The sequence below is a fragment of the Lycium barbarum genome, chromosome 1, assembly GCF_019175385.1.
Source record: "Lycium barbarum isolate Lr01 chromosome 1, ASM1917538v2, whole genome shotgun sequence".
Lineage (NCBI taxonomy): Eukaryota > Viridiplantae > Streptophyta > Magnoliopsida > Solanales > Solanaceae > Lycium > Lycium barbarum.
The window spans coordinates 47,506,498-47,578,586 of record NC_083337.1 but is presented as its reverse complement, the minus strand read 5'-3'; the positions used below and the strand labels follow the sequence as shown (position 1 = coordinate 47,578,586).

Here is a 72,089-nt window from a genome sequence, read left to right as displayed (position 1 = left end):
CTCATTCTGAAAGCTGTTTTGGGAATATCTTCTTCTTTAACTCTCACTTGATGAAAACCTGACCTTAGATCTATTTTAGAAAACCACTTGGCACCCTGTAATTGATCAAACAAATTATCAATCCTTGGAAGAGGATATCTAATCTTGATCGTCACCTTATTCAACAACCTATAATCAATGCACATCCGTAAAGAACTATCTTTCTTTCTATCACGACCCAACCCCGTAGGTCGCGACTAGTGCCCGACATGGACACTCGTACATACCTACTAACCAAATTTCACTTGCGCTTATGTATTATGAATCTCGTGCTTACAAAATCATATACATATATCATAATACATAAATCGGTCAAATTAACATAGTGTAGGGGAAAGCCGAACACAACCCAAATAAACGTCACTAACCAAACGCGACCCATGACCCACATACATGTCTACAGGCCTCTAATACAGACAATAGAATCATATAACGGGACAGGGCCCCGCCGTACCCAACACAGTCACAAACACAAAGATATGTACAACAGAAAGATCTGTACCAAAGGTATGGGCTCCGAATCAAAAGAGCACTTCAAAACAGCAGAGTGTGTACCCTAGGCTGACGGATCTCCTCAATAAGTGTCTGCACCTGCGTGGCATGAAACGCAGCCCTCGAAGAAAGGGGGTCAGTACGGAATATGTACCGAGTATGTAAATCATGGAATGCAGAAGACAGAAACGTAACCGGAACAGCGGTACAAAGGTAAATATATTATTCAAATTATCAAAGCGCTACTTCTAAATCACAAATCAAGTAAACAGATATCAGATGCCAGAAAATTTCAGACTCAGAATATCAGATCATGTAAGCCAAAGTCATGTGTCAGAAGTTGTACAAAATGCCAAGGGGCTTACTTTTCAAACACAATTCATGCATACCAGAATTATACATCGTATATATGCATATAACAGATCCCGGCCCTTCCGTGAGGGACGCGGTGAGCAGAATCATAGAACAGATTTATTTGTAATGTGATAGTGCCGAGGGACGTACGGCCCGATCCATAAATTTATAATATCGCTGCGGAACGTGCAGCCCGATCCATACATATAGTATAATGCTAACATCATATATCAGATGAAATACATGAGGTGAATAGCTTACCAAAATATCAGAATGCTTACTTTTAAGTCATAAATAATGCATATCAGAGTCATGCATAGGGCACAGGAACGTGGTCGCCACTCCTGCCTTTAGCGCCACAACATATCATACTCCAGAAGATTTCATATCTCTGAACATCTCCGTCACATAACACATCATATCATAACCACGGTAACCCCGGGGACATATCACACGCCGGGGAACCGGACACATCATACTTCGTAACATATACACGGTACTCAGGGATGGACAAATATACACAGTACCCCGGGACCGGACACATCATACTTCGGAATTCATATATGGAACCCGGCCCTCAAATAAGGGACTCGGCGGACCATTCGCACGATACATACCGGCCCGGGACCCGGTGAAAGAGATCATAGCACATGCACGAGCAGAGTAGTGAGAAACTAAATGCACACATATCCAGACTCGATAGATAGGAACACTTTCCAATACCGAAGATCACAAACACGTTTCGAGTCAATCGGAGTTAGTATGTGAAAGTTACGGACATTCTTACCATAGAGGTTTTACGAACATTTCAAAGCAAATCCAAACGACAGATCAGTTTGCAGGAATCGGACGATAGTCATAATGTATATATATATATATATATATCTTTTGGGTGGCGCGATGGATGGTGTCAAAATAAATCCTTTAGAATCGTTTTACATATCCAAATACATTATAACACTCATTGGAATAGTTACAACACTTTTCATTTTATAAACGGAACAATGATCAAAAGTTTCCTTTGAATACCGTGCGGAAGATATCATATAAAACATTTACAAGGACCCGATTGAACAACGCAAATGATAAACCATATAAAAGAAATCGAACGATAATCATAGTGTATGCCTTGCGGATGTCACGATGGGTTATGTCAAAATAATCTTTCTGGGATCGTTTTACGCTTCAAAATATGTCATAAGACTCAAGGAATTGTCAAACACTTATGGTTTAGTAGTTGAGGGAGTAGCTAAAAGTTTCCTTTAATTGTTGCTCAAAAACAAGTCAATAATACAATAGGAGCGGATTCGGAAATAGTGGGCCCACCTCGGGTCAACCGAGGTGGCGGACACAAATTGCGTACATTAAGCTTTATGGAGTCACTTATGAAAGTCTTAGGGTAATTCGATTCCATTTGTAGAAGTTATAGATGGTTATGTTATTTTTCCAACAAAGCATAGGGTATCTAATTCAATTCCATTGAATGAAAAAGGGTCAAATCTAAGCTTGGATTTCTAGGAGTCGAATCGCCCCCGAGGCTCGTATTCAAACCTATTATGCCTAGGACATGCCAAAAGAATAAAAGGTGAAGCTTTACATACCTTTTCCGCTTCTTACGCTATTCCAAATTCAAATTCCGTTTACTCCAAAATCTACAAATGGTCACATTTACCAAACATTAATTAAAGTCTTTAGAAGTTGAATCTCAAAGTAACACTTGTCTACACAAATTTGGGCAGCATTTCCCCTATAAATGCGTCATCCCCGAGAATTCAACTCGGCCACAATATCAACAACAATACCAACAACATCCATAATCAATTTAAAACGTATCCTAACATAAGTAATCCTCTCTTCTACTTAATACATCATCTTCCAAACCAACTACACACATTCAAACCAATATCAACGTTTACATATTCATTTACTAATTCGAGATCATTCAAACATAACTCGAGAACATTTTAAACAATCTACACAACATGCCAATAATTCCACCAAAAGGCCATACTCCACCCGAAATTCCCACTTCCAACAAGAACATTCACAACACGTTTTTATCTTCCCAATTCATGAACTACACTAACAATACACATATTAACAACATTATTCTCGCAACTTAAGAAACGACACCAAGATCAGCCCGTGACCATCCTAACATCAATTTTTAACCATCAAATTCTCATTTTCGTCGTAGAATACATATCGACAACAATCAAATTACCACATAGAAATTTTTTCATTTTTTCCTACACAACACATATGCCACACGGCCAACACCCAACATTCATAATCCCAACCAAAATCAACAAGCTTCCATTTCCAATATAGAATCCACAACAACCACAACTAGAATGCTACATAAAAATTAACTAACCTTACCTACACAACACATGCACACACGGCCACACCATAACAACCTCCATATTTTCATGAATTTTCCATCTCTACATACTACAACATAAACAAACCTTCCATAACATATAAAAGTAGATAAATTCTTACCTTTTTCCTTCAACCTCCCACATGGCTAAGGTTGTAAGTTTGCAACAAAGAGTGATTCTCTTGCTTCAACAATTATACTATGTTAAAGAGGACCTTCAACTTAGTATGAATGATAGGAGAAACAATTTTTTTGATAGAGATTTTTGGTCTTCAATTTTTTTTTGGAAGTTGGCCGAATGGAGTGGTCTTTATTTTCCTCTCCAAGCTTCTTGATTTTTCTTATGTGGTGAAGATGAAAATTGATGAATTGGTCCTCCTCTTTATTTGTCTTGAATTTTAATTTCCATGGGCTTGGGCCATGGCTATATGGCCGGCCACCCTTATGACTTGGGCCTCTCTTTGTTTTTTTTTTTCAAGCCCAATCACTTATGGTTCATATTTTGTAATTCATGAAAAAAAATTCCGAAATTCCAATTTTGCCCTTAGCCTTCCTCGATATGTCTGCATCAATATATATTATTTTTTCATGAACAACACATATACATACTACATGAGATCAAAATATGGCCTTGTCTTTAACTTGTCACAATTATTTCACATTTTTCCGAATGTGCAAAATTACGGGATATAACACTTCCGCACAAATAGGACTGGTGCTCCCCACGGTGATGAACTAGGCCTAATGAATCCTTTTTCAAGCAAATCCTTCAGTTGTGCGTTTAGCTCTTTCAATTCTGCAGGAGTCATTCGGTAAGGAGGAATAAAAATAGGCTGGGTGTCTAGCAACACATCAATAGCGAAATCAATCTTTCTTTCTGGAGGAACACCCAGAAGTTCATCTGGAAATACATCCGGAAACTCATTCACCACCGGAACGGATTGGAAAGTTGGTGACTTTGCTTCAGTGTCATGAACTCGAACTAAGTGATAAATATAGCCTTTACCTATCATCTTTCTTGCCTTAAGGTAGGAAATAAACCTACCTCTTGGAGATGTTGTATTACCCTTCCATTCAAGCACGGGCTCTCCCAGAAATTGAAATCGAACTACTTTCATTTGGCAATCAACATTAGCATAACTGTTACAACTCGGAAATTTTGCCGTACTTGAATGATGAGTGGAATGATGAAAAATTGAGTGAATGATGTTTTATTAAGTCGGGAATGGCTAATTAAGAATTTTTGGAAATAAGAAAGTCGCGAAAATAATTTCAGCACAGTGGTCGTATACGGCACTATACGGCCCGTAAAGTGATTTACGGACCGTATAGTGTAGTCGTCCTCCAGCTTGTCAAAAAATATCAACTTTATGTAAATTTTGAATATGGTTAAATATGACCCAGTTTACGGCCCGTAAACTGGTTTACGGACCGTAAACTAGGTCGTAAACTGCCATGTCCACCAGCCAAACTTTCTGTTTTTGGAATGCTTAAAAACGACCACAGTGGACGGACCGTAAATCAAAATACGGTCCGTATATGGTGGTTTACGACCACTGTTCACCCCGACAAGAATTCATTAAAGTTCAGATTTTGTGATTTTAAAAAGGGACTTAGGTTTCATATTACTTCATTATTCATCCAACAACTCAAGAGACCTCTAGAACATTCCACATAATTCCTCCACAAGAATTCAAGAGAACTAAAGGGACTATCAAGACCAACAACACTAATTTCATGCAATCAAGTGTAAGAACACATCAAAGGATCTTCTAAGTCAAGAAATTCCCAAGAAGTTCGAACTAGGGTTGTGGCTAAGTGAAGTATTTCAACTTAAGGATTGCTCAACCATCATCCAAGGTAATTTTCATGATTATTCCATGTTGTTTGAAGTATTGGAAAGCTTAGACACTTCAAATGTAGAAGAACATAGAAATGGGTCATTATTGAGTGAATAGTGGCATGAATGAATGATAGTGGAATCGAACTATGAATATTGAAGTGTGTGAGTACTAATGTATTATAAATGATGTTTTTATCATGAAACAAGCATTAAATGCATGAAAACGCAAGGATGAGCTAGAAGTAGAAATAAGGGAAAATTGGAGGAAAATGGTGGATTTTGCCAAACGCACGTAAATGACGATTGTCGATTATGATATTGCGAATAATATTATGAATATTGGGAGTTGATATAGAACGTGAGAAAAGTAGTATGAGCGAAGGAAGCATTGTCTGACTTCTCCTAGAATTAGCGACACGTTCTTATAGTCAGTTACTAATGTTGATACGAATTCTCTTATGAAGGTAACGACGTGATATCGACGGAGAACAAGTGAGCGATATCTTAGCTAAAAGACCAAGGTATGTGAGGCTAGTCCTTCTTTCTAATGGCATGAATCCTTTAACTTGAATCCCTATTCCTTTCATGAGTTCTTGCATTCTAAGAAGTTAAAAGCTCATACTTATGAATGTCTATATGAGATAAGTTAAACGATATGATGACACTAGAATGATGATGATGTTATTCCTTGCCTACACTCACCATACGCACTAGTCCTTTCAAGGTGAGGCAGAATGTCCATGATGGTTCCATAATGTAATCGGGGGATCACGACCTTACGTCACCCCGATAGAGTAAAGTTGATCATGAGTTATATATACGCATTATGATAAGATATGTATTTTATGATAAGCATATTACTATGAGCATTTACATTGAGCATGTCATGAGCATTTCACACCGGGCCTAGTTGGCCGGGCAGACACCGCTTCGGCGGGCAGCGATACGGATACACCACGACCTATGGGCGTGGGCAGACACCACTAGTGGGCGGCATGAGATGGTACCCCGGACGCGGGAGGCTTGGACGCGGGCTAATATTATTGATTATCACACCGTTCCGACATGGACGGGCAGCTTGCATATGATGCATACATGTTATGATGATGAGTATGAGTAAGATATCATGCATTACTTTATTTATGATTATCAGTCAGATCCATATGTCTCATGTTGATGTTATTCCCATATTACTGATGTTTCCTTTCTTCTGAATGATGATGAGTACTGACGTCTCATGTTGATGTTTCCTTTCTTCTGATAGATGATGAGTACTGACGTCCTTTCTTCGGACGCTGTGTTCATGCCCACAGGTAGACAGGGAGGAGAGCTTGGTCCATGTCCTCAGTAGCTGTCAGCTGATAGATAGCACTCCATGGTTCGGAGGTGCTTATGACTATTCTTTTGATGTACATTCATGTATGCATATTTTGGGCATGACGGAGTCTTGTTCCGTCCATGTATTCATTATGTTAGTAGAGGCTCGTAGATACGCAGTGTGGGTTAGATGGTCTCACAAGATGTTTTCATATGTATGTGTATTATTTTGATGGCCAAGGGGCAAATGTATATAAAGTATTTATATTTTGATTAAATATGATTTTTTTCTACAATTGGTACGTAAAATTGATAAAAGTGTATTAAATGAGCGAGACCAGCAGTAGAGTAAGCGGTGCTCGGTAATTACTCCGGGTACCCGTCGCGGCCCCTAGCTAGGTCGTGACAGAAGTTGTATCAGAGCAGTTCACCCTAGGAAGTGTCTACGTGCCGTGTCTAGTAGAGCCTTGTTTATTGTATGTTGTGCGCCACGCTAATAAACAAGAGGCTACAGGGCATTTAGGAAAATGACCATCCTTCTTCTCATGAATCGTGCGATAGAGCCATGTCTAGGATTATATCATCCCTAAAAGTGCGTTATGGTTTCAGAAAAATGCCGCCGAAAGGAAAAGCTACAGCTGCCCAGAAAGGCAAAGCTACGACGAAGAAGTGGGCAGAAAGGGAGCCTCCGGCGGGGGTAGAGAAAAGTGAATCGCAAAGTGAGGTCGTGCCCAATATAGAAGAGCAGGGAGGAGCCTCAGCTCCGATTCCTCCACCGGGTGCTTCGGGTCAACAAGTGTCCGAGGCTATACATTTATTGACGCAGTTGGTTGCCGCTCAGGCACAACGACAGAATGCGGGCCCAAGTGATTGTACAGCTAGTACAAGAGCCCGTGATTTCCTTACTCTAAATCCTCCAGAATTTTTTGGGTCGAAGCCGGATGAGGACCCACAAGGTTTTATCGATGAAATGCTGAGGACATTAACACTTATGCATGCTTCTGAGACTGAATCTGTAGAGTTGGCCTCATATAGACTTCGCGACGTGGCGGTACTATGGTATAAGAATTGGGTGATAACAAGAGGGGAGAATGCTCCACCTCCTGTGTGGCAAGAGTTTGTAGATGCCTTTATTCGTCACTACTTGCCACCTGAAGTCCGCCGAGCTAGAGCGGACAGGTTCTTGAATTTGAAACAGGGAAGCATGAGTGCCCGAGAGTATAGTATGCAATTCAATTCATTGGCCCGGTATGCTCCGACTATGGTGGCTGACATAGGAGACCGAGTCTATAGATTTGTCAGTGGTTTAGGACCATACTTGTTCAGAGATTGCCTGACAGCCTCTTTGCAAGACGGGATGGATATTTCCCGGATACAGGCCCATGCTCAGAACCTCGAGGAACAACAACGACAACAGAGAAGTGATCGTGAGGGAGACAGAAGACAAGGTAAGAGGGATAGATCTATGGGGGAGAGCAGCGAGTACCGAGGGGGACCGAGACAAACATATTCTAGGCACTCAGGTCAGTCGTGACTGGTGCACCTCCTAGATTCTCAGATAGGAGGGTTGATCGTTCTACTCAGTCAGGCCAGGGGCAAAGTTCGAGGGCCTCAGATTCGCAGTCCAGGGGAGACTTTATCCAGAGGAGACCTCCAGTGCCGCGGTGTAGCTAGTGTGGAAAATTACATTCCGGACAGTGTCGTCAGGGTTCGGATGCTTGTTATGCTTGCGGGAAGTCGGTCACATGATGAGAGATTGCCCTTCAGCAAGAGATAGAGCTGGGACTCAGCCTACAGGTTCAGCAGCGGGTTCTTCTTCAGCACGCCCGACAGCACAGACTCCTAAGACTACAGCAGGTAGAGGCAGAGGTAGAGGGGGAGCATCTACTTCAGGTGCTCTTCAGCCCCGTGTGTATGCTTTAGCTGGGCGACAGGATCTTGAGTCTTCCCCAGATGTTGTCACAGGTACCCTAACTATATTTTCCCGTGATGTATATGCTCTGATTGATCCGAGTTCTACCTTCTCATATATTACTCCGTATATCACTGATTGTGTTGGGGTGAAACCTGAGCCAATTAAACCTTTCGAAGTATTCACTCCGGTTGGTGATCCCGTAATAGCGAGACAAGTATATAAGAACTGTGTGGTCATTATATGTGACCGTCAGACAAGGGCCGATCTAATTGAACTTGAGATGATAGATTTTGACGTAATTATGGGTATGGACTGGTTGGCATCATGCTATGCTAATGTTTGTTGCCGGACAAAGGTAGTTCGATTCCAATTTCCGGGAAAGCCCATACTCGAGTGGAAGGGTAATACAGTTTCCCCAAAGGGTAGGTTCATTTCCTACCTTAAGGCGAGAAAGATGATAGCCAAGGGTTATATTTGTCATCTAGTTCGGGTTCATGACACGGAAGCGGAAGTGCCAACTTTCCAGTCTGTCCCGGTAGTGAATGAATTCCCAGATGTGTTTCCCGACGAGTTACTAGGCCTTCCTCCAGAAAGGGAGATCGACTTTGCTATTGATGTGCTACCAGACACCTAGCCTATTTCTATTCCTCCGTATCGGATGGCTCCAGCAGAACTGAAAGAGCTAAAAGCACAGCTAAAGGATTTACTTGAGAAGGGGTTTATAAGGCCTAGTTCCTCGCCATGGGGAGCACCAGTCTTGTTCGTAAGAAACAAAGACGGATCGCTACGAATGTGCATCGACTACAGGCAGTTGAACAAACTGACGGTGAAGAACAGATATCCCCTTCCTAGAATTGACGACTTGTTCGATCAGTTGCAAGGTGCTAAATGGTTTTCCAAGATAGATCTGAGATCGGGTTATCATCAGGTGAGAATTAGGGAAGCAGATATTCCCAAGACTGCCTTCAGGACAAGATATGGTCACTACGAGTTTCGAGTAATGTCGTTCGGGTTGACGAATGCCCCGGCGGTGTTCATGAATTTAATGAATAATGTGTTCAGGCCGTTTTTGGATCTTTTTGTGATAGTGTTTATCGACGATATCCTGGTATATTCTCACACAGAATCAGAACATGCAGATCATCTAAGAATTGTTCTTGGCGTTCTTCGAGATCGAGAATTGTATGCAAAGTTTTCGAAGTGCGAGTTTTGGCTAAACTCAGTGGCATTTCTAGGTCATGTTATTTCAGATAATGATATCCGAGTAGACACTCAGAAAATAGAAGCTGTGAAGACTTGGCCAAGATCTACGACGCCTACAGAAGTTCGTAGTTTTCTGGGTTTGGCAGGTTATTATCGAAGATTCGTAGAGGGCTTCTCATCTATTTCAGCCCCATTGACAAAGTTAACCCAGAAGTCGGCTAAATTCCAATGGAGTGATGCCTGTGAGCGTAGCTTCCAAGAGCTGAAAAACAGGTTGACCTCAGCGCCAGTGCTAACACTTCCAGAAGGATCAGATGGCTATGTAGTGTATTGTGACGCCTCCGGTGTGGGATTAGGATGTGTATTGATGCAGAATGGGAAAGTTATTGCATATGCTTCGAGACAGTTGCGGAAACATGAACAGAATTACCCCACTCATGATCTTGAGCTAGCTGCGGTCATTCATGCATTGAAAATATGGAGACACTACTTATATGGTGTGCACGTGGACATCTATACGGATCCCAAAAGTCTTCAATATATTTTCAAACAGAAGGAGTTGAACCTGCGGCAAAGGAGATGGTTAGAATTAGTGAAGGATTATGATGTGAGCATTCTATATCATCCAGGGAAGGCGAATGTAGTAGCAGATGCACTTAGCCGCCGATCGATGGGTAGTTTATATGGAGTTCCTTCGGAAAAGCGAGAAATGGTTCGTGAAGTCCATCGGTTAGCAAGTCTCGGCGTACGGCCCATTGATTTAGGAGATGCAGGTATTAGCGTCAATGACCCCACAGTTTCATTATTGAATCTAGAAGTGAAGGAACGACAATATGAAGATCCTCAGTTAAGCCGCTATCGAGATCTATCTCAGGAAAAGGAAGAGTCTCCATTCGAAGTTTCCATAGAAGGGGTTCTTAGATATCGAGGCCGGCTATGTGTACCGAATGTGGAAAACTTGCGCCAACGGATTTTAGAGGAAGCACATTATTCCCGGTATTCTATTCATCCAAGTGCAACCAAGATGTACCACGATCTCAAATTGGTATACTGGTGGGATGGCATGAAGTGAGATATAGCAGAATTTGTAGGACAGTGTCCGAATTGCCAGCAAGCGAAGGGCGAGCATCAAAAGCCAGGAGGGTTATTGCAAGCAATGGAAATTCCTACATGGAAATGGGAAGAAATTAACATGGATTTTGTGGTAGGATTACCCCGTACGTGAGGGAAGTATGATTCTATATGGGTGATCGTGGATAGACTCACGAAAACAGCTCATTTTCTCCCCGTTAGAACCACATATTCAGTGGAGGATTATGCTAAATTGTATCTTAAGGAGATTGTACGACTGCATGGTATCCCTTTGGCCATTATCACAGACAGAGGGGCACAGTTCACAGCCAAGTTCTGGAAGTCCTTTCAAGAAGGTCTAGGTACCCAAGTTAAGCTCAGCACGGCGTTCCATCCGCAGACTGACAGACAAGCCGAGCGCACTATTCAGACCTTAGAGGATATGCTACGGGCATGTGTATTGGACTTTGGCGGTAATTGGGATGAGCATTTGCCTCTTATTGAATTTGCCTATAATAACAGCTATCATTCCAGCATTCAAATGGCCCCGTATGAAGCCCTATATGGAAGAAAATGCAGATCTCCAATTGGATGGTTTGAAACCAGAGAAGTACAATTGATAGGCCCCGACTTGGTCCAACAAGCAGTTGAAAAGGTTAAAGTGATTCGAGACCGACTGTTAACAGCTCAAAGTCGCCAAAAGTCTTATGCAGATAATCGCCGACGAGATTTGGAATTTCAGGTGGGCGATTGGGTGTACTTGAAGGTATCGCCGATGAAGGGAGTGATGAGATTTGGCAAGAAAGGAAAGCTAAGTCCCAGATATATCGGACCCTACCAAATCATTCGCAAGGTGGGTCGAGTAGCCTACGAATTGGACTTGCCTTCAGAGCTCGAATCTGTGCATCCAGTATTCCATGTTTCGATGCTCCGCAAGTGTATTGGAGACGCAACAAGAATAGTCCCGATTGATGATGTGCAAGTAACAGATGAGCTAACATACGAGGAGATGCCCATTGCCATTTTGGATAGACAAGTACGAAGGCTTCGGAATAAAGAGGTTGCTTCAGTCAAAGTTCTATGGCGGAACAATAATCGGGAAGAAATGACTTGGGAAGCGGAGGAGAAGATGAAATGCATGTACCTCCATTTGTTCCAATCCCCAGAAGAGATTAAAGATGAGACGTCGATGGTGTAAGGTATGTATGTTTTTGGTCGTGTGTGGCCATAAAAGTGTTGATATTGTGATATAGCCCTGTAAGGCGAGGATATTGTGGGTTGTTGTAATGGAAAGGTAGTATCCAAATCACAAAGGAAACTCTGGGAAATTTTTTCCAGAATCCCCGAGTGTCGAACATTCGAGGACGAATGTTCCAAAAAGGGGGGAAGAATGTTACACCTCGGAAATTTCGCCGTACTTGAATGATGAGTGGAATGATGAAAAATTGAGTGAATGATGTTTTATTAAGTCGGTAATGGCTAATTAAGAATTTTTGGAAATAAGAAAGTCGCGGAAAATTTTTCAGCACAGTGGTCGTATACGGCACTATACGGCCCGTAAAGTGATTTACGGACCATATAGTGCAGTCGTCCTCCAGCTTGTCAAAAAATTTCAACTTTCTGTAAATGTTGAATATGGTTAAATACGACCCAGTTTACGGCCCGTAAAAGGGTTTACTGACCGTAAACCTGGTCGTAAACTGCCATGTCCACCAGCCAAACTTTCTATTTTTGGAATGCTTAAAAACGACCACTGTGGACGGATCGTAAATCAAAATACGGTCCGTATATGGTGGTTTACGACCACTGTTCACCCCGACAAGAATTCATTAAAGATCATATTTTGTGATTTTAAAAAGGGACTTAGGCTTCATATTACTTCATTATTCATCCAACAACTCAAGAAACCTCTAGAACATTCCAAATAATTCCTCCACAAGAATTCAAGAGAATTAAAGGGAATATCAAGACCAACAACACTAATTTCATGGAATCAAGTGTAAGAACACATCAACGGATCTTCTAAGTCAAGAAATTCCCAAGAAGTTCGAACTAGGGTTGTGGCTAAGTGAAGTATTTCAACTTAAGGATTGCTCAACCATCATCCAAGGTAATTTTCATGATTATTCCATGTTGTTTGAAGTATTGGAAAGCTTAGACACTTCAAATGTAGAAGAACATAGAAATGGGTCATTATTGAGTGAATAGTGGCATGAATGAATGATAGTGGAATCGAACTATGAATATTGAAGTGTGTGAGTACTAATGCATTATAAATGATGTTTTTATCATGAAACAAGCATTAAATGCATGAAAACGCAAGGATGAGCTAGAAGTAGAAATAAGGGAAAATTGGAGGAAAATGGTGGATTTTGCCAAACGCACGTAAATGACGATTGTCGATTATGATATTGCGAATAATATTATGAATATTGGGAGTTGATATAGAACGTGAGAAAAGTAGTATGAGCGAAGGAAGCGTTGTCTGACTTCTCCTAGAATTAGCGACACGTTCTTATAGTCAGTTACTAATGTTGATACGAATTCTCTTATGAAGGTAACGACGTGATATCGACGGAGAACAAGTGAGCGATATCTTAGCTAAAAGACCAAGGTATGTGAGGCTAGTCCTTCTTTCTAATGGCATGAATCCTTTAACTTGAATCCCTATTCCTTTCATGAGTTCTTGCATTCTAAGAAGTTAAAAGCTCATACTTATGAATGTCTATATGACATAAGTTATACGATATGATGACACTAGAATGATGATGATGTTATTCCTTGCCTACACTTACCATACGCATTAGTCCTTTCAAGGTCAGGCAGAATGTCCATGATGGTTCCATAATGTAATCGGGGGATCACGACCTTACGTCACCCCGATAGAGTAAAGTTGATCATGAGTCATATATACGCATTATGATAAGATAAGTATTTTATGATAAGCATATTACTATGAGCATTTACATTGAGCATGTCATGAGCATTTCACACCGGGCCTAGTTGGCCGGGCAGACACCGCTTCGGCGGGCGGCGATACGGATACACCACGACTTACGGGCGTGGGCAGACACCACTAGTAGGCGGCATGAGATGGTACCCCGGACACGGGAGGCCTGGACGCGGGCTAATATTATTGATTATCACACCGTTCCGACATGGACGGACAACTTGCATATGATGCATACATGTTATGATGATGAGTATGAGTAAGATAGCATGCATTACTTCATTTATGATTATCAGTCAGATCCATATGTCTCATGTTGATGTTATTCCCATATTACTAATGTTTCCTTTCATTATGTACGCCTCTCATACTCGGTACAATATTCGTACTGACGTCCTTTCTTCGGACGCTGTGTTCATGCCTACACGTAGACAGGGAGGAGAGCTTGGTCCAGGTCCTCAGTAGCTGTCAGCTGATAGATAGCACTCCATTGTTCGGAGGTGCTTATGACTATTCTTTTGATGTACATTCATGTATGCATATTTTGGGCATGACGGAGTCTTGTTCCGTCCATGTATTCATTATGTTAGTAGAGGCTCGTAGATACGCAGTGTGGGTTAGATGGTCTCACAAGATGTTTTCATATGTATGTGTATTATTTTGATGGCCAAGGGGCAAATGTATATAAAGTATTTATATTTTGATTAAATATGATTTTTTTCTACAATTGGTATGTAAAATTGATAAAAGAGTATTAAATGAGCGAGACCAGCAGTAGAGTAAGCGGTGCTCGGTAATTACTCCGGGTACCCGTCGCGGCCCCTAGCTGGGTCGTGACAGAAGTGGTATCAGAGCAGTTCGCCTTAGGAAGTGTCTACGAGCCGTGTCTAGTAGAGCCTTGTTTATAGTGTGTTGCGCGCCACGCTAATAACCAAGAGGCTACAGGGCATTTAGGAAAATGACCATCCTTCTTCTCATCAATCGTGCGATAGAGCCATGTCTAGGATTATATCATCCCTAAAAGTGAGTTATGGTTTCAGAAAAATGCCACCGAAAGGAAAAGCTACAGCTGCCCAGAAAGGCAAAGCTACGACGAAGAAGCGGGCAGAAAGGGAGCCTCCGGCGGGGGTAGAGGAAAGTGAATCGCAAAGTGAGGCCGTGCCCAATGTAGAAGAGCAGGGAGGAGCCTCAGCTCCGATTCCTCCACCGGGTGCTTCGGGTCAACAAGTGTCTGAGGCTATACATTTATTGACGCAGTTGGTTGCCGCTCAGGCACAACGACAGAATGCGGGCCCAAGTGATCGTTCAGCTAGTACAAGAGCCCGTGATTTTCTTACTCTAAATCCTCAAGAATTTTTTGGGTCGAAGCCCGATGAAGACCCACAAGGTTTTATCGATGAAATGCTGAGGACGTTAACACTTATGCATGCTTCTGAGACTAAATCTTTAGAGTTGGCCTCATATAGACTTCGCGACGTGGCGGTACTATGGTATAAGAATTGGGTGATAACAAGAGGGGAGAATGCACCACCTCTTGTGTGGCAAGAGTTTGTAGATGACTTTATTCGTCAATACTTGCCACCTGAAGTCCGCCGAGCTAGAGCAGACAGGTTCTTGAATTTGAAACAGGGAAGCATGAGTGCCCGAGAGTATAGTATGCAATTCAATTCATTGTCCCGGTATGCTCCGACTATGGTGGCTGACATGGGAGACCGAGTCTATAGATTTGTGAGTGGTTTAGGACCACACTTGTTCAGAGATTTCCTGACAGCCTCTTTGCAAGACGGGATGGATATTTCCCGGATACAGGCCCACGCTCAGAACCTCGAGGAACGAAAATGACAGCAGAGAAGTGATCGTGAGGGAGACAGAAGACAAGGTAAGAGGGCTAGATCTGTGGGGGAGAGCAGTGAGTACCGAGGGAGACCGAGACAGACATATTCTAGGCACTCAGGTCAGTCAGTGACTAGTGCACCTCCTAGATTCTAAGATAGGAGGTTTGATCGTTCTACTCAGTCAGGCCAGGGGCAGAGTTCGAGGGCCTTAGATTCGCAGTCCAGGGGAGACTTTAGCCAGAGGAGACCTCCAGTGCCGCGGTGTAGCCAGTGTGGCAAATTACATTCTGGACAGTGTCGTCAGGGTTCCGATGCTTGTTATGCTTGCGGGAAAGTCGGTCACATGATGAGAGATTGCCCCTCAGCAAGAGATAAAGCTGGGACTCAGCCTACAGGTTCAGCAGCGGGTTCTTCTTCAGCATGCCCGACAGCACAGACTCTTCAGACTACAGCAGGTAGAGGCAGAGGTAGAGGGGGAGCATCTACTTCAGGTGCTGTTCAGCCCCACGTGTATGCTTTAGCTGGGCGACAGGATCTTGAGTCTTCCCCAGATGTTGTTACAGGTACCCTGACTATATTTTCCCGTGATGTATATGCTCTGATTGATCCGAGTTCTACCTTCTCAGATATTATTCTGTATATTGCTGATTGTGTTGGGGTGAGACCTGAGCCAATTAAACCTTTCGAAGTATTCACTCCGGTTGGTGATCCCGTAATAGCGAGACAAGTATATAAGAACTGTGTGGTCATTATATGTGACCGTCAGACAAGGGCCGATCTAATTGAACTTGAGATGATAGATTTTGACGTAATTATGGGTATGGACTGGTTGGCATCATGCTATGCTAATGTTTGTTGCCGGACAAAGGTAGTTCGATTCCAATTTCCGGGAAAGCCCATACTCGAGTGGAAGGGTAATACAGTTTCCCCAAAGGGTAGGTTTATTTCCTACCTTAAGGCGAGAAAAATGATAGCCAAGGGTTATATTTGTCATCTAGTTCGGGTTCATGACACGGAAGCGGAAGTGCCAACTTTCCAGTCTGTCCCGGTAGTGAATGAATTCCCAGATGTGTTTCCCGACGAGTTACCAGGCCTTCCTCCAGAAAGGTAGATCGACTTTGCTATTGATGTGCTACCAGACACCGAGCCTATTTCTATTCCTCCGTATCGGATGGCTCCAGCAGAATTGAAAGAGCTAAAAACACAGCTAAAGGATTTACTTGAGAAGGGTTTTATAAGGCCTAGTTCCTCGCCATGCGGAGCACCATTCTTGTTCGTAAGAAAGAAAGACGGATCGCTACGAATGTGCATCGACTACAGGCAGTTTAACAAAGTGACGGTGAAGAACAGATATCCCCTTCCTAGAATTGACGACTTGTTCGATCAGTTGCAAAGTGCTAAATGGTTTTCCAAAATAGATCTGAGATCGGGTTATCATCAGGTGAGAATTAGGGAAGCAGATATTCCCAAGACTGCCTTCAGGACAAGATATGGTCACTACGAGTTTCGAGTAATGTCGTTCGGGTTGACGAATGCCCCGGCGGCGTTCATGAATTTAATGAATAATGTGTTTAGGCCATTTTTGGATCTTTTTGTGATAGTGTTTATCGACGATATCCTGGTATATTCTCGCACAGAATCAGAACATGCAGATCATCTAAGAATTGTTCTTGGCGTTCTTCGAGATCGAGAATTGTATGCAAAGTTTTCGAAGTGCGAGTTTTGGCTAAACTCTGTGGCATTTCTAGGTCATGTTATTTCAGATAATGGTATCCGAGTCGACACTCAGAAAATAGAAGCTGTGAAGACTTGGCCAAGACCTACGACGCCTACAGAAGTTCGTAGTTTTCTGGGTTTAGCAGGTTATTATCGAAGATTCGTAGAGGGCTTCTCATCTATTTCAGCCCCATTGACAAAGTTAACCCAGAAGTCGGCTAAATTCCAATGGAGTGATGCCTGTGAGCGCAGCTTCGAAGAGCTGAAAAACAGGTTGACCTCAGCGCTAGTGCTAACACTTCCAGAAGGATCAGATGGCTATGTAGTGTATTGTGACGCCTCCGGTGTGGGATTAGGATGTGTATTGATGCACAATGGGAAAGTTATTGCATATGCTTCGAGACAGTTGCGGAAACATGAACAGAATTACCCCACTCATGATCTTGAGCTAGCTGCGGTCATTCATGCATTGAAAATATGGAGACACTACTTATATGGTGTGCACGTGGACATCTATACGGATCACAAAAGCGTTCAATATATTTTCAAACAGAAGGAGTTGAACCTGCGGCAAAGGTGATGGTTAGAATTACTGAAGGATTATGATGTGAGCATTCTATATCATCCAGGGAAGGCGAATGTAGTAGCAGATGCACTTAGCCGCCGATCGATGGGTAGTTTATGTGGTGTTCCTTCGGAAAAGCGAGAAATGGTTCGTGAAGTCCATCGGTTAGCAAGTCTTGGCGTACGGCCCACTGATTCAGGAGATGCAGGTATTAGCGTCAATGACCCCACAGTTTCATCATTGAATCTAGAAGTGAAGGAGCGGCAATATGAAGATCCTCAGTTAAGCCACTATCGAGATCTATCTCAGGAAAAGGAAGAGTCTCCATTCGAAGTTTCCATAGAAGGGGTTCTTAGATATCGAGGCCGGCTATGTGTACCGAATGTGGCAAACTTGCGCCAACGGATTTTAGAGGAAGCACATTATTCCCGGTATTCTATTCATCCAAGTGCAACCAAGATGTACCACGATCTCAAATTGGAATACTGGTGGGATGGCATGAAGCAAGACATAGCAGAATTTGTAGGACAGTGTCCGAATTGCCTGCAAGCGAAGGCCGAGCATCAAAAGCCAGGAGGGTTATTGCAAGCAATGGAAATTCCTACGTGGAAATGGGAAGAAATTAACATGGATTTTGTGGTAGGATTACCCCGTACGCGAGGGAAGTATGATTCTATATGGGTGATCGTGGATAGACTCACGAAAACAGCTCATTTTCTCCCCGTTAGAACCACATATTCAGCGGAGGATTATGCTAAATTGTATCTCAAGGAGATTGTACGACTTCACGGTATCCCTTTGGCCATTATCACAGACAGAGGGGCACAGTTCACAGCCAAGTTCTGGAAGTCCTTTCAAGAAGGTCTAGGTACCCAAGTTAAGCTCAGCACGGCGTTCCATCCACAGACTGACGGACAAGCCGAGCGCACTATTCAGACCTTAGAGGATATGCTACGAGTATGTGTATTGGACTTTGGCGGTAATTGGGATGAGCATTTGCCTCTTATTGAATTTGCCTATAATAACAGCTATCATTCCAGCATTCAAATAGCCCCGTATGAAGCTCTATATGGAAGAAAATACAGATCTCCAATTGGATGGTTTGAAACCAGAGAAGTACAATTGATAGGCCCCGACTTGGTCCAACAAGCAGTTGAAAAGGTTAAAGTGATTCGAGACCGACTGTTAACAGCTCAAAGTCGCCAAAAGTCTTATGCAGATAATCGCCGACGAGCTTTGGAATTTCTGGTGGGCGATTGGGTGTTCCTGAAGGTATCGCCGATGAAGGGAGTGATGAGATTTTGCAAGAAAGGAAAGCTAAGTCCCAGATATATCGGACCCTACCAAATCATTCGCAAGGTAGGTCGAGTAGCCTACGAATTGGACTTGCCTTCAGAGCTCGAATCCGTGCATCCAGTATTCCATGTTTCGATGCTCCGCAAGTGTATTGGAGACGCAACAAGAATAGTCCCGATTGATGATGTGCAAGTAACAGAGGAGCTAACATACTGTCACGACCCGACTCGGGGCCGCGACGAGCACCCGGTGCTAACCCACCTGAGCACCCTCTTAGCTTACTCTTATACTTACATCTAGGTGATCCACATAATCATACATGCATTTCCATTCATTCGTCAACTAGTCCCATATGGACAACTGCACATTTATATCATCATAGGCATTCATGCCACATCAATATACATGGGCCAACGTGGCCGACAAAATGATATACAAAACATAGGCCGACAAGGCCAAACACATCTACCCACAGACACACATGTCTACGAGCCTCTAAGAGTATAACATATCACATTAGCAGGACAGGACCCCGCTATGCCCATAATTATATACACAAAATATTGAGTACCCAAAAGATATGGCTCCGAAGGAAATGGAGCTCTCTATAAAATCTCCGAATAAGCAGCTAAGGATCAAATTTGTCTCCCTGCGCCCTTGCGGGCATGACGCAGCGTCCAAAAACAAAAGGACGTCAGTACGAAGAATGTACTGAGTATGTAAAGCATGATCAACATCAATATAGAAGCATAATAGATAACATATGAAGATAGCATAGGAGGGGAGACAGTAATATCATCATCATGTCACTTACTTGCATACACCGTCATTCGTATCCCATAATAATACTCGTACCATACTTGTGCTCATATTCGTATACATGTCCTTATTCGTATTCCTATACATAGTCTTTTCACATTCATATTCATATTATATACATAGTCATTTCATATACATAGCATACCCGACCTCATGGGATCGGTGTCTTATACATACTTGGCCAACCAAGGCTCAAGGTCATACATACCTGGCCCTACCAAGGCATCAGGGTTATCCGTACCCTCTGCAGAGGTGTGCGCGCGTTACGTAATCGTATACATACTTTATACATAATCATATACATATATATATATATATATCCTGCCCGGCGTTATAAGCTCGGGGTATCATTATAGCCCTTCATAGGCACATATACATACATCATAGCTCGTAAGCATCTTTAATCTCATTTTACTCTCATCATCATTTCTATCCTCATCACTATCGTTACATCTACATTATGGACTTACTCGTCAAGCGAGGAACATAGTAAAATCATAGTACATATCAAGGGTCGTGAGCTTATGAGCTCGGAATGCCAACCATGTGGAGACAACATACTCATATAGAGGAATTTAGGAATTTGGCCAAGAACCATGCCTTATGAAAGAAGGGTTAGCCTTACATACCTTTCCGTCGAACTATTCTACACTTGCACGTTCCCTTCCAATTGTCACGACCCAGCCCCGTGGGCCGCGACTGGTGCCCTTCTGGGACACCCCAAACGAACTCACACCCAGATCATCGTAATTCAAACTCAACCGAACTCAGCATACGTTATTCGAACTCAACATCACAATCAGACATCTACCGAACACTTATTCTAAGCAGTCGCCCGTACAGATCAGACAAATTTACAAATCAGAAGGGAGGCGGAATATACATCGCCCCCAAATGCATACCCACACATACAAACTCGGAGGCCGACTTGGCCATAGCAGCGTACGGGCCGCTCAAGATCGCAAAACAGACTCACACGCAAACACACCGGACCCACGACCCACAAATCTGACTACAGGCCTCTAGACAAAACAGAACATATGAACATATGACGGGACAGGGCCCCGCCGTACCCACACATCCACAAATGTACAGAATACAGACACAACAAAAGACATGTACCAAAGTAGGCTCCGGATCAAAGGGGAGCTCTCCAACACAGCAGAATGAGTAGCCTAAACTGGAGGACCACCCAAACGAGCTTCTGTACCTGCGGGCATGAAACACAGCCCCCGAAGAAACGGGGGTCAGTACGGGAGAAGTACTGAGTATGTAAAGCAGAAGGTACAGAAATCACAAACACAGCTGGAGTCAGAAAGAACCAACACACCAACATCGCAAACAAAGCAAACCTGTGCGGGAGGCGAACGTACAAATGCAAATCAAATCATGTATAGGGTTTAGGAACGTGGTCACCCCCCGACGCTGGTGCCACAACACATCATAACTCCAGAAGGTTTCAAATCTCCGTACAATCTCCAGACACATCATATCACACACACATCATATCATCAGAACGTATCAAATGCCATATCACATCATAACTCCATAAACGGTAACCGGCCCTATGGCGAGGCCTCGGAAACCGTAACACATCATAACTCCCGAATATATTATAGTGCGCACGATCACAAAGTCGGCCCGGGTACCGACGAACGAAGTCATAGCAGGCAGCACGAACAGAGTAGTGCAGAAATCATATGCATATCAAAAATAATTTGTCGGACTTAGCATATAGTTTACGTAAAGGTATATACTGACGCCCGAAGGATCGGAGTAGGAATCAGACTGATCAAAGTATGCGTATAAAAGTTACGAAGTTCCAAACTGCCAAATTCGCAAGAAAACTGTTCATAAGTCATTTCCCGAAAATCTCACATCATTCAAAGTACAGAACATACATTAATGGCATAGAAAGTTTCAAACACATCCTTGGGTCCTAAACAGACGGTTGCGGATCATAACGGACACAAATGAATCAAACAAACCGAATAAGGGGAGCCTCGGGGCTCGCGGGCCCACCTCGAGTCAAATTGAGGTGGCGGACACAAATCACAGACTTTCGGCTCCATAGAGCCATCTACAAAAGTTTCGAAGAGTTTCGGACACAACAGCACAAGTTATGGAGGTACGAACATTCTTTTAACCAAATGTGACAAAGAGGGTTCAATCGCGCTGAGTGAATAGTGCTCGAACTTGAACCTCGATTTCCAAGAGTAGGATTATTCCCGAGGGGCCGATCTTAACCTAGTATATCTAGGACATGCCAAGAGAATGATAGGTAGGCTTTACATACCTGGTTGGCGCCTTACGCTCCTCAAATCGCAATTCCCGTTTCGTCCAGAAACTGCAAATGGTCACTTTTACCAGTTACTATTCATGAGAATTAACATTTTAGTCTTTGGGCTATATTTGGCTACCGAAATTTCGGCAGCACTTCCCCTATAAATCTAACACCCCCGAGACTTAGCTCGGCTCAAAATATAACAACATCAACAGCCCAAACATCAATACACAATACGAATCACAATCAAACACAGTAACTTCACAATTGCACCTCATTCCATAAGTTGGTAATCCTATTTCCAAACTTCACAATTTCAACTCATATCCACATTATGGTATTCATTCATTCAAGATTATTCCATTACATAACAAACAAGTTCCAAACCACATACAAACATCCCCAAAGTTCACTACTTTCCCATTTTCATTCAAAACACCAAAAGTTACGACGAACGTTCTAACTTGCGTCGTTTCATTCCAAACTCATTATCATCAACCATAAATCATATTTAAAGTCTTTAGTATCATATATATACTATGATATACACAAATATACCAAAGGTATACACTTTCCGATAACGTCCGAAATTATTTTCTAACACCAACTCAATTCCTTAATCAATCCTTTACAACATAATGACCACAACAACACATCATTCAAGCTAAATAAGATCAAATTCTTATGCCTTAAACCTTATAAAACCCACGACCAAACACACTCTTTTTGCACACACACGCCATGCACAAACACAACTCCATCCCACAATTTTCATGCTAATCCAATCACTAACACATATATATTCATTTCATAACATTAAAACATAAAAATCTTACCTTTTCTTGAGATTTCGATTTGCCGCAAACGTCACTCTTTCACCAAACAAATTGTACCACCATGAAGAGGGTCTTGAGTACTTCACCACTATGCAAAAGTCAAGATTTTTAAGGCTAAGATCAAAGCTTGCCAATTTTTTTTTCTTCCTAAACCCACTTCGGCCGAGAGCCTTATTTGATGCCCCTTTTCCTTTTTTTTTTTTTTTTGTTTTTTTGATCTTGATCTTGGTAATTCCAACTCATGGCTTTGTATATATCCATTACATAGAGGTCATGTGCATAGCACATGACCATTTAAATTGAGTTTGGGCCTCCACAATGGCCGGCCACTTCAAGGTCTTGGGCCTAAATTTTTGTATTCCATTTTCTTAGCCCAATTCATAAAATGTCCCGTTTTGTAATTCCCGAAACTAATTTCCGAAGTTCCAAATTTACCCTCGGCCTTCCCCGACGTCTTAACATTAATAACTCCATAACCAACATTTTCATATTCACCAAAATCAAAATATTTCCTCAACACACAAGTCTTCTTTATTTCTTGATTTCCCGTTATACGAAAATACGGGACATAACATTCTCCCCTCCTTTAGAACATTCGTCCTCGAATGTTGAATCGACCTCAAGGGTGTCGTACTACTCCGGGAGGGTTCTCTTGATAGTTGTCCTTTATTGATTTCTCCGACATGGCTTCTTTACCCATATCAGGGGTAGATTTCTCACATCACCGATCCGAATGCCTTCATAATACATTTCCTCGTACCCTACGTAATCACCGAACCATATGCTATATTCTCGTAATAGACGAACGCTTTCCAGACACCATAATCAATATCATTTCCTTTTTCACACTCCTGAGTCTCCTTACCACATCATCGTAATCTCACTTTACTTCATATCAGACACTTCATGCCAAACAGATTCACAATCGAAATCAGACGTATGGGATCATATCGAACAGATCCGAAATCAGAAGCGAATATACAAAATTGTTTCATACAAAGTCGTGATCAGTCAAACCGAAGTGTATCAAACACACACGCGGTCAAAATCAAACGCACCGAAGCATATCAGACGGAGTTATATCCAGAGTCAGACATACAGAGGTGTGCCAGACAGAAACGGATTCAGAATCAAACACACAAAAGGTTCATCGGACAAGTACATAGTCGAACTCAGAATCACAGAGGCGTACTAGGTAGAGCTTCATCGGAATTGGAAGTGCAGAAGCACCACAGATAGATTGTCAATTTAGGATCACATCATTCACATTAAGGCTCCAATAATTCATGAGAATTTCCTTTTTTTTTTTATTTGCAAACTCACTCATCAGTCGTCACACCATTTACCTTGCGTCTTACGTATCGACTCCTTCAAAAATTCCAATTACTCACACTGCTTAGCTTTTGTTTATCACAACATTTAGTTTCCGGGGTTCGGCTCTTAGCCCTCATAGGCAGCAAATGAGAATTATACACACACACATACACATACATATACACATACACACGTTTATTCATACCTTACTGGCGAACATCTCTGGTTGTTATTCAAATTCGTTCAATTTCCCAAGAGGTGTCGCCCTCTTTCCTTTTTGTCCATTTAGTCCGCCTCGTCTCGCGCGACTCCCGAAAGGGCACCAATTACTCCACACACATTCTATTACCTTTTGGTTACCTCAAATTCCCATCTACATTAATCACACTTACACTTATGAAAAACTTTGCATTACTTCCCAGGGGGTCACCCATCCCAGAATTGCTCTGGCTTGAGCACGCTTAACCCCGAAACTTTCACGCATTTTGATGCGTTAGGGCTGATATAATTTCATCAATTGCCCTGCACGACCTTTGTCACGCAATTTTAGGCCAAACGGGGTCTTAGCAAATCTTCCGGAAATTTTTCGTAGCTGGTCCCACTCTCGGCTAAGCCGTACCATTACCTTGTCGCCTTTCTGAATTTCCAACATTCACTTTCATACACATATACATATGATCACAACTAACCCACGAATTTAAGCCTCCAAATAGTCGATGTGATCCGATAGAAATGCCACCGTAAGGTGTTCTCTGGCCACCGACAGAATAAAACTAAAGCCCGATAAGTATCGCGGGGCCTTTTGTACTTAGTCTACATATTTACTTCTATATTTCTGGAAAAATTTGGGCAGAGTTTCCTCTGTATTTCTTACTATCCGAAACCTGTACACCAGAAATACCAACCACGCCTCACAGGGCCAACACATATGTACACACATACACATCATATCACGTCGTAACGCAGCCACACAGGGCTGATGACTTCAAATAGGAATTATAACATCGTCGACACTTACCACACGTGCCCAACTCGAACGGCATCGGAGGCGTTTTCCTGTTTACCTTCATCCAGGATTTCCAAAATCACTCGGACGGTGGGGATATTTAGTCGCCCTTGCCTTGGGTCACCCGGTCTCTAATTCCTTTAAATTTCCGTCGTCTTCATAGGACAACGTTTTGCGAATATCATACACATATAGAAAATTCTAAAAACTCATACACTTATAAATAATCAATATCGGGTCTGACCTGGGGAGCTGCCGTGAGAGGTATGTCCACTATCATCCACATCTGTCTGCTCCCTGCCTATCCGGTCTCCATTATCACCCGCATCTGAATCGGAGGGATACGGACGATCAGTCAAATCCCGGCTCACTGACGACCCAGGCCAAGAACCGGAGAAATCCATAGCACTCTCCGAGGTGGATGGGCTATCAGGGTTCTCCCTAACGATAAGAGCTGGCGCATATTTGAAAATCTCCTCCTGAGTCATCCCAGAAGAATGCTCCGATAGGCCTGCCTCATCACTACCCTCCTCCGCGGAGGTAAGAAGCTCCGGAGGGGTCATCGCCAGATCCCCTGAGATATCTGTGTCGTAGCCATCCTCCACGGGATCCTCCGCCCCAGGAATCGGGGACTCTGGAGGAGTCGTAGAGGGGTCCTCCGAAGGATCCGTATCGTAGCTATCCTCCGGGGAATCCTCCGAAGGATCCGTCTCGATCGAGTAACTGGGGCCCTGACTACTCGGCCCCGGTGACAGCCTGGGGGCCTTCTTGGCACCCCCATCCTCATCGTCGGAAGCCGTCCTCTTCATCCTTCACCAACCTACAATCACCTGCACGGAGAGGGTCAGAAATAATTTCCCAAAATACTGACGCTAACACTCTTTTCGGAGCCTTGCTGTGAACACAGCAATTCGTTGGGAGGAACCATCCTAACAGTATAGCTTTATCGCACGATCTAAGATCCCAAGAAAGGGTAACACAACATCCTAGATGTCATGTAGCTCCTTGTTTATAGATGTGGTGCACAACACATAGATAAACAAGACTCTACTAGACACGGCCTGTAGACATTCCGAGGACAAACCGCTCTGATACCACTTTTGTCACGACCCAGCCCCGTGGGCCGCGACTGGTGCCCTTCTGGGACACCCCAAACGAACTCACACCCAGATCATCGTAATTCAAACTCAACCGAACTCAGCATACGTTATTCGAACTCAACATCACAATCAGACATCTACCGAACACTTATTCTAAGCAGTCGCCCGTACAGATCAGACAAATTTACAAATCAGAAGGGAGGCGGAATATACATCGCCCCCAAATGCATACCCACACATACAAACTCGGAGGCCGACTTGGCCATAGCAGCGTACGGGCCGCTCAAGATCGCAAAACAGACTCACACGCAAACACACCGGACCCACGACCCACAAATCTGACTACAGGCCTCTAGACAAAACAGAACATATGAACATATGACGGGACAGGGCCCCGCCGTACCCACACATCCACAAATGTACAGAATACAGACACAACAAAAGACATGTACCAAAGTAGGCTCCGGATCAAAGGGGAGCTCTCTAACACAGCAGAATGAGTAGCCTAAACTGGAGGACCACCCAAACGAGCTTCTGTACCTGCGGGCATGAAACACAGCCCCCGAAGAAACGGGGGTCAGTACGGGAGAAGTACTGAGTATGTAAAGCAGAAGGTACAGAAATCACAAACACAGCTGGAGTCAGAAAGAACCAACACACCAACATCGCAAACAAAGCAAACCTGTGCGGGAGGCGAACGTACAAATGCAAATCAAATCATGTATAGGGTTTAGGAACGTGGTCACCCCCCGAAGCTGGTGCCACAACACATCATAACTCCAGAAGGTTTCAAATCTCCGTACAATCTCCAGACACATCATATCACACACACATCATATCATCAGAACGTATCAAATGCCATATCACATCATAACTCCATAAACGGTAACCGGCCCTATGGCGAGGCCTCGGAAACCGTAACACATCATAACTCCCGAATATATTATAGTGCGCACGATCACAAAGTCGGCCCGGGTACCGACGAACGAAGTCATAGCAGGCAGCACGAACAGAGTAGTGCAGAAATCATATGCATATCAAAAATAATTTGTCGGACTTAGCATATAGTTTACGTAAAGGTATATACTGACGCCCGAAGGATCGGAGTAGGAATCAGACTGATCAAAGTATGCGTATAAAAGTTACGAAGTTCCAAACTGCCAAATTCGCAAGAAAACTGTTCATAAGTCATTTCCTGAAAATCTCACATCATTCAAAGTACAGAACGTACATTAATGGCATAGAAAGTTTCAAACACATCCTTGGGTCCTAAACAGACGGTTGCGGATCATAACGGACACAAATGAATCAAACAAACCGAATAACGGGAGCCTCGGGGCTCGCGGGCCCACCTCGAGTCAAATTGAGGTGGCGGACACAAATCACAGACTTTCGGCTCCATAGAGCCATCTACAAAAGTTTCGAAGAGTTTCGGACACAACAGCACAAGTTATGGAGGTACGAACATTCTTTTAACCAAATGTGACAAAGAGGGTTCAATCGCGCTGAGTGAATAGTGCTCGAACTTGAACCTCGATTTCCAAGAGTAGGATTATTCCCGAGGGGCCGATCTTAACCTAGTATATCTAGGACATGCCAAGAGAATGATAGGTAGGCTTTACATACCTGGTTGGCGCCTTACGCTCCTCAAATCGCAATTCCCGTTTCGTCCAGAAACTGCAAATGGTCACTTTTACCAGTTACTATTCATGAGAATTAACATTTTAGTCTTTGGGCTATATTTGGCTACCGAAATTTCGGCAGCACTTCCCCTATAAATCTAACACCCCCGAGACTTAGCTCGGCTCAAAATATAACAACATCAACAGCCCAAACATCAATACACAATACGAATCACAATCAAACACAGTAACTTCACAATTGCACCTCATTCCATAAGTTGGTAATCCTATTTCCAAACTTCACAATTTCAACTCATATCCACATTATGGTATTCATTCATTCAAGATTATTCCATTACATAACAAACAAGTTCCAAACCACATACAAACATCCCCAAAGTTCACTACTTTCCCATTTTCATTCAAAACACCAAAAGTTACGACGAACGTTCTAACTTGCGTCGTTTCATTCCAAACTCATTATCATCAACCATAAATCATATTTAAAGTCTTTAGTATCATATATATACTATGATATACACAAATATACCAAAGGTATACACTTTCCGATAACGTCCGAAATTATTTTCTAACACCAACTCAATTCCTTAATCAATCCTTTACAACATAATGACCACAACAACACATCATTCAAGCTAAATAAGATCAAATTCTTATGCCTTAAACCTTATAAAACCCACGACCAAACACACTCTTTTTGCACACACACGCCATGCACAAACACAACTCCATCCCACAATTTTCATGCTAATCCAATCACTAACACATATATATTCATTTCATAACATTAAAACATAAAAATCTTACCTTTTCTTGAGATTTCGATTTGCCGCAAATGTCACTCTTTCACCAAACAAATTGTACCACCATGAAGAGGGTCTTGAGTACTTCACCACTATGCAAAACTCAAGATTTTTAAGGCTAAGATCAAAGCTTGCCAATTTTTTTTTCTTCCTAAACCCACTTCGACCGAGAGCCTTATTTGATGCCCCTTTTCCTTTTTTTTTTTTTTTGTTTTTTTGATCTTGATCTTGGTAATTCCAACTCATGGCTTTGTATATATCCATTACATAGAGGTCATGTGCATAGCACATGACCATTTAAATTGAGTTTGGGCCTCCACAATGGCCGGCCACTTCAAGGTCTTGGGCCTAAATTTTTGTATTCCATTTTCTTAGCCCAATTCATAAAATGTCCCGTTTTGTAATTCCCGAAACTAATTTCCGAAGTTCCAAATTTACCCTCGGCCTTCCCCGACGTCTTAACATTAATAACTCCATAACCAACATTTTCATATTCACCAAAATCAAAATATTTCATCAACACACAAGTCTTCTTTATTTCTTGATTTCCCGTTATACGAAAATACGGGACATAACACCAATGCTAGCGTTTATACCTTCATTAATGTCATAACAATGGCCATTAGTCATTCACATTAACCACATTATCTAGATTCCTCAATTTGCCTCTAATTCACCCACATTCATGATTATAACACCCATCTTCGTCCATTCGTTTAAAGTATTTAGTTCATGATCTTAATACCATTTATAACACATTCATATCACAACACAACAACATTCATAACTCAATTCAAACTATTTCTCAAAATGTCACTATTTATCATTCATGACCTAGTTGACCACATTTTCTACAATCCATGTATTTTAATTCTTCAATACCTTAAACATCTTGTAAAAATCATGAATCTTACCTTAGAAGTTGTAGGAACAGCTTTGGTTGATAATACTCTTCTTTGAGCAAAACCCTAGTTTTTCTCCATTTGGATTTCTTGACTTGGATGATCCTAGATGACTCCCTTATCCTTGATTCAATTATCTTAATGTTATGGATGACTTATAACCCTTGGAAACTCATATAATAAATGTAGAGAGAAGTTCTAGAGAGAAGTGGTGTAATGTTGTAAATGAAATAAGACAAGTCTTGATCCTCATATTTAATGAATTGAAAAATCTGTGCTGGGTGAACAGTGGTCGTCCATGGAGGTTTACGGTCCGTATTTCAGTTTACGGACCGTCCCTCGTGGTCGTTTTTAAGCTTAAGCAGAATCAGAAACTTTGGCCTGCATGCATGGTGATTTACGACCATGCTTTACAGGTCGTAAATCACTTTACGGTCCGTCCACCAAGTCGTATTTTAGCCATTTCCTCAGCTGGCAAAAAGTTGAAGTTGGACATGCCAGTTTACGACGTCAAGTTTACGGACTGTATTGCACTTTACGGTCCGTATTTTGCACTATACGACCACTGGGCAGTTTTGCCAACTTTCAATTTTTCTCATTTCTCGACTTTTCATTCTAATCATCCACATCCCTTTACCTACATTTCCCATGAAACATTATACACTCGCACTCCTCGCACACATCATTATTTCGTTTACTTGCGTACCAACGGAAATTTTTCCGAGGAGTAACATTCTACCCCCCTTAGGAACATTTGTCCTCGAATGTTAAAGGCTTGGGGAATTCTATAAAAAATTCGCCAGAGTTTCCTCTGTAATGTGGCACTACCACCCTGTCACAACAGCCCACAATAACAATGCCTCACAGGGCAATAATACAACAACACTAGAAATTTGGCCACACACGACCTGAATGTATAAAAGGGAAAACATGCATACCTTATGGTTTTGACGTCTCATCTTGGACTTCTTCCGAGGGCTGAAATAAATATGGGTATTTGGATCGCATATTCTCTTCTGCTTCCCATGTCATTTCCTCTCGATTGTTATTTCTCCACAGAACTTTAAATGAGGCCACTTCTTTGTTTCTAAGCCTCCGTACTTGCCTATCTAATTGTTACATCCCGTATTTTTGAACGTCGGATTAATTGTAAGTTGAGGTGGGGCCCACACGTCAAGATTTTTTTTGGGACATGTGACAAATTATATGAATCACATATGTGAAGTTAAACACAACTCAAGAAGGACCCTTGGGCCAAATCAAAGTGGAAGTCCTCCAAACGAATATTTTTAAGAAAACGTTTTCGGGTAACCTGACTTTGGGGGGCAAAAACGATATTATAAGTTTGGAATTTGGAAAAGTACCAAGAAATAGAAGTTGTAGATAATTGAATTAGCTTTCCATCCATAGGTCGTGGGTTCCCAGGTGACGTCGGTACAAGGAGATATGGACGTTTTAAGGCAGAAAGGTCAGTGGGCTAGGCCCAATCCGAGCCCAACCGGGTTAGGCCCATTACCCATGTCCTTATAAGTGCCAATTTCGGCCTTCTTCATCATTTTAACACCAGGAACAACCATAAAATTCTGGAAAGAGAGAGAGGAGCTTTGGAGAGAAAAAAAAAAACAATTTTGACCAAAATCCGAGCCCCGAATCCCGAAGCCCATGAAGGGAAAAGTGTTGTACGCTACGTTGTCTTCAATTTGAGCTAAAAATCAACCAAAGAGGAGAGTGATGACGTGGTGGCTGCCTACTTAAGGTAATATGTAGGTTCTTTTTCATTGCTAACAAGTTTATTTAAAGTTTTAACGGATTAGAACGGGAAAAATAGCGATATAAATTCGTCAGTTGGTATTGTGAATTATGGAATGAGATTTGAAGAGAATTTTGGATGAAAATAAATGTAGTTAACTTGTAGAATGTGGAGGATGTTGCTATTGATGTTGTTAGTATTAATTTCGACTTCATTACGGAAATAAAAATTATGAAATAGCTATATGTGAATTGTTATGTTGGTTGGTGAATTTAGAAGGATGCTAGTCCATATTAGCATGGAAATTGGTTGTAGGAAATTATGTCATTTTAATGTGATTTTATGACATTATGGAAAAGAAGTTAATAAAGTGTGGATTATTGTTGTTGGATATGAATTTGTAAGTAGAAAATGTGTTGTGATGGTTTTGTTGCATATGTAGGAATGTTGGGTGGAATTGATGGAATTGTTTAAATCCTTGGGTATTGATTGGAGTGTTATTGAATTATGTTTGAATAACCTTGAGTTAGTGAATGAATATGAGAATGGTGATATTAGCTTGATATTGTGAAGTTGAAATGGAATGTAGAAGGTTATGTCATTTTAGAATGATTTTATGATATTATGGAAATGAAGTTGTTAAGGTGCAAATCATGATTATTGTTGATGAACTTGGAAGACGGAAACATGTTATGAATAAGTATGCTAAAGATTAGAAGCTTTGGGTGAATTATGACTTTGGTGGAAAGTTTGTATATTTTGTATACCTTATGAATATTTTTGTGGAAATGATATGAAATGCTTCTAAATTATATTGTGATGATCTAGATTAATGATGAATGTGAAACCATTGAGATTGGTTTGGAAATTGAAGTTGAAATGAAGGTTATGACATTATGTTGGAAAGATGGCAAGTTAAGTTATATTGTGTTTATAGTGATTGTTGTTGTTGTTGATGTTGCTGTTGGGTTGTTGTTGATTGTTTTGGCCGAGTTGAATTCTCGGGGATGTTATATGTATAGGGGAAGTGCTGCCGAAATTTCGGTAGACAAATATAAAGTTAAGTGAATTCTTAAAGTCTTGTAATTCCTAATTGGTAACTTTGACCTTTTGTAGATTCGGAGTGAAACGGGATTTGAGTTTTGGCGAACGTAAGACGCATATAAGGTATGTAAAGCTATCCCGATTCTTCTCTTGGCATGTCCTAGATGTACTAGGCTTGGATTTACGCCTCGGGGAATATTCTGTCCATCGGAATCCGCGTTTGAAATCGTCGCTTTTTCATTCAATAGAATTGAATTCCTTAAGTATGCTTTGATGAAAAATTATGAAAAAATTTCCCAAATTGCTTAGGAAGTTATGGAATGTCCTAGAACCTTTGTAGGTGACCCCATAAGCTTAAAAATACGTAATTTGAGCCCACCGCTTCATTGGTTCCGAGGTGGGCCCACTATTTCCAATTTTACCCTTTATGTGTCTATGACTTGTCTTCGAGCGTTTTCGTTAGAGATACTCTAACTACTCCTTTATCTACTAAATAAAAACTATTTTAAATATTTCATTAAGTCTTATAAATTGTTTTGAATCTTGAAAACGATCTCGGATAGATTATGCCTCCGTAACCCGTTATGACATCTAAATTTACTTACTATGTTTCCGTCCGATTTCATTGATTTGATTTGACATTCGATATGCCTCATTGAGTCTCTGGAAATATATATATATATATATATATATATATATATATGGTATTTTTAGTGCATTTAGTTTCTCACTACTCCGTTCGTGGATGCCTCAATGTTTCCCCCACTGAGCCCGGGCCAGGATATGTTGTCAAGCGTGATCCTTTGCATTGTTCGCCGTGCCTCGATGTGAGGGGGCAGGTATATGCGTACATGGGTTTGTGGAGTATGCGGTGCCATGTACGCTTGTTCTGATATGATTTGCTATGGCCATCTGATATGACATATTATGTTACGGGGTTATGCCCCTGTTCTGATTCTTCTGTGTTGTGGCACCAGCGTCGGGAGGGTGGCCACGTTCTGTCTGCCGAGTCCCTTGGCAGGGGCCGGATTTGATGTGACATATGTTTCTGTACACACTCTGCATGTTTTGAAAATATGTATCTGATACTTTGGGTTTTCTATTTACTTTCTGTACGTTCTGTACCAGTTATGATTTTGTTTCTGTAATTCAGGCTTTGCATATTCAGTACATATTTCGTACTGACCCCCTTTCTTCGGGGGCTGCGTTTTCATGCCGCGCAGGTACCGACGACAGGTTTGCTGAGCCGTCCGCTTAGGATCTTATTCTCCTATTTTGGAGCGCTCTCTTATCCAGAGCCCATCTTTTGGTATAGTCTGTCACTACTGTATATATATATATATTCTCGTTCATGGGTATGGCGGGGCCCTGTCCCGTCATATGATTCTGTCGGTCTGTTTAGAGGTCTGTGGACATGTTTGTGGGTTAGGGTCTTTCTGTATGGATGTATGTACATGTCGTTTGGGCGATCCCATACGCCGAGGCGGCCGGTCCGCGTATGTTTATATTGCTTGGTTAGCCCTGTGTGGCTTTTGTTGGTATTTTCTGCGTGCAGGGTATATTGGATAGTCCGTAAAACAAAGGAAACTCTGTCGAAATTTTTCTGGAAATTACCTAAATTTGAAATAAAGCCTTGTCGGCTTCCGCCATATACTAGAATGAGTTGATAGAATTTGAGATAATATTTGATAGATGGGTTCGGGTGCCCAGATCGGGCACTAGTCACGGCCGACGGGGTTGGGTCGTGACAGAAGTGGTATTAGAGCGGTTTGGTTCTCGGAATGTCTACAGACCGTGTCTAGTAGAGTCTTGTTTATCGGTGTGTTGTGCACCACATCTATAAACAGGAGGCTACAGGGCATTTAGGATGCTACCCTTCCTTCTTATCTTAGATCGTGCGATAGAGCGATATTATCAGGATGATTCCTCCCTAACGAATTGTTTTGTTTTTCAGCCATGCCTCCGAAGAAAGCGACAGCTGCCCAGAAGGGCAAGTCAGTAGCAGCCGGAGAGACTAGTCGGGCTCAGAAAGTCACTCGGACCCTTGCTCAAATTATGCAAGATACTGCGCCCCGGCCAACCGACTCTACTACATCATCATCATCGGAGGAGTCTGGAGCAGCAGCCGCTGCCACTATGGATCAGGGGGCGGCTTCACCAGTAGCTCCAGAGGTTCCAGTACCTGAGCCTCCAGCTCCACAGCGAGGGGCTGAGGATCGGGCTATGAGAGATGCGGTCCAGTTGTTGACCAGACTGGTAGCAGGGCAGGTTCATAGGCACGGACTTGGGGATGGTCGTGCAGACAGACGTGACAGTTCGAGAGCTCGTGAGTTCCTGACCTGTAATCCTCCAGAGTTCTTCGGGACAAAGCCCGAGGAGGATCCTGAGGAGTTTATCAGGAAGATGCGGCGCACTTTGCATTTGATTAATGCTTCCGCGACAGAGTCAGTCACGTTGGCTTCGTACCGGTTGTATGATGTAGCGGCTAATTGGTACGAGTCATGGGAGTTATCCAGAGGTGACGGCGCTCCCCCAGCAGTTTGGGATGATTTTTCTCAGGCCTTTCTTAGCCATTTTCTGCCTCCGGAGTTACGGCGGGCCAGGGGTGACAGATTCTTATTGCTGAGACAGAGGGGCCGCAGTGTTCGAGAGTACAGTATGGAGTTCGACTCATTGGCCCGATATGCACCTGCTGTGGTAGCTACTATGGCTGACAGGATGCACAGGTATATTATGGGGCTGGACCGTTATTTTGTCGACAGTTGCTTGGTATTGGCCGCTCAGCCTGATATGGATATTGCCCGGATTCAGGCGCACGCTCAGGGCATGGAGGACCGGCACAGGGGTCATCAGCCCGATAGGAGTCAGGATCGGAGACAGCCCAAGAGGGCCAGATCATCTGGGTATTTTGAGGAATTTCGGAGTGGGCAGCCTCAGCAGCAGCAGCAGTCTAGCAGGCATTCTTCCCAGCCGGCACAGAGCACACCTCCGCAGTTCTCAGGCAGGAGATTTGATAGCCCAGGGTATTTAGGAGCAGGCCAGAGCTCCGGGGTTTCAGGTTCGCGGGTAGACAGAAGTTCCGGTCAGACGAGGCCACCCAGGCCTCAGTGTTCTTATTGTGGGAGATACCACCCGGGAGAGTGCTACCGTGCTACAGGTGCTTGTTATTCTTGTGGCCGCCAGGGCCATACTGTGAGAGAGTGTCCGTATAAGGGTAATTTGGGAGGTCCAGCGCAGCCTACCGGATTAGTCGCTGGGTCATCGTCTCCTTCGATAGCCATGCGCCCTGCGGGGCAGGGTACGTCGACATCAGCAAGCCGCGGCAGAGGTCGTGGCAGGGCTCCCAGTTCAAGCGGTCCTTCGAACCGCATCTATGCCTTGACTAGTCGACAGGACCCGGAGGCGCTACCAAACGCGGATACAGGTATACTAATGTCTTTTTCGAAATATAAGTGTATTAACAGATTTAGCCTCTACTAAGTGATATATTTTCCCCAAAATGCTTACAAGACCCTATAAGATTAATTTAACATTCGAGGACGAATGTTCTAAAGGGAGGGAGGATGTTACATCCCGTATTTTTGAACGTCGGATTAATTGTAAGTTGAGGTGGGGCCCACACGTCAAGATTTTTTTTGGGACATGTGACAAATTATATGAATCACATATGTGAAGTTAAACACAACTCAAGAAGGACCCTTGGGCCAAATCAAAGTGGAAGTCCTCCAAACGAATATTTTTAAGAAAACGTTTTCGGGTAACCTGACTTTGGGGGGCAAAAACGATATTATAAGTTTGGAATTTGGAAAAGTACCAAGAAATAGAAGTTGTAGATAATTGAATTAGCTTTCCATCCATAGGTCGTGGGTTCCCAGGTGACGTCGGTACAAGGAGATATGGACGTTTTAAGGCAGAAAGGTCAGTGGGCTAGGCCCAATCCGAGCCCAACCGGGTTAGGCCCATTACCCATGTCCTTATAAGTGCCAATTTCGGCCTTCTTCATCATTTTAACACCAGGAACAACCATAAAATTCTGGAAAGAGAGAGAGGAGCTTTGGAGAGAAAAAAAAAACAATTTTGACCAAAATCCGAGCCCCGAATCCCGAAGCCCATGAAGGGAAAAGTGTTGTACGCTACGTTGTCTTCAATTTGAGCTAAAAATCAACCAAAGAGGAGAGTGATGACGTGGTGGCTGCCTACTTAAGGTAATATGTAGGTTCTTTTTCATTGCTAACAAGTTTATTTAAAGTTTTAACGGATTAGAACGGGAAAAATAGCGATATAAATTCGTCAGTTGGTATTGTGAATTATGGAATGAGATTTGAAGAGAATTTTGGATGAAAATAAATGTAGTTAACTTGTAGAATGTGGAGGATGTTGCTATTGATGTTGTTAGTATTAATTTCGACTTCATTACGGAAATAAAAATTATGAAATAGCTATATGTGAATTGTTATGTTGGTTGGTGAATTTAGAAGGATGCTAGTCCATATTAGCATGGAAATTGGTTGTAGGAAATTATGTCATTTTAATGTGATTTTATGACATTATGGAAAAGAAGTTAATAAAGTGTGGATTATTGTTGTTGGATATGAATTTGTAAGTAGAAAATGTGTTGTGATGGTTTTGTTGCATATGTAGGAATGTTGGGTGGAATTGATGGAATTGTTTAAATCCTTGGGTATTGATTGGAGTGTTATTGAATTATGTTTGAATAACCTTGAGTTAGTGAATGAATATGAGAATGGTGATATTAGCTTGATATTGTGAAGTTGAAATGGAATGTAGAAGGTTATGTCATTTTAGAATGATTTTATGATATTATGGAAATGAAGTTGTTAAGGTGCAAATCATGATTATTGTTGATGAACTTGGAAGACGGAAACATGTTATGAATAAGTATGCTAAAGATTAGAAGCTTTGGGTGAATTATGACTTTGGTGGAAAGTTTGTATATTTTGTATACCTTATGAATATTTTTGTGGAAATGATATGAAATGCTTCTAAATTATATTGTGATGATCTAGATTAATGATGAATGTGAAACCATTGAGATTGGTTTGGAAATTGAAGTTGAAATGAAGGTTATGACATTATGTTGGAAAGATGGCAAGTTAAGTTATATTGTGTTTATAGTGATTGTTGTTGTTGTTGATGTTGCTGTTGGGTTGTTGTTGATTGTTTTGGCCGAGTTGAATTCTCGGGGATGTTATATGTATAGGGGAAGTGCTGCCGAAATTTCGGTAGACAAATATAAAGTTAAGTGAATTCTTAAAGTCTTGTAATTCCTAATTGGTAACTTTGACCTTTTGTAGATTCGGAGTGAAACGGGATTTGAGTTTTGGCGAACGTAAGACGCATATAAGGTATGTAAAGCTATCCCGATTCTTCTCTTGGCATGTCCTAGATGTACTAGGCTTGGATTTACGCCTCGGGGAATATTCTGTCCATCGGAATCCGCGTTTGAAATCGTCGCTTTTTCATTCAATAGAATTGAATTCCTTAAGTATGCTTTGATGAAAAATTATGAAAAAATTTCCCAAATTGCTTAGGAAGTTATGGAATGTCCTAGAACCTTTGTAGGTGACCCCATAAGCTTAAAAATACGTAATTTGAGCCCACCGCTTCATTGGTTCCGAGGTGGGCCCACTATTTCCAATTTTACCCTTTATGTGTCTATGACTTGTCTTCGAGCGTTTTCGTTAGAGATACTCTAACTACTCCTTTATCTACTAAATAAAAACTATTTTAAATATTTCATTAAGTCTTATAAATTGTTTTGAATCTTGAAAACGATCTCGGATAGATTATGCCTCCGTAACCCGTTATGACATCTAAATTTACTTACTATGTTTCCGTCCGATTTCATTGATTTGATTTGACATTCGATATGCCTCATTGAGTCTCTGGAAATATATATATATATATATATATATATATATATATATATATATATATATATATGGTATTTTTAGTGCATTTAGTTTCTCACTACTCCGTTCGTGGATGCCTCAATGTTTCCCCCACTGAGCCCGGGCCAGGATATGTTGTCAAGCGTGATCCTTTGCATTGTTCGCCGTGCCTCGATGTGAGGGGGCAGGTATATGCGTACATGGGTTTGTGGAGTATGCTGTGCCATGTACGCTTGTTCTGATATGATTTGCTATGGCCATCTGATATGACATATTATGTTACGGGGTTATGCCCCTGTTCTGATTCTTCTGTGTTGTGGCACCAGCGTCGGGAGGGTGGCCACGTTCTGTCTGCCGAGTCCCTTGGCAGGGGCCGGATTTGATGTGACATATGTTTCTGTACACACTCTGCATGTTTTGAAAATATGTATCTGATACTTTGGGTTTTCTATTTACTTTCTGTACGTTCTGTACCAGTTATGATTTTGTTTCTGTAATTCAGGCTTTGCATATTCAGTACATATTTCGTACTGACCCCCTTTCTTCGGGGGCTGCGTTTTCATGCCGCGCAGGTACCGACGACAGGTTTGCTGAGCCGTCCGCTTAGGATCTTATTCTCCTATTTTGGAGCGCTCTCTTATCCAGAGCCCATCTTTTGGTATAGTCTGTCACTACTGTATATATATATATATTCTCGTTCATGGGTATGGCGGGGCCCTGTCCCGTCATATGATTCTGTCGGTCTGTTTAGAGGTCTGTGGACATGTTTGTGGGTTAGGGTCTTTCTGTATGGATGTATGTACATGTCGTTTGGGCGATCCCATACGCCGAGGCGGCCGGTCCGCGTATGTTTATATATTGCTTGGTTAGCCCTGTGTGGCTTTTGTTGGTATTTTCTGCGTGCAGGGTATATTGGATAGTCCGTAAAACAAAGGAAACTCTGTCGAAATTTTTCTGGAAATTACCTAAATTTGAAATAAAGCCTTGTCGGCTTCCGCCATATACTAGAATGAGTTGATAGAATTTGAGATAATATTTGATAGATGGGTTCGGGTGCCCAGATCGGGCACTAGTCACGGCCGACGGGGTTGGGTCGTGACACTAATATGGCAATGGGTATTTCATCATAAGTTAACTTTTCTGTCACTTGAATATCATTCACTGGGACGATCCTCGTAGGATCTCCAACACACTTTCGAAGCATCGAGACATGAAATACTGGATGGACTGACTCCAAATCTGGAGGTAGATCTAGCTCATAGGCCACCTTGCCTATTTTGCGCACAATTTCGTATGGCCCAATATACCGGGGACTGAGCTTCCCCTTTTTGCCAAATCTCATCACGCCCTTCATCGGCGACACTTTCAAGAATACCCAATCTTTCACTTCGAACTCTAAGTCTCTTCGACGATTATCCGCATAGGACTTCTAACGACTTTGAGCCACTAGCAATCGATCTTGTATAAGCTTAACTTTCTCTATTGCTTGCTGGACCAAGTCTGGCCCTATCAACTTAGCTTCTCCGGTTTCAAACCACCCAATTGGGGATCTACACTTTCGCCCATATAGAGCTTCATACGGTGCCATTTGAATGCTAGAATGGTAACTGTTATTGTAAGCAAACTCAATGAGTGGCAAATGGTCATCCCAATTTCCTCCAAAATCTATCATACATGCCCGTAACATATCTTCAAGAGTCTGAATAGTACGTTCAGCTTGCCCATCGGTCTGTGGGTGAAATGCCGTGCTTAGGCGCACTTGGGTCCCTAAACCTTCTTGGAAATACCCCCAAAACTTGGTTGTAAACTGAGTTCCTCTATCGGAGATAATAGATACCGGAACGCCATGGAGTCTCACTATCTCTTTAAGATAAAGCTTGGCATAATCTTCTGCCATATAGGTCATTCTGACCGGTAAGAAATGCGCTGACTTTGTGAGCCTATCCACGATCACCCATATAGAATCATATTTACGTCGAGAACGGGGTAACCCTGTAATGAAATCCATATTAATCACTTTCCACTTCTAAGTTGGGATTTCTATAACTTGCAATAAGCCACCCGGCTTTTGGTGTTCTATCTTCACTTGTTGGCAATTAGGACACTGAGCTACGAATTCTGCTACGTCATTCTTCATCACATTCCACCAGTATATAGCCTTAAGATCATGATACATTTTCGTCGCTCCGGGGTGAACGGAGTAACGGGAACAATGAGCTTCTCTCAAAATCTGATGGCGTAGACCTGCCACATCGGGAACACATAACCTGCCTTGACATCGGAGAACTCCGTCTTCTGAAATGTAAAATGATGACTCCTCCTTCTGAGGGAGTGTATCTCTATACTGCATTAGCATAGGATCCTCATATTGTCGCTCTTTTACTTCCGGTACTAACGATGAAACTGCTCAATTCTGAATAGTAGCTCCGCTGCTACCTGAGTCCACCACTCGGACTCCTAGGCTAGCTAACTGCTGAAGATCACGGGCCATCTCTTTCTTTTCTGGTCGTACCTCACTTAGACTTCCCATCGACCTACGGCTAAGAGCATCAGCCACAACATTTGCCTTTCCGGGGTGGTATAGGATTTCAACATCATAGTCTGTTAGCAACTCTAGCCATCGTCGTTGCCGCAAATTCAACTCTTTCTGCATGAAGATGTACTGGAGACTCTTATGATCTGTATAAATATCCACGTGGACACCATATAAGTAATGTCTCCATATCTTTAAAGCATGGACCACCGTGGCCAATTCTAAGTCATGGGTAGGATAATTCTGCTCATGTTTCCGTAATTGTCTAGAAGCATACGCAATCACCTTGCCATTTTGCATCAATACACAGCCTAGCCCGACGCCTGAAGCATCACAATAAATAACATATCCTTCCAATCCCTCTGGAAGTGTCAAGACTGGGGCTGAAGTCAGTCGGTCTTTCAACTCTTGAAAACTACGCTCGCAAGCATCTGTCCATTGAAACTTAGTTGACTTCTGAGTCAACTTGGTGAGCGGTGCAAAAATAGAAGAGAAACCCTCAACAAATCTTCTGTAATAACCGACTAAGCCCAAAAAGCTACGAACCTCTGTAGGGGTCGTGGGCCTTGGCCAGGTCTTCACGGCCTCAATCTTTTGGCTATCCCCTCGAATACCGTCAGCTGCAATAATGTGGCCCAGAAATGCCACTGAGTTCAACCAAAACTCGCATTTGGAAAACTTCGCGAATAACTCTCGAGTTCGAAGAACTCCAAGGACAACACGCAAGTGATCCGCATGTTCTTCCTCGGATCTAGAATACACTAGGATATCATCGACGAATACAATCACGAATAAATACAGAAAAGGCTTGAATACATTATTCATTAAGTCCATAAACACTGCCGGTGCATTAGTTAGCCCAAACGACATTACTCGAAACTCGAAATGACCATATCTTGTTCTGATAGCTGTCTTAGGGATATCTTTCTCCCTAACTCTTACTTGGTGATACCCGGACCTCAAATCAATCTTTGAAAACCATTTGGCACCTTGCAATTGATCAAATAAATCATCAATCCTCGGGAGGGGATACTTGTTCTTAATTGTCACTTTATTCAATTGCCGATAATCAATGCACATTCTCAAAGAGCCATCCTTCTTCCGGACGAAAATACGGGTGCTCCCCACGGGGATGAACTAGGCCTAATGAAGCCTTTTTCAAGCAAGTCTTTTAATTGCTCCTTTAACTCTTTCAACTCCGTGGGTGCCATCCTATAGGGAGGAATAGATATAGGTTTAGTGTCTGGCAACACATCAATCGCAAAATCTATCTCTCGCTCAGGAGGAAGGCCTGGAAGCTCTTCCGGGAACACATCCGGAAATTCGTTCACTACCGGAACTGACGGAAGAGTCGGCGACTCAGCTTCTACATCTTGAACTCGCACTAGGTGATAAATACACCCTTTCGTGATCATCTTCCTTGCCTTTAGATACAAAATAAACCTACCTTTTGGTGATGCCGCATTCCCTTTCCATTCTAAGAGTGGTTCTCTCGGAAACTGGAAATGAACCATCTTCATTCGGCAATCAACATTGGCATAACAAGAAGCCAACCAATCCATGCCCATAATAACGTCAAAATCTACCATTTCTAGCTCATGCAAATCAATCATGGTACAACGATCACAAATCACAATTACACAATTCCTGTATACTCGGCTAGCTATTACCGATTCACCCACGGGTGTAGACACCTCAAAAGGTTTGATAGACTCCGGCTCAATTATAAATCGACCCGCAATATATGGAGTAACATATGATAATGTGGAGCCCGGATCAATCAAAGCATATACATCATGAGAAAATACCGATAATATACATGTGACCACATCAGGAGAAGACTAAAGATCTTGGCGTCCAGCCAAAGCATAAATACGGTGCTGAGGACCGCTAGTACTGGGAGCTCTGCCCCTACCCCTAATATGGGCGACTGGCGCATGTGAACCTGGCCCCGTAGGGCGTACAGATGTCGAAGATCTAGCTACCGACCCTGATGGCTGGGTCCTACCTCTACCCTGCACTGAGGGGCAATCACGCATAATATGGCCTGGCCGACCACATGAATAGCAAGCGTATGAACCTGATCGGCACTGACCCCAATGTAACTTTCCACACTGAGAACATCATGGTACGGGTGGCCTTGGCTGGCCTGAATCACCTCTAAACTGAGACCCCGAATAACCTTGACTCGGCTCGGAACGAGTAGATCTGTCAAATCTCTACCCTGTGAACTGTGGAGGTGTACTAGTCATAGAATAGCCTGAATGGCTGGGAAACTGCTGTCTGTGTCCTCCCCTGGACTCGCTCCTCGAACCCGAAGGTCTGGCCCTCTTGTTATGGCCCCTATCCTGCTCACGTTCATTTCTCCGCTGCTGTAGGTGTTCCTCTAATTCCTGAGCATGTGCCTGAATGCGTGCAATATCCATGCCATCCTGAAGGGACGTAGTCAAAAATTTATCCATCAAGTGTGGCCCTAGGCCTTTCACAAACCGGTGCACCCGATCATCCATATCCGCTACCATAGCCGAAGCATACCTAGCCAAGGAATTGAAGCGGAGACTATACTCTGTAGCACTCATGCTACCTTGCCTCAGATTCAAGAATTTATCGGCCCTAGCTCGCCGAACTTCTGGAGGCATGTAGTGACGGAGAAAAGCATCGACAAACTCTTGCCAGACCGGCAAAGGTGCATTGGCTCCCCGCGAAGCCATCCAAACCGTATACCACTGGATTGAGACCTCCCTCAATCTGTATGACGCTAGCTCCACCGATTCGGTGTCTGAAGCATGTATCAACCGGAGCGTCCTTAGCATACCATCAATAAAGTCCTGGGGATCCTCCTCCAATTTCGACCCAAAGAATTCCAGGGGTTTCAAAGCAATGAAGTCACGGGCCCTTGCACTAACAGTCCTATCACCTTGCCCTGCGCTTGGCCTCTGAGTCTGGGCCACAACCAACTGAGTCAACAAATTAATGGCCTCTCTCACATCTTGGCCTGAAGCATTCGGTGGAGGAGCTGGAGCTGGGGCTGAGGCTCCCACGTGCTCCTCAGTAATAGGCACTGTCTGGGAGGACTGAGATTGAGCCGCACTCTGGGACTCATCGTCCTCTACTACCGGTGGCGGCGCTCTTTCAGCCCGCTTTTCTGCCACCGTCTTGCCCTTTTGGGCTGCTGTAGACTTTTTCTTTTTAGGCATCTCTGAAATACACAACACACGATTTAGGAACAAGAATTTCTTACATCATAGCTCTATCGCACGATCCTTATGAAGAAAGAAGGTCATATATTCCTAAGATGTCCGCAGCTTCTCGTTTATAAGTGTGGCGCGCAACACACCCATAACCAAGACTCTACTAGACACGGCTCGTAGACACATCCTAGGACTGAACTGCTCTGATACCACTTTTGTCACGACCCGACTCGGGGCCGCGACGAGCACCCGGTGCTAACCCACCCGAGCACCCTCTTAGCTTACTCTTATACTTACATCTAGGTGATCCACATAATCATACATGCATTTCCATTCATTCGTCAACTAGTCCCATATGTACAACCGCACATTTATATCATCATAGGCATTCATGCCACATCAATATACATGGGCCAACGTGGCCAACAAAATGATATACAAAACATAGGCCGACAAGGCCAAACACATCTACCCACACACACACATGTCTACGAGCCTCTAAGAGTATAACATATCACATTAGCGGGACAGGACCCCGCTATGCCCATAATTATATACACAAAAGATTGAGTACCCAAAAGATATGGCTCCGAAGGAAATTTAGCTCTCTATGAAATCTCCGAATAAGCAGCTAAGGATCAAATTTGTCTCCCTGCGCACCTGCGGGCATGACGCAACGTCCACAAACAAAAGGACGTCAGTACGAAGAATGTACTGAGTATGTAAAGCATGATCAACATCAATATAGAAGCATAATAGATAACATATGAAGATAGCATAGGAGGGGAGACAGTAATATCATCATCATGTCGCTTACTTGCATACACCGTCGTTCGTATCCCATAATAATACTCGTACCATACTTGTGCTCATATTCGTATACATGTCCTTTTTCGTATTCCTATACATAGTCTTTTCACATTCATATTCATATTATATACATAGTCATTTCATATACATAGCATTTACATAGCATACCCGACCTCATGGGATCGGTGTCTTATACATACTTGGCCAACCAAGGATCAAGGTCATACATACCTGGCCCTACCAAGGCATCAGGGTTATCCGTACCCTCTGCAGAGGTGTGCGCGCGTTACTTAATCGTATACATACTTTATACATAATCATATACATATATATATATCCTGCCCGGCGTTATAAGCTCGGGGTATCATTATAGCCCTTCATAGGCACATATACATACATCATAGCTCGTAAGCATCTTTAATCTCATTTTACTCTTATCATCATTTCTATCCTCATCACTATCGTTACATCTACATTATGGACTTACTCGTCAAGCGAGGAACATAGTAAAATCATAGTACATATCAAGGATCATGAGCTTATAAGCTCGGAATGCCAACCATGTGGAGACAACATACTCATATAGAGGAATTTAGGAATTTGGCCAAGAACCATGCCTTATGAAAGAAGGGTTAGCCTTACATACCTTTCCGTCGAATTATTCTACACTTGCACGTTCCCTTCCAATGCTAGCGTTTATACCTTCATTAATGTTATAACAATGGCCATTAGTCATTCACATTAATCACATTATCTAGATTCCTCAATTTGCCTCTAATTCACCCACATTCATGATTATAACACCCATCTTCGTCCATTCGTCTAAAGTGTTTAGTTCATGATCTTAATACCATTTATAACACATTCATATCACAACACAACAGCATTCATAACTCAATTCAAACTATTTCTCAAAATGTCACTATTTATCATTCATGACCTAGTTGACCACATTTTCTACAATCCATGTATTTTAATTCTTCAATACCTTAAACATCTTGTAAAAATAATGAATCTTACCTTAGAAGTTGTAGGAACAAGCTTTGGTTGATAATACTCTTCTTTGAGCAAAACCCTAGTTTTTCTCCATTTGGATTTCTTGACTTGGATGATCCTTGATGACTCCCTTATCCTTGATTCAATTGTCTTAATGTTATGGATGACTTATAACCCTTGGAAACTCATATAATAAATGTAGAGAGAAGTTCTAGAGAGAAGTGGTGTAATGTTGTAAATGAAATAAGACAAGTCTTGATCCTTATATTTAATGAATTGAAAAATCTGTGCTGGGTGAACAGTGGTCGTCCATGGAGGTTTACGGTCCGTATTTCAGTTTACGAACCGTCCCTCGTAGTCGTTTTTAAGCTTAAGCAGAACCAGAAACTTTGGCCTGCATGCATGGTGATTTACGACCATGCTTTACGGGCCGTAAATCACTTTACGGTCCGTCCACTAAGTCGTATTTTAGCCATTTCCTCAGCTGGCAGAAAGTTGAAGTTGGACATGCCAGTTTACGATGTCAAGTTTACGGACCGTATTGCACTTTACGGTCCGTATTTTGCACTATACGACCACTGGGCAGTTTTGCCAACGTTCAATTTTTCTCATTTCTCGACTTTTCATTCTAATCATCCACATCCCTTTACATACATTTCCCATGAAACATTATACACTCGCACTCCTCGCACACATCATTAGTTCATTTACTTGCGTACCAACGGAAATTTTTCCGAGGTGTAACACATACGAGGAGATGTCCATTGCCATTTTGGATAGAAGAGTACGAAGGCTTCGGAATAAAGAGGTTGCTTCAGTCAAAGTTCTATGGCGGAACAATAATCGGGAAGAAATGACTTGGGAAGCGGAGGAGAAGATGAAATGCATGTACCCCTATTTGTTCCAATCCCCAGAAGAGATTTAAGATGAGACGTCGATGGTCTTAGTATGTATGTTTTAATTTTATGTTTTTGGTCGTGTGTGGCCATAAAAGTGTTGATATTGTGATATAGCCCTGTGAGGCGAGGATATTGTGGGATGTTGTAATGGAAAGGTAGTATCCAAATGACAAAGGAAACTCTGGCAAAATTTTTCCAGAATCCCCGAGTGTCGAACATTCGAGGACGAATGTTCCAAAAAGGGGGGAAGAATGTTACACCTCGGAAATTTCGCCGTACTTGAATGATGAGTGGAATGATGAAAAATTGAGTGAATGATGTTTTATTAAGTCGGGAATGGCTAATTAAGAATTTTTGGAAATAAGAAAGTCGCGGAAAATTTTTCAGCACAGTGGTCGTATATGGCACTATACGGCCCGTAAAGTGATTTACGGACCATATAGTGCAGTCGTCCTCCAGCTTGTCAAAAAATTTCAACTTTCTGTAAATGTTGAATATGGTTAAATACGACCCAGTTTACGGCCCGTAAACTGGTTTACGGACCGTAAACCAGGTCGTAAACTGCCATGTCCACCAGCCAAACTTTCTGTTTTTGGAATGCTTAAAAACGACCATAGTGGACGGACCGTAAATCAAAATACAGTCCGTATATGGTGGTTTACGACCACTGTTCACCCCGACAAGAATTCATTAAAGATCAGATTTTGTGATTTTAAAAAGGGACTTGGGCTTCATATTACTTCATTATTCATCCAACAACTCAAGAGACCTCTAGAACATTCCAAATAATTCCTCCACAAGAATTCAAGAGAATTAAAGGGAATATCAAGACCAACAACACTAATTTCATGGAATCAGGTGTAAGAACACATCAAAGGATCTTCTAAGTCAAGAAATTCCCAAGAAGGTGGAACTAGGGTTGTGGCTAAGTGAAATATTTCAACTTAAGGATTGCTTAACCATCATCCAAGGTAATTTTCATGATTATTCCATGTTGTTTGAAGTATTGGAAAGCTAAGACACTTGAAATGTAGCAGAACATAGAAATGGGTCATTATTGAGTGAATAGTGGCATGAATGAATGATAGTGGAATCGAACTATGAATATTGAAGTGTGTGAGTACTAATGCGTTATAAATGATGTTTTTATCATGAAACAAGCATTACATGCATGAAAACGCAAGGATGATCTAGAAGTAGAAACAAGGGAAAATTGGAGGAAAATGGTGGATTTTGCCAAACGCACGTAAATGACGATTGTCGATTATGATATTGCGAATAATATTATGAATATTGGGAGTTGATATAGAACGTGAGAAATGTATTATGAGTGAAGGAAGTGTTGTCCGACTTCTCCTAGAATTAGCGACACGTTCTTATAGTCAGTTACTAATGTTGATACGAATTCTCTTATGAAGGTAACGACGTGATATCGTAGGAGAACAAGTGAGCGATATCTTAGCTAAAAGACCAAGGTATGTGAGGCTAGTCCTTATTTCTAATGGCATGAATCCTTTTACTTGAATCCCTATTCCTTTCATGAGTTCTTGCATTCTAAGAAGTTAAAAGCTCATACTTATGAATGTCTATATGAGATAAGTTATACGATATGATGACACTAGAATGATGATGATGTTATTCCTTGCCTACACTCACCATACGCACTAGTCCTTTCAAGGTGAGGCAGAATGTCCATGATGGTTCCATAATGTAATCGGGGGATCACGACCTTACGTCACCCCGATAGAGTAAAGTTGATCATGAGTCATATATACGCATTATGATAAGATACGTATTTTATGATAAGCATATTTCTATGAGCATTTACATTGAGCATGTCATGAGCTTTTCACACCGGGCCTAGTTGGCCGGGCAGACACCGCTTCGGCGGGCGGCGATACGGATACACCACGACCTACGGGCATGGGCAGACACCACTAGTGGGCGGCATGAGATGGTACCCCGGACGTGGGAGGCCTGGACGCGGGCTAATATTATTGATTATCACACTGTTTTGACATGGACGGGCAGCTTGCATATGATGCATACATGTTATGATGATGAGTATGAGTAAGATAGCATGCATTACTTCATTTATGATTATCAATCAGATCCACATGTCTAATGTTGATGTTATTCCCATATTACTGATGTTTCCTTTCATTATGTACGCCTCTCATACTCGGTACAATATTCGTACTGACGTCCTTTCTTCGGACGTTGTGTTCATGCCCACAGGTAGACAGGGAGGAGAGCTTGGTCCAGGTCCTCAGTAGCTGTCAGCTGATAGATAGCACTCCATTGTTCGGAGGTGCTTATGACTATTCTTTTGATGTACATTCATGTATGCATATTTTGGGCATGACGGAGTCTTGTTCCGTCCATGTATTCATTATGTTAGTAGAGGCTCGTAGATACGCAGTGTGGGTTAGATGTTCTCACAAGATGTTTTCATATGTATGTGTATTATTTTGATGGCCAAGGGGCAAATGTATATAAAGTATTTATATTTTGATTAAATATGATTTTTTTCTACAATTGGTATGTAAAATTGATAAAAGAGTATTAAATGAGCGAGACCAGCAGTAGAGTAAGCGGTGCTCGGTAATTACTCCGGGTACCCGTCGCGGCCCCTAGCTGGGTCGTGACAATAACATGAGGCCAACCAATCCATACCCATAATCACATCAAAAGGTAACATTTCTAGCTCGACTAAATCAACTTTTGTCTGGCGATCACATATCACAATTACACAATTCTTGTATACTTTTCTAGCTATCACGGGATCATCAATCGGAGTAGATACCTGGAAAGGTTTAATTGACTCGGATTTCACCCCAATACGACCAGCAACAGACGGAGTAATATACGATAAGGTAGAACCTGGATCTATCAATGCATAAACTTCATGGGAAAATACGGATAATATACCTGCAACCATATCCGAGGAGGACTCAAGATCATGTCGTCCGGCTAAAGCATATATACGGGGCTGGATACCACCTGAACTAGACGCTCCCCCTCTGCCTCTACCTCGGCCTGCTGGAATTAGGGGAGTCTATGTTATATCCCGTATTTTGTACATTCGGATATTTCAAGATAATTGCGAGAAGTTAAGGGCAAGGCTATATTTTGAGCTTGTTTAATATACAAGTTGTTTATGAAAATTTTGATATGGAAATATTAAGAAAGGCTAGGGGTAAAAAGGGAAATTCACAAGGTGGTTCATGGTAATATTGAGGAAGGCTAAGGGCAAATTTGGAATTAGGAAAATAATTTTTCATGAATTACAAAACAAAAAAAATAATAGTCTTGAAACAAAGGGCCATGTGGCCGTCCAAGTTGGGGTTATGCATGTTTATAAAAGATGACTTATTAGTCATATTTTTCATCTTCATCTATAGAAGTTTGAAGAAACTTGGAGAGAAAAAGATGAAGAAGGCCATTCGGCCATAGAGACAAAAAATTGAAGACCTCAATCTTGATCAAAAAAATTATTTTCTTCTAGCATTCCTACTAATTGGAAGGTCCTCTTTAACGTGAGATAGTTGTTGGAGCAATCAAACTACTCCTTGCTACAAATTCATAACCCTAGCCAAGTGAGAAGCGTGGTGAAAAGGTAAGGTTTAATCTTCTTTTTATATGTTATGGATGGTTGTGTATGTTGTAGTATGTAGAAATGGATGAAATTTATGAAAATATGGATGTTATGTTGTGGCCGTGTAGATGTAGTGTGTGGCCGTGTAGGTATTGTTTGGTGTAGAAGAGAATGAATCAATTTTTCTTAGAATTTTGGTTGTAGTTGTAATGGAATCTATGATGAAAATTAAAGTTTAATGATTCTAGTTTAAGTTGTAAGTGTTGGAGAGTTGTTTTAGAAGCTAATGTGACTTTAATACCATTCCTTGTATTTATGGAAAATAATGTTGCTAGTATGTTAATTATTGGTGTAGTTCATGAATTTGAAAGAAGGAAAGGTGTTGTTGTTGTTCTTATTGCATTTGGAAGGTTTCAGGTGGAATGGAGTTTTGGTTGGATTGTTTTGAATGTTTTGCGGATTGTTTAAAATGTTCTTGAATTTTGTTTAAATGATTTCGGATTAGTATTTGAGTATGCGAGCATTGGTGTTGGTTTGATTATATGTAGTTGAAGTGAATGTAAACGGAATGCCGTTGAATTATGTCAAAGCGGGTTATTAATGTTCGAATGTGTTTTGAATTGATTGTTGGTATTGTTGGAATGACTGTTGGTATGGTTGTTGATAATTTGGCCGAGTTGAATTCTCGGGGTGGTTGTATTTACAGGGGAGATGCTGCCGAATTTTTTATAAACAAAGTTATTAGTTTAGAATTAGACTCTTAAGATCTATAGCTAATGCTTGATATTCATTGGTGTTGTTGTAGATTTTGGGAAACCCGAGGCTTAACTTCAGGTTAGATTAAGGAGTGGACAAGGTATGTAAAGCTTACCCTTTTCTTCTTTTGGCATGTCCTAATTGCAAGTAAGCTATGAAACGAGCCTCGGGGTAACTCCATTCATAAGATCCGAGCATGTTGACGATTCTTATTCATTTCTTGATGTTACATTCCTAGTATAATCGAACTATGGTCCTTAGATCTTTTGTATCATTGGATAAAGAACGTGTATACAGAATTTTTATTCTTAAAAGTCTTATGTCGAATAATGTCTCTAACTTTCTTAGACGAGCTCGGATCGCTCCGATACGTTCTTAGGGAGTTCTAAAGCGAATTATGTTTGTAACTTTTGTAGGCGGGCTCGGATTGGGCTGCTACTTGTCCGCGGTCCCCGAGACTTACCTTTGTATAATTCTAACGACTTTTGAAAGGATTTCACATAATTATCGCCTTAACCGTCGAGTGTTGGTCAGTTACTTAATTGCTGAGTCTAAACTAATAATGTTTTTAAATTGCATATAGTTTCTCACTACTCTGCTCGTGCATACTGTATTTACATCTTTCGCCTAGTCCCGGGCCGGTTTGTCATCGTGCGCACTATGTTATATTCGGCAGTATGATGTGTTACAGTTCCCCGAGTCCCCCACTAGCGGGCCGGGTACCGCTTATATATGGCGTTATGATGTGTTATGGCGTTATGATGTGTTATAGCGTATGATGTGCTATGATGTTATGATGTGTTTCGGGGTTGTACGGAGATATGAAATCTTCTGGAGTATGATGTGTTGTGGCGCCAGCGTCGGAGTGGCGACCACGTTCCTGAGCCCTATACATGATTTTGATATGCATTATTTATTTTTCAAAAGTAAGCATTTGGTATACTGATTTTTGTACCTATTTTTCCATACTTCTTATTTCAGTTATGATTATGATTATTGTCTTTCATGCTTTACGTACTCAATACCTATTTCGTACTGACCCCCTTTCTTCGGGGGCTGCATTTCATGCCCGCAGGTAAAGATGGTCATTGTGGTAATCCGCCAGCCTAGGATACCCATTCTGCTACTTTGGAGTGCTCCCTTGATCCGGAGCCCATACTTTTGGTACAGATCTTTTTGTTGTACATATTTATGTGTATATGACTAGTTAGGGGTACGGCGGGGCCCTATCCCGTCATATGATTCTGTTGTCTGTATTAGAGGCCTGCAGATATGTATGTGGGTCATGGTTCGTTATTGTTCAGTTATATCTGTGTGATTTGCGTCTTAAGCGGTTCCATTTGCTATGACAGCCTTAACGACTTGTATGTATGTATGTATACGTATGCATATGTTTTTAGGCGATGTGTTTTACGACAGCCTTGCCGGCTTCCGTGTGATACATTTGTTATATGTGACCGCTTAAGACGACATCTGACCTTTGTATCTATATAAGTCAGTGTACGCCGAATATGGATAAGCCATTGGTATGCCGATTTGGGTAAAAGAGTGTGTACGGGTGTCCAGTTCGGGCACTAGTCATGGCCTACGGGGTTGGGTCGTGATAAAAGTGGTATCAGAGCGGTTCGTCCTCGGAATGTCTACAGGCCGTGTCTAGTAGAGTCTTGTTTATCGGTGTGTTATGCACCACATCTATAAACAGGAAGCTACAGGACATTTAGGATGTCACCTTTCTTTCAATCTTAGATCGTGCGATAGAGCTGTATTATTAGGATGGTTCCTCTCTAACGAATTGCTGTGTCTACAGCGATGCCCAGAAGAGAGCAATAGTGTAAGTATCTAGGAAGATCGCTCCTGATTCTGTTTCCTGCAGGTGATTGTAGGGTGACGAAAGATGAAAAGGTTAGCTTCAGATAGTGGGGGCGCTAAGAAGGCCCCTAGAGTATCTCCAGGATCGAGTAAGAGGAGCCTCAGCTATTCTATTGAGACTGATCCTTCGGAGGACCCGACGACGATTCCCCCAGAGTTCCTGACTCCCAGGGAGGAGGACCCCGCAGAGGACAGTTACGATACAGATCCATCCGAGTATTCTTCTGGGACACCGGAGGAGGAGATTTCCGGGGCCATGCCAGCTGCTCCTGTGGTGGAGCACTACGTTAGACAGGCCTCCCCGGTGAGTGTTACGGACTACTCCAGTCCCTTATCCTGGTCGTCAGTAAACCAGGAACTGCCCGGTTATCTATACTCTTCAGATTCAGATGTGACCGATGACGAAGAACAGACGAGCGGATGGTGGGAAGACAATGATGAGGAGCACATTTCACATAGCAGCCCACCAAATCAGACTAGAGACCGGTCGGCTGCAGGTATATGAGCTCGCTTTGGAACTTTCTATGTATGTGTAACTTCCGTAGAGCATTATTTAATAGCAGCGAGTGGAAACCCAATGGGGCCGGTGATCCAGTATTTATAAGTAACGGCGACTAAGGTGTCTCCGCTACCAGTGGGAATCTAGAAACCCCAGATGAAAGGTAGCCATACATACAGATGAAAAGTGAAAATTGAGGATTTAAAAGGCTAATACGATAAATGCATAGTCAGAAAAGTAAAAGATCCTATCCAGTTCGGAGGGAGACACGTTACGAGAATATTTTGGAAGCTGTGAAGACACCAACTTACTCCAGATTACGTTATAAAGGTCATACGGTGAAGTGGACGCAATCATATCAGCATTAACGCACTAAATTTCATCAGAATTTCGAGGTTAAGCGTGCTGGAGTGAGGGAAATTTTAGGATGGGTGACCCCCCTTGGAAGTGTACTAAAGGTTCTATAAAGGTAAATATAAGAGACAAATGAAGAGATAGGGAAGTCTAAAGGAAATTGGAGTATACGGAGTGGTTAGAGACCATAAAAATGTCGCGTAGGCCGAGGAGAAGCTCCCAGTTCTAGCGGTCCTCCGTACCGCACATATGCCTTGGCCAGCCGACAGGATCAGGAGGCGTCACCAAATGTGGTTATAGGTATATTATTGATCTTTTCCCGAGATGTGTATGCATTGATAGATCCAAGCTCTACCTTATCATATATCTCCCCCCTGGTTGCTAGTAGAATTGGGATAAAACCTGAACCGATAGAACCGTTCGAGGTAGCTACACCGGTCAGGGATTCTGTTATAGCAAGACAGGTATATAGAGATTGTTTAGTAATTATATGTGGTCGATGCACCAAAACCGATTTGATAGAGTTGGATATGACAGAATTCGATGTTATTATGGGCATGGATTGGTTAGCCTCTTGTTATGCCAACGTTGACGGTCAGAAAAAGGTAGTCCGCTTCCAATTTCCAGGGGAACCAGTTATAGAAGGGGCAGGAAATACAGCATTGCCGAGGAGTAAGTTTATTTCATACCTCAAGGCCAGGAAGATGATTCAGAAGGGGTATATTTATCATCTGGTTCGCGTGCATGATATTAAAGCGGAAGCACCTACTCTTCAGTCAGTTCCAGTTGTTAATGAATTTCCAGATATATTTCCGGACGAGCTTCCAGGCCTTCCACCTGAACGGGAGATAGAGTTCACTATAGATGTGCTGCCATATACCCAGCCTATATTTATTCCTCCTTACAGAATGGCACCTACAGAACTGAAGGAATAGAAGGAGCAGCTGAAGGATTTATTAGAGACAGGCTTCATAAGACCCAGTACATCACCTTGGGGAGCGCCAGTATTGTTCGTGAGGAACAAAGATGGGTCGCTACGGATGTGCATTGATTACAGACAGCTGAATAAGGTGACCATAAAGAATAAATATCCCCTCCCCCGTATTGATGATCTATTTGACCAATTGCAGGGTGCTAAATATTTCTCGAAGATAGATTTACGCTCGGGCTATCACCAGGTGCGGGTAAGAGAGGCAGATATTCCGAAGACTGCATTCAGGACCCGATATGGGCATTATGAGTTTAGAGTGATGTCTTTTGGGCTAACTAACGCTCTAGCAGTGTTCATGGGTCTGATGAATCGAGTATTCAGGCCGTTCTTAGACATGTTCGTGATTGTATTTATTGATGATATTCTGGTTTATTCACGATCAGAAGAGGAGCATTCAGATCATCTGAGGACAGTACTCGGAACACTTCGACAACAGAAATTATATGCTAAGTTCTCCAAATGTGAATTCTGGTTGACTCCAGTGGCATTTTTGGGGCATATCGTCGGAGCAGATGGTATTCGGGTTGATACACAGAAGATCGAGGCCGTAAAGAATTGGCCTAGGCCTACGACACCTACTAAGGTACGAAGTTTTCTGGGATTAGCAGGGTATTACAGGAGATTTGTGGAGAATTTTGCTTCGATTGCAGCGCCGTTAACGAAGCTAACTCAGAAGGTAGCAAAATTCCAGTGGACCGATGCTTGTGAACGCAGCTTCCAGTTGCTGAAGGAAAAATTGATTACAGCTCCAGTTCTGACTCTCCCCGAGGGGCCAGACGGTTATGCTATTTATCGTGATGCTTTCGGTGTTGGGTCAGGTTGTGTATTAATGAGCATGGCAGGGTTATAGCCTATGCCTCCCGGTAGCTCAGACCGCACGAAAGGAATTATCCTACTCATGACCTGGAATTAGCAGCGGTAATTCATGCTTTGAAGATATGGCGGCACTACTTATATGGTGTTCATGTTGATATTTATAAGGACCACAAAATCCTTCAGTACATCTTTAAGCAAAAGGAGCTGAATTTGTGGGAAAAGAGATGGCTCGAGTTGTTGAAAGATTATGATGTTGACATTTTGTATTATCCTGGGAAAGCCAATGTTGTAGCAGATGCACTTAGCCGCAAGTCTATGGGCAACTTGATCGATGTTGTTACACCTCGGAAAAATTTTCCGTTGGTACGTAAGTGAACGAACTAGTGATAAGAATGAGTGCATGATGTCCATGAGCAAGAAACGACGTTTGATGACCTTAGGCGAGATTTCAAAGGTATCCGATGTGAGATGCGAAAGTTGGCTAAATTAAGATGTAAGGTGAGCAATGCATGTGCATAGACGTGAGTGATTAAAATGAGAAGTCTAAGAAATATGGGAAGTTGCAGAATTGCAACTGCCCAGTGGTCGTAAAGTGCTAGGACGGACTGTAAACTGGTATACGGTCCGTAAACTAGCAAGTCGTAAACTGCCATGCAAGGCTTCAACTTTCTGCCAGCCGAGAAATGGTAAAATACGACCTGGAGGACGGACCGTAAAGAGATTTACGGCCCGTAAACCATGGTTGTAAATCACCATGCAAGCAGCCAAAGCTTCTGGTTCTGGAAATGGTTAAAGACGATCACGAGGGACGGTCAGTAAACTGCAATACGGGCCGTAAACCATGATGGACGACCACTGTTCACTTGTTTTATTTCATTACAACATTACACCACTTCTCTCTAAAACCTCTCTCTACATTTATTATACAAGTTTTCAAGGATATTTGAGGATCAACAACATAAAACAAGGTGAATCAAGAGTAAGAACATCATCAAAGATCATCTAGGTCAAGAAATCCAAATGGAGAAAAACTAGGGTTTTGCTCAAAGTGGAGTATTATTAACCAAAGCTTGTTCCTACAACCTCTAAGGTAAGATTCATGATTTTTACATGATGTTTAAGGTATTGAAGAGTTGAAATACATGGATTGTAGAAAATATGGTCAAGTAGGTCATGAATGATGAATCGTGACATTTTGAGAAATAGTTTGAATTGAATCATGAATGTTGTTGTGTTGTGATATGAATGCATTATAAATGGTACTAAGATCATGAGCTAGACACTTTAGACGAATGGACGAAGTTGGATGTTATGACCACGAATATGGGTGAATTAGAGGCAAATTAAGGAATCTAGATAATGTGGATAATGTGAATGACTAATGGCCATTGTTATGATATTAATGAAGGTATAGACGCTAGCATTGGAAAGAAGCGTGCAAGTGTAGAATAGTCCGACGAAAAGGTATGTAAGGCTAACCCTTCTTTCCTAAGGCATGGTTCCTTGGCCAAACTCTTAAATCCTCTATATGAGTATGTTGTATTCAAATGATTGACACTCCGAGCTCATAAGCTCATGATCCTCGATATGTACTACGATTGTACTACGCACCCCATATGACGAGTAAGCATAAGATATAGATGTAGCAAAAATGATGATGATAGTGATGACGATGATAATAATAATGATGCTAAAGGTGCCTACGGGCTATTATACTCACATGTGCCTATGAAGGGCTATAATGACACCCCGAGCTTATAACGCCGGGTAGGATTTATGTATATGAATATGTATAAAGTATGTATACGATTACGAGACGCGCGCACACCTCTGCAGATGGTACGGATAACCCTGAAGCCTTGGTAGGGCCAGGTATGAGTAACCTTGAGCCTTGGTTGGCCAGGTATGTATGAAACACCGATCCTATGAGGTCGGGTATGCTATATAAATGCTATGTATATGAAAGGACTATGTATATAATATGAATATGAATGTGATAAAACTATGTATAAGAATACGAATAGGGACATGTATACGAATATGAGAACAAGTATGGTACGAGTAATATTATGGAATACGGATGATGATGTAGGTGTACAAATACGTATGGAAAATGGAAAGTCCTACGAAAGGCAGGTAAGTGCTATGACGATGATATTATTGTCTCCCCCTCCTATGCTATTTCATATGTTGTTCATGATGCTTATTTATTGATGTTGCTCATGCTTTACATACTCAGTACATTCTTCGTACTGACGTCCTTTTGTTTGTGGACGCTGCATCATGCCCGCAAGTGCACAGGGAGAAAGACTTGATCCATAGCTGCCTATTCGGAGATTACATAGAGAGCTCCATTTCCTTCGGAGCCATATCTTTTGGGTACTCATTCTTTTGTGTATATAATTATGGGCATAGCGGGGTCCTGTCCCGCTAATGTGATATGTTATACTCTTAGAGGCTCGTAGACATGTGTGTGTGGGTAGATGTGTTTGGCCCTGTCGGCCTATGTTCTGTATATCATTTTGTCGGCCACGTTGACCCATGTACATTGATGTGGCATAGATGCCTATGATGATATAAATGTGCTGTTGTCCAAATGGGACTAGTAGACGAATGAATGGAAATGCATGTATAATTATGTGGCTTACCTACATGTAAGCATAAGAGTAAGCTAAGAGGGTGCCCGGGTGGGCTAGCACCGGGTGCTCGTCGTGGCCCCGAGTCGGGTCGTGACAAAAGTGGTATCAGAGCAGTTCAGTCCTTGGGTGTGTCTACGAGCCGTGTCTAGTATATTCTTGGTTATGGGTGTGTTGCGCGCCACACTTATAAACAAGAAGCTACGGACATTTTAGGAATAAATGACCTTCTTTCTTCATAAGAATCGTGCGATACAGCTATGATGTAGGAAATTCTTGCTCCTAAATCGTGTGTTGTGTATTTCAGAGATGCCTAAAAAGGGAAAGACTACGGCAGCCCAAAAGGGCAAGACGGTGGCAGAGAAGCGGGATAAGAAAGCACCACCACCGGTAGTAGAGGAAAGTGAGTCCCAGGGTGCGGCTCAATCTCAGTCCTCCCAGACAGTGCCCGTCTCTGAGGAGCGCGAGGAAGCCTCAGCCCCAGCTCCAGCACCTCCAGCTCCTCCACCAAATGCTTCGGGCCAAGATGTAAAAGAGGCCATTACTTTATTGACTCAATTGGTTGCGGCCCAGGCGCAGAGGCACAGTTCAGGGTATGGTGATAGGGCTATTAGTGCAAGAGCCCGTGATTTCATTACTTTGAACCCTCCAGAATTCTTTGGGTCAAAACCGGAGGAGGATCCCTAGGACTTTATTGATGGTATGCTAAGGACGCTCCGGTTGATACATGCTTCGGACACCGAGTCAGTGGAGTTAGCGTCATATAGATTGAGAGATGTATCGATTCAGTGGTATACGGTATGGATGGCTTCACGGGGAGCAAATGCACCTCCCCCGGTATGGCAAGAGTTTGTTGATGCTTTTCTCCGTCATTATATGCCCCCAGAAGTTCGGCGAGCTAGGGCCGATAAATTCTTAAATTTGAGGCAAGGCAGTATGAGTGCCCTAGAGTATAGCCTCCGTTTTAACTCCTTGGCCAGGTATGCTTCGGCCATGGTAGCAGATATGGGCGACAGGGTACACCAATTTGTAAAGGGCCTAGGGCCCCATCTGATGGACAAATGCTTGACTGCGTCCCTTCAGGACGGTATGGATATTGCACGCATTCAGGCACATGCTTAGAACTTAGAGGAAAGCCTACAACAGCGGAGATGTGAACGTGAACAGAATAGGGGACATAGTAAGAGGGCCAGATCTTCGGGCCCAATAATTGTGTCCAGAGGCGGACACAGGCAATAGTTCCCTAGACATTCGGGCTATTCTATGACCAGTGCACCTCCACGGTTTTCAGGCCAGAGCCTTGATAGATCTACTCATCCCGGGCCGAGTCAGATCTATTCGGGGTCCTAGTTTAGAGGTGATTCAGGACAGTCAAGGCCACCTATACCACGATGTTCCCAGTGTGGGAAGTCGCATTGGGGTCAATGCCGATTGGGTTCAGATGCTTGCTATTCATCTGGGCGACCAGGCCATATTATGCGTGATTTCCCCTCAGTACATGGTAGAGGTAGGACCCAACCATCAGGGTCGGTAGCCGGATCTTCGGCATCTGTACGCCCTACGGGGCCAGGTTCACATGCGCCAATCGGCCATGGTAGAGGTAGAGGTAGAGCTCCCAGTACTAGCGGCCCTCAGCACCGTATTTATGCCTTGGCTGGACGCCAAGATCAAGAGTCTTCTCCTGACGTGGTCATAGGTATATTATCGGTATTCTCTCATGATGTATATTCTTTGATTGATCCGGGCTCCACATTATCATATGTTACTCCTTATATTGTGGGTCAATTTATAGTTGAGCCGGAGTCGATCAAACCTTTTGAGGTGTCCACACCCGTGGGTGAATCGGTAATAGCTAGCCGAGTATATAGGGATTGTATAGTCACGATCTGTGACCGTCGTACCATGATTGATTTGCATGTGCTAGAAATGGTAGATTTTGATGTTATTATGGGCATGGATTGGTTGGCTTCTTGTTATGCCAATGTTGATTGCCGAATGAAGATGGTTCGTTTCCAGTTTCCGGGAGAACCAGTCTTAGAATGGAAAGGGAATGCGGCATCACCAAAAGGTAGATTTATTTCCTATCTAAAGGCAAGGAAGATGATCACGAAAGGATGTATTTATCATCTAGTGCGAGTTCAAGATGTAGAAGCTGAATCGCCGACTCTTCAGTCAGTTCCCGTAGTGAACGAATTTCCAGATGTGTTCCCGGAAGAGCTTCCAGGCCTTCCTCCCGAACGGGAGATTGATTTTACCATTGATGTGTTGCCAGGCACCACACCTATATCTATTCCTCCATATAGAATGGCACCCGCAAAATTGAAAGACTTGAAGGAGCAATTGAAGGACTTACTTGATAAAGGCTTCATTAGGCCTAGTTCATCCCCGTGGGGAGCGCCCGTATTGTTCGTTCGAAAGAAAGATGGCTCCCTGAGAATGTGCATTGATTATAGGCAATTGAATAAAGTAACGATTAAGAATAAATATCCTCTCCCAAGGATTGATGACTTGTTTGATCAATTGCAAGGCGCCAAATGGTTTTCAAAGATTGATTTGAGGTCCGGGTATCATCAAGTGAGAGTTAGGGAGAAAGATATCCCTAAGACAGCCTTCAGAACGAGATATGGTCATTTTGAATTCCGGGTGATGTCATTTGGGCTAACTAATGTGCCAGCGGTATTTATGGATTTGATGAATAATGTGTTCAGGTCCTTTCTGGACTTATTTGTAATCGTATTCATTGATGATATTTTGGTGTATTCTAGATCTGAAACAGAACATGCGGATCATTTGCGTATTGTCCTTGGAGTTCTTCGAACTCGAGAATTGTTTGCAAAGTTTTCCAAATGTAAGTTCTGGTAGAACTCAGTGGCATTTTTAGGGCATATTGTGACAGCCGATGGTATTCGAGTGGATAGTCAAAAGATTGAGGCCGTGAAGACTTGGCCAAGACCCACAACTCCTACAGAGGTTCGTAGCTTTCTGTGCTTAGCAGGTTATTACAGGAGATTCGTTGAAGGTTTTTCCTCTATTTCTGCACCACTCCCAAAGTTGACACAGAAATCAGCCAAGTTTCAATGGACAGATGCTTGTGAACGTAGTTTCCAAGAGTTAAAGGGTCGGTTGACTTCTGCCCCAGTTCTGACGCTTCCAGAGGGATTGGAAGGATACGTTGTGTATTGTGACGCTTCAGGTGTTGGGATAGGTTGTGTGTTGATGCAACATGGCAAAGTGATTGCGTATGCTTCAAGGCAATTGCGGAAACATGAGCAGAATTATCCTACCCATGACGTAGAATTTGCCGCGGTGGTCCATGCATTAAAGATATGGAGACATTACTTATATGGTGTCCACGTGGATATTTACACAGATCATAAGAGTCTTCAATACATCTTCAAGCAGAAAGAGTTGAATTTGCGGCAACGACGATGGCTAGAGTTGCTAAAAGACTATGATGTTGAGATCCTGTACCACCCCGGAAAGGCAAATGTGGTGGCTGATGCTCTTAGCCGTAGGTCGATGGGAAGTCTAAGTGATGTACGACCAGAAAAGAAAGAGATGGCCCATGAGCTTCAACAGTTAGCTAGCCTAGGAGTCCGAGCAGTGGACTCAGGTAGCAGCGGAGCTACTATCCAGAATACAGCAGTCTCGTCGCTAGTAGCAGAAGTGAAAGAGCGACAATATGAGGATCCCATGCTAATGCAGTACAGAAATACACTCCCTCAGAAAAAGGAGTCATCATTTGACATTTCAGGAGACGGAGTTCTCCGATGTAGAGGAAAATTATGTGTTCCTGATGTGGCAAGTTTACGCCACCAGATTATGAGAGAAGCTCATAGTTCCCGTTATTCTGTTCACACCGGAGCGACGAAGATGTGTCATGATCTTAAGTCTATCTATTGGTGGAATGGGATGAAGAAAGATATAGCGGAATTCCGAGCTCAGTGTCCTAATTGCCAACAAGTGAAGATTGAACACCAAAAGCCGGGTGGATTGTTGCAAGCTATAGAAATCCCAACTTGGAAGTGGGAAGTGATTAACATGGACTTCATTTCAGGCTTACCCCGTTCTCGACGTAAGTATGATTCCATATGGGTGATTATGGATAGACTCACCAAGTCAGCTCATTTCTTACCGGTCAGGACGACCTATGAGGCAGAAGATTATGCGAAGCTTTATCTAAAGAGATAGTAAAACTCCATGGCATCCCGGTATCTATTATCTCTGACAGAGGGACTCAGTTTACAGCTATGTTTTGGAGGTCTTTCCAAGAGGGTTTAGGGACCCGGGTTAGCCTTAGCACGGCATTTCATCCCCAAACCGATGGACAAGCTGAACGTACTATTCAGACTCTTGAGGATATGTTACGAGCATGTATGATAGATTTTGGAGGAAATTGGGATGATCATTTGCCACTCATTGAATTTGCTTACAATAATAGTTATCATTCCAGCATTCAAATGGCACCATATGAAGCTTTATATGGGTGAAAGTGTAGATCCCTAATTGGGTGGTTTGAAACCGGAGAAACTAAATTGATAGGGCCAGACTTGATCCAGCAAGCTATAGAGAAAGTCAAGCTTATACAAGATCGGTTGTTAGCAGGCCAAAGTCGTCAGAAGTCCTATGCGGATAATCGTCGAAGAGACTTGGAGTTCAAAGTGAAGGATTGGGTATTCTTGAAAGTGTCGCCAATGAAAGGCGTTATGAGATTTGGCAAAAAGGGGAAGCTTAGTCCCTGGTATATTGGACCATGTGAGATTGTGCGCAAAATAGGCAAAGTGGCCTATGAGTTAGATCTACCTCCGGAATTGGAGTCAGTCCATCCAGTATTTCATGTCTCGATGCTTCGAAAATGGGTTGGAGATCCCACTAGGATCGGCCCAGTAAATGATGTGCAAGTGACAGAGAAATTGACTTATGAAGAGGTACCCATTGCCATATTAGACAGGCAAGTACGGAGGCTTAGAAACAAAGAGGTGGCCTCGGTTAAGGTTCTATGGAGGAGAAGTAAACGAGAGGAGATGACATGGGAAGCAGAAGAAAGTATGCTATCCAAATACCCACATTTATTTCAGCCCTTAGAAGAAGCCCAAGATGAGACGTCAAGATCATAAGGTATGTATATTTTTCTTTTATGCTTTTGGGTTATGTGTGGCCAAAATTTTATGTTGTTATGTTGTGGCCCGGTGTGGCATCGATATTATGGATTGTTGTGGCAGGATGGTATTTATAAGGGAAACTATGGCGAAATTTTTGTACAATTCCTGAGCACTTTAACATTCGGGGACGAATGTTCTTAAGGGGGGAAGAATGTTACACCTCGGAAAAATTTTCCGTTGGTACGTAAGTGAATGAACTAGTGATAAGTATGAGTGCATGATGTCCATGAGCAAGAATCGACGTTTGATGACCTTAGGCGAGATTTCAAAGTTATCCGATGTGAGATGAAAAAGTTGACTAAATTAAGATGAGATATAAGGTGAGCAATGCATGTGCATAGACGTGGGTGATTAAAATGAGAAGTCTAAGAAATATGGAAAGTTGTAGAATTTCAACTGCCCAGTGGTCGTAAAGTGCTAGGACGGACCGTAAACTGGTATACGGTCCGTAAACTAGCAGGTCGTAAACTGCCATGCAAGGCTTCAACTTTCTGCCAGCCGAGAAATGGTAAAACACGACCTGGAGGACGGATCGTAAAGTGATTTACGACCCGTAAACCATGGTCGTAAATCACCATGCAAGCAGCCAAAGTTTCTGGTTCTAGAAATGTTTAAATACGATCGTGAGGGACGGTCCGTAAACTGCAATACGGGCTGTAAACCATGATGGACGACCACTGTTCACCTCAGCACCAATTTTGCAAGTCATTAAATAAAGGGACCAACACTTGTTTTATTTCATTACAACATTACACCACTTCTCTCTAAAACCACTCTCTACATTTATTATACAAGTTTTCAAGGATATTTGAGGATCAACAACATAAAACAAAGTGAATCAAGAGTAAGAACATCATCAAAGATCATCTAGGTCAAGAAATCCAAATGGAGAAAAACTAGGATTTTGCTCAAAGTGGAATATTATTAACCAAAGCTTGTTCCTACAACCTCTAAGGTAAGATTCATGATTTTTACATGATGTTTAAGGTATTGAAGAGTTGAAATACATGGATTGTAGAAAATATGGTCAAGTAGGTCATGAATGATGAATAGTGACATTTTGTGGAATAGTTTGAATTGAATCATGAATGTTGTTGTGTTGTGATATGAATGCATTATAAATGGTACTAAGATCATGAGCTAGACACTTTAGACGAATGGACGAAGTTGGATGTTATGACCACGAATATGGGTGAATTAGAGGCAAATTAAGGAATCTAGATAATGTGAATGACTAATGGCCATTGTTATGATATTAATGAAGGTATAGACGCTAGCATTGGAAGGAAGCGTGCAAGTGTAGAATAGTCCGACGAAAAGGTATGTAAGGCTAACCCTTCTTTCATAAGGCATGGTTCCTTGGCCAAACTCTTAAATCCTCTATATGAGTATGTTGTATTCAAATGATTGACACTCCGAGCTCATAAGCTCACGATCCTCGATATGTGCTAAGATTGTACTACGCACCCCATATGACGAGTAAGCATAAGATATAGATGTAGTGAAAATGATGATGATAGTGATGACGATCATAATAATAATGAAGCTAAAGGTACCTACGGGCTATTATACTTACATGTGCCTATGAAGGGCTATAATGACACCCTGAGCTTATAACGCCGGGTAGGATATATGTATATGAATATGTATAAAGTATGTATACGATGACGAAACGCGCGCACACCTCTGCAGATGGTACGTGTTATATCCCATATTTTCATACATTGGGACGTTTAAAACTAAACACGACAAGTTAAAGACAAGACTATTTTAAGATACGAAGTAGAGACTTTAACTTCCGGTTTCGTTTCAAGTCACAAGTTACCTATAAATTTCGTTTGGTATAGAAGCATTAATGGAAAATTGGGATTAAATTAACCATGATTAGATTATTAAGTGGGATAAAAAAAACCAAATCAGTCCATAAAATAAGCCATAGTGGCCGTGTAAAAGGATTGAGTGGTCAATGATCATTGACCCAAAATTTGAGTGGGACACATGTCCAAATCATGTAATGCATATATATAACACAAATTCTGATTCATTCATCACTAACAAGCTCATTTCCACATTTACAAAGCAAAAAAAAAAAAATTAAGAGATAGAGAGAGAGGCTCTCGGCTACAAGCTGGCCGAGAATAACCTTCTCCAAATTGATCCAAAAATCAGTTTCTTAAGCAATTCAACTCCCTTGAAGGTGTGTATTAATGTGTAGCATTCATTGGAATAGCAAGAACAAGTGTTAAAATTCAAGAAGTGAAAGTGAAGGGCTAGCCGATTGAAGGGTTTAGTTACAAGGTAAGAATTGATCCCTTCTCATGTGTTTTATGGTGAATTGAATGTTTATGATTGTGCATGTTGGTATTGGACTGTTTTTCTTGAAGTTGAAGTGGGTCGTGTGCTATAGACCAAGGTGAAATGATGCTTAATCATCTTGTACATGTATTGGGAATGAATTGAATGTGTTGTAGTATGGATAAATGGATGAAAATCATGAAGTTGTTGTAGTTGTGTTGAAGCCGTGTAGGGGACTGCTTTAGGAGAAGTTATGGACTGTTTTGTGTCATGTTTTAATTGTTGGGGTTATGGACATTGTGGTGTAATTTATGCATTATGGAAAGATGAATTGGGGTGCAAAAGAAATGAATTATGTTGAAGTAGGAAATCAGTCCCAAACCGTGGACTGTTTTAATGATAGGAGTGGATTAGTGCGTTTTGAATGTTGATTGTTGTTATGAACGTATAGTGAAAGTGAAGCTTAATGATTCAAGTTGAAATTGAAATGGTTTGTGGGCTGTTGTAAGAATAAATATGATGCTAAAACAGTTCCAATAATCGTATAAGTAATGTTGTAAACGTGTTGTTGTCGTTGTAGTTGAAGTTGGAAAACTGCGAATTGAAAATGGTAATGTTGTGCATGCTGTTTGGCCGTGAATAGGGGACTGTTTTGAATGATGTACGGACTGTCCAAAGTTCCCTTAAGTCATGTTTAACCAAGTTCGGATTGATACTTGAAAGTATGATTAGCAATATTAGTTTGTAGTACTAGTTGGTTTGAATACGAACGAAACGTCGTCTAAATGTTAGAAAGGGATTGTTAACGTTAAAATACATATTGAATCCTCTCGTAGACTAATCGTAGCTCTTGATATCTTGATATAGGATAAGTACCATTGGGCAGCAAGTACAAGTTATAATACGACTAAACGCTAAAGGTATGTAAAGCCTATTCCTTCTTTTTCTTGGCATGTCCTAGACGTAAGTAAGAAATGATATGAACCTTGGGGTAAATTCTACTCTCTAGTTCCAAGCATAACTTATGATTCTATTCATTCCTTAATGTTATTGTCACGAGCCTACTATATGATTGACTAATAAATGATGTATAGAAGTTCCTACTCTTAAAGAATTGCATAATTAGAGGCATACTTGGCTTTCAAAAGCTACACCATGTTAAATTGATACATGTACATGAAATCTGAAACGTTCCTTGTTATAGTTTGTAGTGAATTTAGAAAGAACTTAATATGATCATTATCCTGATACTTGAGAGCTGATTAGTTTACTTATCTAGTGAGTCTCAAAAGATGATTTGTATGTATGTGGTTCCTTATTACTCTGCTTGTGCTTACCGTTACATCCTTCACTGAGTCCCGGGCCAGGACACGTTTTCGTGCGCATATTTATTACATTATTCACCGAGTCCCTCACTAGAGGGCCGGGACACGTTATATATATATGATGATATGATGATATGATGATATGATGACATGATGATATGGGGATGGCGGCCAGGAGGGCATATGTTCATTATTCACCGAGTCCCTCACTAGAGGGCCGGGACACGTATATGTATATGTTTATGATGCTCTCACTAAAGGGGCGGGACACGTTATATATGTTATATACAGAATGATTATTCAGCTTTGATTACAAAACTCTATATTGATATTGATATGAGAACGATACCGATGAAATATGTTCAAAGGTAAGTTTTATGAAATTCTGTTTGTTGCATTGGGTCCTACACACCTTGTCTCAGTATGAGTCTATTACTATATTTCATGCTTTACATGCTCAGTACATATTTCGTACTGACCCCCTTTCTTCGGGGGGCAGCGTTCATGCCCGCAGGTACAGACGCTCGTTTCGGAGATCCGCCAGCCTAGGATATCTATTCAGCTACTTTGGAGTGCTCCTTTGTCCCGGAGCCTAGCTTGTGGTATAACTCCCTTTTGTTGTATATATATGTGTTTGTTCGGGGTACGGCGGGGCCCTGTCCCGTCATATGATACTGTCATCACTCTTAGAGGTCTGTGGACATTTGTGTGGGTCTGTATATAGTTGTTGTTGCGTTGTATGAATACGACTTATGTTTGGGGCGTACCCATTCGTAACGGCAGCCTTGTCGGCTTGCATATATATATATATATATATATATGTTTGGGATGTTGCATGTAGTGGCAGCCTTGTCGGCTTGCGTAGATATATATATGTTGTTGTTGAAGATCGTAACTCCTCAGGAGACAGGTGCCTACGACATACAGAATTGTGACAGCTTTAAAATAACGTACTGCCTTTTTATACAAATAAGTTCATAATATGCTGGTTATAAAAGATTATAGTTAACAGGGGATATGAGTGTCCAACTCGGGCACTAGTCACGGCCTACGGGGTTGGGTCGTGATAAAAGTGGTATCAGAGCGGTTCATCCTCGGAGTGTCTACAGACCGTGTCGAGTAGAGTCTTGTTTATAGATGTGTTGTGCACCACATTTATAAACAGGAAGCTACAGGACATTTAGGGTGTCATCTTTCTTTCTCATTCTAGATCGTGCGATAGAGCCTGAACCTAGGAAAGATTTTTTCTGACCTCTTTTCTTGTAGGTAGGTGCAGAATTGCGAGAGATGAAGAGGCCAGCTGCAGATAGTGGGGGTGCTAAGAAGGCCCCTAGGGTAAATTCGGGACTCCAGCCTCCAGGACCAAGTAGGAGGAGCCTCAGTTATTCTATCGAGACTGACCCCTCGGAGGACCCAGCGACAATTCCTCCAGAATTTTTGATATCCAGGGAGGCGGTCCCTGAACCCATACCAGTTGTTCCTATGGCAGGGCACCACGTCAGACCGGCTACCCCGGTAAGTGTTACAGATTATTCAAGCCCCATGTCCTGGTCATCGGTAGACCAGGAGTTGCCCGGTTATCTATATTCGCCAGATTTAGATGAAGAAGATGATGAAGGTCAGACGAGTAAACGGCGGGCAGACGATGACGAGGAGCACACTTCACCTTCTAGATCACCGGATCAGACTAGAGACTGATCGACTACAGGTATATGAGACCTTATTGAAATTTCCTATGTATGTGCATTTGTTATATATTGTTACCTAATCGCGGCAAGTGGAAATCAAAGGAGTCAACAACCAAGTATTTACGAGTAACAGTGACCAAGGCGTTCCCACCCGTGGAAATCTTGGAATCTAGAATGGAAAATAGTTGCACGTACAGGTGAAAGTTGGATAGCAAGGGTACGTAATGAGAATTTATATATACGGAATGTCAAATTGGCCATCATTATGGTGAGTTATGGTAAGTATAGTAAGGAAACGGGTTGAATGGATACATTGCAGATAAGTCCAGTTAGAAAGTGTGCACAGAAGAAGCTAAAGGAACCAGTAACTGTAAACATAATATATATTAGACATACTACGAATGCTGCAGGTACGTTTGAAACCTGCAGTTAAATATGGAAAGGGAAACTAAACATGAAAGGGTGACAGATACAGTTTGTGTTAGGTATATGAGGCAATTTCGTCATTTTTATCTTGCGATTGATATAGGAAGCCCTGTGCGGCTACGATACGATATATATATATGTATTAGTTGGCCCTGTGAGGCATTGTTGGTATTCCCTGTGTGCAGGTTTTGAGATAGTAAGAAATACAGGGGAAGCTCTGCCATTTTTTTTTTTTTGAAATAAAAAGAGAATGACATATAAGTTCGTAATATTTTTGAAAGGTCGTGGCAACAGTAACGATAAGATTTGGCTAAGTCGAAAGTACGTCGGACTTCGAGAAATAAAGTTAATGGTTGAATTGGTAATAATAGTAAATATGAGGTCGACATTGATATGGTAAATTTATCATGTTGGAGTAAGGCTTTAAGAGATACCCTCCATGTCAACCGTAAGGGGCATCATTCTTATTTGGGAAATTTGATTTCGAAGGAGTAAATATGAGCAGCAAAGTTTGGAATTCATTTGAACGGACCAGATACTTTCCAGCCGCATTTTACCTCAGAAAAAGCTCGTGTTGAAGAACCAAAACGTCTAGCGGTTAAGTTTCACTCTTATCCGAAGAGTATGAGGCATACAGTAAGTAATTTATGGACAAAAAGGTTCGCTCACGACCTAAGTACAATTCTAGAGGTGAATTATGTGAATCAAGCATTAGGATCCCCGTGATGCTAGTCGGACTCTAGTTCCCCTTCTGATCATTGTTTGGAGGATATTTATAGGAATGAGTAAAGTCCGGTAAGGAAGTGACTAAAAGATAAGACGTGATCTATGCGACTAAGGTATAAACGAAATTATGAAATGAAAAGGCAGGGTACAGAACAAATAAGAAAGACCTACAAGTCCTACAGGGAAAGTTCGGAATAGAGATCAAGTGGTAACGAAACTGAAAGCGAGCATAGGAAGAGAAGGAATTAATAGAAGAAAGAAGGATGGGTCGTTGCGGATGTGTATTGATTATAGGCAGCTGAGCAAGGTAACAATAAAGAACAGATAACCCCTCCCCAGGATTGATGATTTATTGGACCAGTTGCAGGGTGATAAATGTTTCTCAAAGATAGACTTGCGATCAGGTTGTCACCAAGTACGGGTAAAGGAAGCAGACATTCCGAAGACTGCATTCAGGACCCGATACGGGCATTACGAGTTTAAAGTGATGTCTTTTGGGCTGACCAATGCTCCAGCCGTGTTTATGGACTTGATGAACAGGGTGTTTAAGCCATTCCTCGACTTGTTCGTGATTGTATTTATTGATGAGATTCTGGTCTATTCACGATCGGAAGAAGAGCATGCAGATCACTTGAGGACTGTACTTAAGGTCCTCCGGAATCAAAAATTATATGCTAAGTTCTCTAAATGTGAATTCTGGTTGACTTCAGTAGCATTTCTGGGGCATACTGTTGGAGCAGACGGTATTCGGGTAGACTCGCAGAAAATTGAGGCCGTCAAGACTTGGCCTAGACCTATGACGCCTACTGAGGTACGTAGCTTTCTGGGGCTAGCAGGATATTACAGGAGATTTGTAGAAAAGTTTGCTTCGATTTCAGCGCCTTTAACAAGGCTAACACAGAAAGCGGCTAAATTCCAATGGACCGATGCTTGTGAACGAAGTTTCCAATTATTGAAAAATAAGATGACCACGGCTCCAGTTCTAACTCTTCCTGAGGGGCTAGATGGCTATGTTATTTATTGTGATGCTTCCGGTGTTGGGTTGGGTTGCGTGTTGATGCAGCACGACAGAGTTATCGCCTATGCCTCCCGACAGCTCAGGAAGCACGAAAGAAATTATCCTACCCATGACCTGGAGTTGGCGGCGGTGATACATGCCTTGAAGATATGGAGACATTATCTATATGGCGTTCATGTTGATATTTATACAGATCATGAGAGTCTCCAGTATATCTTTAAGCAGAAGGAGCTGAATTTGCGGCAAAGGAGGTGGCTAGAGTTGCTAAAAGATTATGATGTCGATATTTCATATCACCCAGGAAAGGCTAACGTTGTAGCAGATGCACTCAACTATAAATCTATGGGTAGTTTGGCAGGTGTACAGCCAGGAAGGAAAGAGATAGTCCATGAGATTCATCAGCTAGCTAGTCTTGGAGTTCGTTTGGCTGATTCTGATGATGGCAGAATTTTTATGCGAGGTGTTGCTGAGTCCTGTATTGTAGAAGAAGTGAAGAGACGTCAATATGAGGATCCTATTCTTGTACATTACAGAAACATAGCACTTCAGAAGGACGAGACCCCATTCAAGATGTCATCTGATAGAGTACTACGATATAGAGACAGATTATGTGTACCTGAGGTTGCAGGATTATGGTAGCAGGAAATGGGGGGAGGCACACTATCCTCGTATTCTGTTCACCCAGGATCAACAAAAATGTATCATGACCTTAGGTGTTTGTATTTGTGGGATGGTATGAAAAAGGACATAGCAGAATTCGTGGCCCGGTGTCCGAATTGCCAACAGGTCAAGATAGAGCACCAGAAGCCTGGAGGACTACTACAGGAGATGGAGATTCCAACCTGGAAATGGGAGGTAATTAATATGAGTTAGATCTACCAGCGGATTTAGAAGCAGTACATCCAGTCTTCCATATGTCAATGCTTTGGAAGTATATAGGCGATCCTTCCAGGGTGTTTCCTGCAGATGATATCTAGGTAACAGAGGAGCTATCATACGAAGAGCAGCCTATAGCCATACTTGATCGACAAATCAGAAGGTTGCGAACAAAAGATGCGGCGTCAGTTAAAGTGTTGTGGCGGAACAATAATAGGGAGGAGATGACTTGG

At 42.2% G+C, this 72,089-nt stretch overlaps 1 protein-coding gene across 2 annotated transcripts; it reads left to right on the top strand.

Annotated features, from left to right (window-relative positions):
- Positions 1-30,813: 30,813 nt before the first annotated feature.
- LOC132635379 (uncharacterized) lies at positions 30,814-39,180 on the top strand. Of its 2 annotated transcripts, XM_060351759.1 has the most exons (6): positions 30,814-31,442; positions 32,553-32,603; positions 33,704-33,789; positions 34,435-35,904; positions 37,796-37,846; positions 38,965-39,180. In XM_060351759.1, the coding sequence occupies exons 4-5, from the start codon at positions 34,437-34,439 to the stop codon at positions 37,804-37,806; spliced, it is 1,479 nt and encodes a 492-aa protein (XP_060207742.1). In that variant the 5' UTR covers positions 30,814-31,442; positions 32,553-32,603; positions 33,704-33,789; positions 34,435-34,436; the 3' UTR covers positions 37,807-37,846; positions 38,965-39,180. The 2 variants fall into 2 exon arrangements, with proteins under 2 accessions (XP_060207742.1, XP_060207734.1); XM_060351751.1 differs by lacking the exon at positions 37,796-37,846.
- Positions 39,181-72,089: the final 32,909 nt, after the last annotated feature.

Coding starts and splice junctions, on each gene's coding strand:
- LOC132635379 (XM_060351751.1), top strand. CDS start 34,437: ATGCCTCCGAAGAAAGCGACAGCTGCCCAGAAGGGCAAGTCAGTAGCA. Junction 35,905..38,964: donor GCTACCAAACGCGGATACAG/GTATACTAATGT, acceptor CATGCCGCGCAG/GTACCGACGACAGGTTTGCT.